The following is a 72,089-nucleotide window of genomic DNA, read 5'->3' as shown; positions in this document are numbered from 1 at the left end:
GGTGGCGCAGTGGTTGAGAGTCCGCCTGCCGATGCAGGGGATACGGGTTCGTGCCCCGGTCGGGGAGGATCCCATATGCCGCGGAGCGGCTGGGCCCGTGAGCCATGGCCGCTGGGCCTGCGCATCCGGAGCCTGTGCTCCGCAACGGGGGAGGCCACAACAGTGAGAGGCCCGCATACCGCAAAAAAAAAAAAAAAAAAAAAAAAAACAAAAACTGAATTAGAGAGCCAGTGACAAATTCTGTATGCAATTTAAGTACTTATAAAATTAAGTACTAAATTTAAGTACTTAATTAAATTTAAATTATTTACATAATAATTAAATTATGTAAATTAAAATTAAATTAAATTTATTTATTACATATAATAAATGATCTATAATCACCTATACTAAAAGTATTTCATCTATAATAATGTGTTGCTATTATAGACCAAAATAAATATAAGTAGTTATGTTTAATATTTTCTTTCTAATTATCCTGAAAGATTGCCTAGTATATTCCCTGGATGTACCGGCTCCTTTTTGAATACTCTCACTAACGGATGGCTATGAAATGGTAGAATAAAAAAGTTGAGTCCTACAGAGATTAAAAACTGTTTTACATTTTTACAGTGATAACTGACAGAAGGACTCACATTTCTTTTTTTTTCTTATGAAGAGCCAGATTGTGTCTAATGTTTACAGAAAGAAAGAAATTTAAAAACTATATACATATATATATATATATATATATATATATTTTTTTTTTTTCCCAGTACACGGGCCTCTCACTGCTGTGGCCTCTCCCGTTGCGGAGCACAGGCTCCGGATGAGCAGGCTCAGCGGCCATGGCTCACGGGCCCAGCCTCTCAGTGGCATGTGGGATCCTCCCGAACCGGGGCACGAACCCGTGTCCCCTGCATTGGCAGGTGGACTCTCAACCACTGTGCCACCAGGGAAGCCCTATATATTTGATTTTTAAATGCTTTCCCATTCATCATTTGTTAGATTAAATATATGTATATATGGATATGCATATGAATAGATAGGTAGGTAGGTAGATAGATAAAGTATTTTCAGTGAAGAGCAACAAAAAAGAATATAAAGACTGGGAAGACCTGAGTGTATGTCAAAGTTCTCCAAATTGCTAGCTTGTGGCATTTTCCATATTGATGAACTGCAGTTTTGTCATGAATAAATTCAATCATGAATAATAATGATGCCATCTCTCTCCCTCAGATAGAGTGGGAGAGAACAGATTTCTGTAGCCATTATTTGAGCAGCTGGATTCAGACATGGGTGAGGCAAGGATGATTCCATGAACTTTTCAATTATATGAGGTAATAAAATTATTTTCCTCTTCAATCATTTGGTTGTGACTTGAAACTGAGGTTCTAGATTAGAACATAATACTCAAAAATATAAGCAACAAATAAAAATAATTTCACAAAGTTTACTTATGAAGTAAACTGATTGAACTCTTGGTCTACTTTCCACATGATGATTTCCTAATTTTTTTTTTTTTTTTTTTGGCCACGCCAGGCAGCAAGCATGTGGGATCTTAGTTCCCTGACCAGGGATCAAACCCACGCCCCTTGCAGTGGAAGCACGGAGTCTTAACCACTGGACCACTGGTGAAGTCCCATGATTTCCTAATATTTAGAAAAAAACTTTACTCGTCCACTCACTACTCCACTCACTTCCAAGTGACGGAAGAAAAAACAACATTCATCAAGAGACAAATATCATATAAGGTACAAAAATGTTGGTAATTTCCAAAGGTAAATATTTTTCCTGTATTAATTCCATCTATTTACACAGAAATAATAAAGCTGCCATCGGAAAGGCAACAAGGGTTGCATTTGCCGTTAATGGGCTATAAGTCACAAAGATGCACACATAATCATATTCACTTTCTCAAGGTCACTGTCTGTTGAAAACACTGAATCTCTTATACTGCAAATTGGAAATTGTTTCTCTCTCTCTCCTCTCCTCCTTTCTCTCTCTCTCTCTCTTTGCTATTGTTTTCAGATGAGTTTCCACAGATGTTCTTTTTACAAAATTGGAGAGCTTTTCAGGTAGTGACCTAGATTTTTGATATTTTCAGATATTTAAATTTCTAGACTAATTAAAACTTCATGTTCAAATATAGCCTAAAATTTCTTCCTCAGCCCCAGCTCAGGCTGAATCACAGCCTAGCAGCCTGAGCATCTCTGAAAGGGGATAATGTCTTTTTTGTTACTTAATTTCCACTCACTTGTCATCTTCTCTTTTGGCTTCCCAGGATCCACAAGGTTGATGATGATGGTAAATAAGACAGAATGAGAGAAAAGAGGGCCAAGGTCTCTTCACTGGATGCTCTTTGTAGTTATCCTTTGGCTGCTGAGTAACCTTTGCCATTTCTAGCCACCACAGGCCTGCTCTTGGGGTTGGCGTTTCTAGTTTTCTGGGGTACTCTTGGTCCCACTCAAGCCTTCTTCACAGCATCATTTCCTGATAAGTGCTGACAAATCCAAGCTGAATTCTTTTTTTTTTTTTTTTTTTTTTTTTTTTTTTTTTTTTTTGCGGTATGCGGGCCTCTCACTGTTGTGGCCTCTCCCATTGCGGAGCACAGGCTCTGGACGCGCAGGCTCAGCGGCCATGGCTCACGGGCCTAGCCACTCCACAGCATGTGGGATCCTCCCGGACCGGGGCACGAACCCGTGTCCCCTGCATCGGCAGGTGGACTCTCAACCACTGCGCCACCAGGGAAGCCCCAAGCTGAATTCTTGTGACAACTACTTTGCTCCTTCCCTTGATGGTACACTACCACTCATTTTCTGCTCCAGGTCTCTTGGTAAAGTTCTTTGAAAATGCTGCATTCTCAGATACCCTCCACAATGTGGCAATATACTTCTTGCCCTGTATACAGAGAACTGAAATTTGAAACTGCTTACTGCTCTCTTCCAGTCATGTCATTGCCTGCCTAGAACCTCTTCACATCTCTAAGTGAAAAGCAGAGTCTCTTCTCTGTCTCCCAAGCTGTAGGAGGACACGGGGCATGCTTCTTTATAATGTTCTGGTGCTCCACACCTACCAGGGTACAGAGGGGGCCTTCGAGTGCTTGCATCTGGGGAGTATGATACAAATCTACATTCTTGCAACAATCCTGTCTTTCTAAATGGGCTCCCTTGCACCTTCTTCATTTGATTCTCGGAGAATGGGAGAGCATCACCTCCACCACAAAAAGGGACAGAGAAATGCTCCCGAACTCTTATGAATTATCATCAATGTCTGATTAATGTCTAGCTTTCTCTTATATAGTCTAGACAGAAAGATGGAATTGTCATTTGTATCAATTAGAAATATATTTTTCTATAAGAAATCAAATTCCTGACCAACGGTGACTTTAAAAGTAGGAGTTTATTTCCTCATCTTATCGGAAGACTGAGAGTGTAGAAAAGGTCCTAATAAGTGCTCCATAAAACTCTTCCAAAGGGCTTTAGTTACTGTTGAGCTAAAATGCCCCATTCAGCAACGGTAAAATGTTATGGCCTGGAGTCTTGCAAAGAAACTATTTTCCAAGTTATTTTGTCCAATATATGTTTGTTTTTTGAGGAATATGATAAGAATCTATGGAAAATCTAGGTATATTAGAGAGAAATTTAGAGAGAAATGTGATTTTATTGCAATATGAATATATAAAAATATAGAGTGTAAAAAATTAAAAGACTATATGAAAATATAAAAAATTATCTAATCACATATACATTTGATTCATTCCTTTTTTTTCCCTTAAGTGTGAGAAGTGATAAAAGAAATTGCTCAATGTCATAAAAACTGAAAAATAGGACACATTTTCAAAGAGAGGGAACAAAAATAAAAATGTCAGAGGACATCAAGTTGATCATCAGCTCAAGTGGGTTGTTTCTTATATCTGGGTCACATTTCAGTGCGTGTAGTTAGTTGATAGATGCACTTCTGAGTTTCCATATGTACATATGTTTTTGAACATAAAGCTGCATCACAATGTGGCATCCATAACACTTCCCTATAAAATCTGCAATGCTTTTTCCAGTGGTAAAATATAAGCAACATGTTATAATAAAAGTGGTATGAAAAGTACACAAACCATAGGCTACTTTATATTTTAAATGATTGTTTTGCCTGAATTATTACTACTGCCTTTCCTAAAGTTTCCTTAGTTACTGAACAAAATGTTTTGAAATCAATTTATGATCCCCTTCATTAAAAAATACCACAGACAGGAAAGAAAAAGTACAGTGGAGAGTGAAATTCTAATAGACATCTGTGACAGAGCTTGGCTTGCCGGGTGTTTATTGGGAGGACTTGTGTGATCAGCACCATGGAAGAGAACAGAAAGAAGCAGAGGCAGGCAGAGGGAGAGGCTGAGATGCAATGCAGGTACAATTAACAGCCCTCTGCTAAGCCCAGAGGGACACTGGAACCAGAATGGCCTCTCAGATTTGTCCTGCGTTGGGCCGACATGCCCCAGGCTTTTCACCCCAAAACAAGGAGAGGCATGTTCTTAGGCAAAGAAGCACACTGCAAGTGAGGCTGATCCTAGAAGGGACCAGAGGTAAAGACTCTCTGCTGACAGCATTCCCAGCAATTGTGCCAAAAAATCTTTCTTTGAAGGAGCATTTGACTAGTGCATCTAAGTCTAAGTAATAAGTTTATTATTTGATTAAGTTGGGAAGCACATTCTTTCCTCCTGCTTCCCACAGTTTTTTTTACACTGAAGTTTGTTTAGTAAAGAGATTTCAGTTGCAGGGTTCGGTTAAGGGAAAGCAATAAAGAGGAGTGAAACACTTTTGGCAACATCAACAGTTGGAAGACTTACTAACCTGAGGTGAAGGGACCCGGTGACTAGATCAGAAGAAGGCACGTGGATGAAGCAGGTCTTGGATGAAGAACATGAGCGCTACCTAATGGCATCTTGTCAGGGAGGAACGGTGGGAGGAGATACACTGACCTCTCTTTGATCCAGCCCCGATCTTCCAGAGCATACAACTGACTGAACCCAACAAAGAAAAGGAGGACAAGGGATCCTGTCGATCTTGTCTTAAAATCAGCCTCCTGAAGCTTCGAGCTGTATGGCAAATGGTGGAGCATGAACCTGGAGAGGCAGATGGAGAATAGTCAATGCACATCTCTCTCCTGTGAACTCCAAGGTTTCTAATCTATATCAAAATAGTCTCTGTGTCCATAACAAGCTTGGGACATTGACTAAAAGACTAGGTAGTCAATAAATACATGGATAATAAATCGTTAATCATTGACTAGAGAGCATTTCTTTTTTTCTTCGTCTTTTTTTTTCCAGACATTTTATGGAATTTGGTGACCTCAACACATTTTCTCAAGTGTCCCAAGACTGTTCATAGCACTATAGGAAAAAATACTTTCAAAGGCCCTTCTTGCACAGCATAAAAAAACTGCTTTTGAATACCCCTGCATTGTCTAACCCTATCCACCTGTTTCTCAACTCAATATCCATGTTTCCTTCAAAATGAAGAATATAAAAGTAGAGCATTTCTCAGACCTGTGGAAGAACAACAACTTTCTCAAGCAATCAAAGAAAACAGGACAAGAATAACTAATGCAATAATACCAAACTTGTTCAAATGAAATAGTCAAACTAAAATTAAAGGGAAAACTACAGACTACATTAACATTGATAATGGATTCAAATCCATATAATTATTTTAAATATATAAGAAAAACTCCTGGAATATAATAGATAGACGATTAATCACTTACTACTATTACTTTTGGTTACCATTGCTTGATCACTTCCTATGTGCCACATCCTGTGATAAAATTTTGTTTAGTCCTCAGAACTATGTTTTACTCAAAATACCATTATCATGTCCCTTCTAGCAGGGAGGAAACTGAAGAACTGAGAGGTTAAGTAAATTGCTGATGTTCTTGTTTTTACGCAGTATTGGAATTTAAAACCAGTTCTTGCTGGACAAATACAATTCACATTATATAAACAAGATATAATAGATATAGACAGTTAACAAATAAGTGGAAACGCGTTCCTTCTCACTAACTGCTGCAGAGACTCAAAATACATTAATATCTGAGGGCATTATACACCTATTAAATTGCCAAAACGTTCGTTTTTAAAAGATCCCCACTGCAGATTAGGAGGCATTGAAAAGTATGGTCACATAATCTGTGCCAGCAGAACACACCAGAAACTTTGTTCATACCTTTACTTCTGTGACCAATCACCTGGTATACCTGGCTGAGGAAACAACAGAGGGCCAAGAGAGGAACTCATATTGTCCGAGTAATTCTCCTTTATTTGAGTCTGTGTACTGAGATTTCTTAATGTGATAGAATGTACTGAGTTATCCCGTAGTTTTAAGAGATTAATTTAAAATTTTATTTTTTACTATTTAACTCAGTGTAAACGATTTACTACTCTCACTAGTTAAAACAGAAAAAAAATCTTTTAGTTCTTTGAATCTTGGACTTTCAAAAACAATGCTAGGGGCTTCCCTGGTGGCACAGTGGTTGAGAGTCTGCCTACCGATGCAGGGGACACGGGTTCGTGCCCCGGTCCGGGAAGATCCCACATGCCGCAGAGCGGCTGGGCCCGTGAGCCATGGCCACTGAGCCTGCGCGTCTGGAGCCTGTGCTCCGCAACGGGAGAGGCCACAGCAGTGACAGGCCTTCGTACCGCAAAAAAAAAAAAAAAAAGAAAAAACAATGCTACACCACCAAGGAAGAGAACATGGAAAGCTCATACATATCTAACTGCCCAGCTGGAAGGTCCTAAGGAATTTCTGAAGATTATGAGCAGTATGGACTTTGCGAACCTGTCTTTTCTGTGAAAATATTTCTTTAATTTCTCTGGAATATTTTATCTGAATTTGATAATCTGATCATAATATCTAATCCATATACCTAGTATGGGTTTCTTTACAAAATATTTCTCAGAGGAATTTTTTTATATATGATTCTTGGCAGTCTTGCATATACATTACTGGGCACATTCATCCATTCTACTTTCATTATGAGATTTCTACGGTCTAGAGAGGGCGAAAAAACAAGCATGACATCTGCCTTCATAAAGCTTGCACTCTAACCATAAACAGTTATTAATCAAGTCACACAAATAAAAGTAAAATATTAATTGCCATAATAGCTATAAAAGTGGAATGCTATGAGATCATATAATAAATAGGCATTAATTAACCTAATTAATGAGGTCAATGAAGCCTCTTTTTTACTGGTGACTTGGTTGAAATAATTGTTTATTCTCTAAATCAAATTTAATGCTGCTCCAATCATATGGTCAGATTGGTGGGAATTTCAGATCGCTAGGGCTGAGAACTCTGGCTCCTTGGATTTACCCTTCAGCTAATGGAAACCCCAGATCCATTCCTTTATGAGATTCTGTTACTTTTTAGAGGCACTTATTGGGATTCAGGCAAGGATCTACACTTCTAGTCATATTCTAAATCCTGTGTCTTTCCCTGTCTTGATCAAAATGTCCCTGTCTTCAGAGAAGCTGTTACAAATTCTCATGATTCTTTAGTCTTCAAGACCTAGAGCCTCTACCTTATTAGGAAAAATGTATTATTTTCCCATTAAATGTTTAGGTTTTATTCAACAAAACCAGTTAATTATTTACTATGCATAAACCACTCTTTTCCTTTGGGATGGAGGCAGGAGTTGATTGAGAGACTAAAGCAAATTTCACTTCTCATTTCCTTACCACTTTCTTTCTATTTATTTGAAGTAGTGAGAATAAAACATACATGGATATTTCAATGAATTATTTTGCACAAGTTCATCAACATTAATTCTAAAAATATATCTCAGTGCCTATGTTAAAAACTATTGAAAAATCTTGGCTACAACAATGAATGAAGCAGAAGAATCTCTGTCCTCTTAGAGCTTACATTTCAGTGAGAAAGATAACTTTACTCTTTTAGAAGCTGATCAAAAGCAGAAACAAATTCCCCACACTATTTTTCAGAAATAATAAGTAGCACAATGGCTAAATATTTTTCAAGGACATCTTGTAAAAGCCAATGATTTGCCTGCAACAGAATTAGAACTTGGCTTTTGTTTGTTATTTAAATTTAATTTATTTGACTTCTAATTGACTTTCCCCTTTGTTAGTCTTCCTTTTGTCATCAAAACTATTAATTGCTTGCCTCTTCTATTTAGTTGTATCCAAATTTCTCTCTTTTAAATGTCTGGCTTTGTTTTTTTTTGTTTTTTTTTGTTTTCTTTTTGCGGTATGCGGGCCTCTCACTGTTGTGGCCTCTCCCGTTGCGGAGCACAGGCTCCGGACGCGCAGGCCCAGCGGCCATGGCTCACGGGCCCAGCCGCTCCGCGGCATATGGGATACTCCCAGACCGGGGCACGAACCCGTATCCCCTGCATCGGCAGGCGGACTCCCAACCACTGCGCCACCAGGGAGGCCCTCTGGCTTTGTTTTTTAATTGCTTTCTTGATTCTCAACAGCTTTCAGGAGGGTTGGTTTTAGTTACATTTATGTTCTTGGAGGAATAGAGGAAGCTTGCTATAAAAACACTTTTGAATTCAATTTTTCAAATTTAAATTATTTCTGCTCTAGTTTAAACTTTAATTTTCTTTCTCCTTCATGTGACTTTGTTTTCATATTAATTAAAATTCCTTCCTCATTTTTCTTCTCTACTTTTTGCTGTTATTGATAAATTCTATTATTCACCACTTTTCCTAGAAAGATGCAAATTAATGAAAATCTTCCCATTCATTGCCTATACCATCTTTGTCCATATGTAAACAAAGCAATCAATCCCTTGAAAAGTGTTGTCAAAGAAGATGTGGCAAAGGTCAGTTAGGCGGTCTAAATCCTATTTGGATGGTCATGGAATAACAAGTAATCAATTTTACTTTTCTGTTGAAATAGAATTGTGGTTTGAATTGACTGAATGTACCACAGAACTAATGATGTAGAAAGCTACCTATAAAAAACTGGATGAATTCATTCAAATCAAGCACCAATATAAGTAAAGGTAAAGCTGATGGTAAATTATTAGACAGTCTTGTGTACTAAGATCAGTTCTTTGTAAGAGACAAAATTTTTTTTCTCTATTTCCATCATGATAGCATTTATTTTATTGACTAATAATAGCTTATTTGCTTTTCTGTATCTCCTATTAGACATGAACTCTATAAACACAGAGATGATATTTTAATTTTTTTCCTTTTTTCTCCTTTTTAACCCCAATATGTTGCATTTTACCTGGTACACTGTAGGATTTCATTAAACTCTGATAACTCGAGGGATGGTGAAGGTGATAGCCACATCTCCACTGGCTATAAGCAAATAAAAGTGTCATTTTCAGGGGAGTTGTAGGAAAGCTGTACAACTTTCAACTTTTTAAGTTGTTACTACAAAGCTAATTATATCAAAGAGATAAATCAAAGTCTCTTCATAGAATATCATTTGGGGTGGTTGCTGGGTTATACAAGTTTTACAGGGTAGTAACATTCATAGCCTCCTCTAAAACTCTACCAAAGTATGGGAAAACTGAGGGTTGCTGGTCACTGGTGATGCTTCCGTGCTGGAGAACAGAGTTAGGGGATGCTCCCCATAGGAATCTGAATTTCCCATGAAACATCTGAGAGAAATCTCTCTCAAAAGCAGAAGAAAATAGGAATAACAATAAATCATTTGCTAGAAACAGCAGTATATATTTTTTAACATCTTTATTGGGCTATAATTACTTTACAATGGTCTGTTAGTTTCTGCTATATAACAAAGTGAATCAGCTGTACATATACATACATCTCCATATCTCCTCCCTCTTGTGTCTCCCTCCCACCCTCCCTATCCCATCCCTCTAGATGAACACAAAGCACTGAGCTGATCTCCCTGTGTTATGCGGCTGCTTCTCACTAGCTATTTTACATTTCGTAGTATATACATATCAACATCACTCTCCCACTTTGTCCCATCTTACCCTTCCCCCTTCCCATGTCCTCAAGTCCATTCTCTATGTCTGCGTCTTTATTCCTGTCCAGTGCCTAGGTTCTTCAGAACCATTTTTTTTTTTTTTTAGATTCCATTTATATGTGTTAGAATACGGTATTTGTTTTTCTCTTTCTGACTTACTTCACTCTTATGACAGTCTCTAGGTCCATCCACCTCACTACAAATAACTCAAATTCATTTCTTTTTATGGCTGAGTAATATTCCATTGTACATATGTGCCACATCTTCTTTATCCATTCATCTGTCAATGGACACTTAGGTTACCTCCATGTTCTGGCTATTATAAATAGAGCTGTGATGAACATTGTGGCACATGACTCTTTTTGAATTATGGTTTTCTCAGGGTGTATGCCCAGTAGTGGGATTGCTGGGTCATATGGTAGTTATATTTTTAGCTTTTTGAGGAACCTCCAAACTGTTCTCCATAGTGGCTGTATCAATTTACATTCCTACCAACAGTGCAAGAGGGTTCCCTTTTCTCCACATCCTCTCCAGCATTTATTGTTTGTAGATTTTTTTTTTTTTTGTGGTACGCAAGTCTCTTACTGTTGTGGCCTCTCCCACTGTGGAGCACAGGCTCTGGACGTGCAGGCTCAGCAGCCATGGCTCACGGGCCCAGCCGCTCTGTGGCATGTGGGATCTTCCCAGACCAGGGCATGAACCTGTGTCCCCTGCATCAGCAGGCGGACTCTCAACCACTGCACCACCAGGGAAGCCCTGTTTGTAGATTTTCTGATGATGGCCATTCTGCCTGGTGTGAGGTGATACCTCCTTGTAGTTTTGATTTGCATTTCTCTAATGATTAGTGATGTTGAGCATCCTTTCATGTGTTTGTTGGCAATCTATATATCTTCTTTGGAGAAATGTCTATTTAGGTCTTCAGCCCATTTCTGGATTGGGTTGTTTTTTTTTTTGATATTGAGCTGCATGGGCTGCTTATATATTTTGCAGATTAATCCTTTGTCAATTGCTTTGTTTGCAAATATTTTCTCCCATTCTGAGGGTTGTCTTTTGGTCTTGTTTATGGTTTCCTTTGCTGTGCAAAAGCTTTTAAGTTTCATTAGGTCCCATGTGTTTATTTTTGTCTTTATTTCCATTTCTCTAGGAGGTGGGTCAAAAAGGATCTTGCTGTGATTTATGTCATAGAGTGTTCTGCCTATGTTTTCCTCTAAGAGTTTGATAGTGTCTGGCCTTACATTTAGGTCTTTAATCCATTTTGAGTTTACTTTTGTGTATGGTGTTTTGGAGTGTTCTAATTTCATACTTTTACATGTACCTGTCCAGTTTTCTCAGCACCACTTATTGAAGAGGCTGTCTTTTCTCCATTGTATATTCTTGCCTCCTTTATAAAAGATAAGGTGACCATATTTGCATGGGTTTATCTCTGGGCTTTCTATGCGGTTCCATTGATCTACATTTCTGTTTTTGTGCCAGTACCATACTGTCTTGATTACTGTAGCTTTGTAGTATAGTCTGAAGTCAGGGAGCCTGATGCCTCCAGCTCCATTTTTCGTTCTCAAGATTGCTTTGGCTATTCGGGGTCTTTTGTGTTGCCATACAAATTGTGAAATTTTTTGTTCTAGTTCTGTGAAAAATGCCAGTGGTAGTTTGATAGGGATTGCATTAAATCTGTAGGTTGCTTTGGGTAGTAGAGTCATTTTCACATTGTTGATTCTTCCAATCCAAGAACATGGTATATCTCTCCATCTGTTTGTATCACCTTTAATTTCTTTCATCAGTGTCTTATAATTTTCTGCATACAGGTCTTTTGTCTCCTTAGGTAGGTTTATTCCTAGATATTTTATTTTTTGTTGCAATGGTAAATGGGAGTGTTTTCTTAATTTCTCTTTCAGATTTTTCATCATTAGTGTATTGGAATGCCAGAGATTTCTGTGCATTAATTTTGTATCTTGCTACTTTACCAAATTCATTGATTAGCTCTAGTAGTTTCTGGTAGCATCTTTAAGATTCTCTATATATAGTATCATGGCATCTGCAAGCAGTGACAGTTTTAATTCTTCTTTTCAGATTTGGATTCCTTTTATTTCTTTCTCTTCTCTGATTGCTGTGGCTAAAACTTCCAGAAACTATGTTGAATAATAGTGGTGAGAGTGGGCCACCTTGTCTTGTTCCTGATCTTAGTGGAAATGGTTTCAATTTTTCACCATTGAGAATGATGTTGGCTGTGGGTTTGTCACATATGGCCTTTATTATGTTGAGGTTAGTTCCCTCCAGGCCTACTTTCTGCAGGGTTTTTACCATAAGTGGGTGTTTAATTTTGTCAAAAGCTTTTTCTGCATCTATTGAGATGATCATATGGTTTTTCTCCTTCAATTTGTTAATATGGTTTATCACATTGATTGATTTGCATATATTGAAGAATCCTTGCATTCCTGGCATAAACTCCACTTGATCATGGTGTATGATTCTTTTAATGAACAGCACTATTTAAAAAAAATCATTTGGTCTAATTTATAATATATGTAAATTGGCATGTTATGAGCTGCAAAAAGCAAAATCCATACTAAAGAAATGATACAGAAGGACACACGGGTATTTATTTTAGAAACAGGTTTTCACAATTCTAAAGAGCCTGTCTTACCACAATTGAACACCTCAGGTGCCAAGGCAAGGCTTTATAGTTTGTTCTTGCCTTCACCTGGAGAGGTATGAACTGCAGCACAGGAGAAAGATAGGTCTAAAACACCATTTGAATAACAAAATGAATATAGATGGAAAGGGCTTCCTTTCTAATCCCAACATGAAGAATTCACAATGGTTTTGTGCCTTGCTTTTGTTACAGAAACACCTATCCCAGTAGTAGTATCAATTTCAAGAGCTCTAAGCCAGAATACTGCTCTGGTTCTGCCAGTGGAAGGAGTGACTCACCAAAAGTAATGGGAATCAAATGGCCTGCTTCTGTGAATCTGATCCTGTTTCAGGCAAGATAACAGAGAGAATGCTGAAGTCTGTGATCAAAGTCCAGTGAACAAAGGCTCTCGTGAGTTTGATTTATGGAAGCTGAGACTGTATGTTGTCTGTCCTCATTCAGTCACACAACTGAGATTGGAAAGCCTTATTTTTCCTTAAAGTTTTTGGAGAGAAGAAAAAAAGAGTTTGAGAATTCAAATGTACAGGTATCAACTCTTCAAGTGAGTTTCTTTGGTTGAGAGATGAACAGGAACTTCATACAAAATATTCAGAATCACATCAAATGTGAGAGGAAATACACTTTCTTGTGACTCAGCCACTTTTTCACTTAATTCCTTTAGGCAGCCAGCCTGCCTATAGGAAAGAATCCTGCTTTATCTCCTCCCATGTAGTAAGGAATATTTGTGCTAATAGGCCCAGGCTTGTGATGGTTCAGCTGTGCCTGTGGTGGGGATGAAAACGCAGAAAATGGTGGAAGGGAGGAGGTAAACTTGTATAATTCTTAGTGTGCTCATAGAAAGCCCATTGTTGCCACATTCTCAAACCATATCCTACTGATATGTTATCAGAAATGTCTACTTTTTTGTGTCTTTCTCTCATGTTTAAGGACTCTGAAGGAGAGCTATTCACAAGTTCTCTAAAGCCCTAATAATATGGACAAAGAAAATGTGTCATTCAGCATGTCGTATTAACTTGTAGTTGTTCTCAAAGTTCTTGACACAATGCAAATTACCAAATAACTATGGTAACACCTATGTTTCTAATACAACAGTAATTATGGGCATCAGAAACACAAGTTTGAACGTTTCAGAAAAAAGATGAAATGTGATCATTAATAATGACTGAGAGGACACTAAAGAATCAGAGAAACATGGTCATTCTAAAGACAATAAAGTGACTTTTCCTCAATCATATTTCTATTTATGAAGTGATATTAAATATATTTTATTTTATGACTTTTACCATCATCAAGATAGTTAGAACAACCATCAATAACCAAAAAAGACAATTCTTCTTTAAAATATTAGGAAAAAAACAATGTGACAGTAAATTTAGACACATATAATACTGAAGTACTTGTCACTATATTTATTATGGTTTATAACATATAAATGCAGACTAGTTTGTTGGCAAAAATATATTAAAAAACCTCTTTGCATCAATATATCACACCTTGCATTTCCCTGGACAATTAATGTCAAGTCGTAAATGAACTTCTTTTAAAGCAACTTTGTCCCCTTTGATAACAAAATAACAAATTTTTTTTACATTATATCTACTATGAAAACAACAATATATATTAATGGCAAACAATAAACTATAGAAAAATAGCAGGCATGAATGATATATGATATACAATATCATATATTCAATTTATATGATATACAATATTATCTTCTATTTGGTATAAAGTTAGTTGTTGTGTATTCAAAAAATTGTTATTAACATATCAATCTTATATATCTCATTTTAACAATTTAAACTTTTCTTGAACTCCAATTTTTTTTTTCCGATAGAAATGGGAAAAATACTTTCCTAATTAATGGACTATTCTTTAAAAAATTGAAGTAATCTCTATATGTTCTTAATTATGAAAGTATATTTAGTATTTCCCCTTTGACCTCCTTCCCCAACAGAATCATAGTTTCAGAATGCATCATCAGAATCATAGTTTCCTGTGGTGCATTTTGTGCACTGATGTTGTCCCAAGAGATTGCATTTTTTTTTTTTTAATTTATTCATGGGTATGTTGGGTCTTCGTTTCTGTGCCAGGGCTTTCTCTAGTTGCGGCAAGTGGGGGCCACTCCTCATCGCGGTGCGCGGGCCTCTCACTATCGCGGCCTCTCTTGTTGCGGAGCACAGGCTCCAGACGCACAGGCTCAGTAATTGTGGATCACGGGGCCAGTTGCTCCGCGGCATGTGGGATCCTCCCAGACCAGGGCTCAAACCCGTGTCCCCTGCATTGGCAGGCAAACTCTCAACCACTGTGCCACCAGGGAAGCCCGAGATTGCATTTCTGACCTCCTCATTCTAAGTCTTCTCTCCACATGTAGAGGATACATTTTCTCAAGGTAAACAGGTTTAAAATGAAAACAGTCAACATCAGTCCATTTTAGTAAGTCCAGATCCATTTGCTTTCATATTCATACACAAATATTATGAGAACTCTCCAATACACAACTAACAAGAGCAATCATAATATCAGTGATTCTAGAGCACTAACATAGCTGTCTGAAAACATGTATTTCAACGAGAGTCCTTGTCTTCATTTGTCATCTGTAAAATGAGAGGTTATAAATCTCTCTCTTCTTGTCTCTCTCCCTCTCAATCTCTCTCTCTTTCCCTCTCTCTCTGCAGCTATCTTTAGAGAACACCCTTCTCACATTAACAGGTGAGCCTGCCCAAAGAGAAGTCCATAAACTCACTCCAGACTCTTTTGGTGATAGGATAAGGCATGTCTCATAGGCTCTGTCAAGTACACGTATGCATAAAAGACTTTGGTGTGAAGAGAAAAACATGGAGAAGAACCTAATACAATTTAGAAACTCATTTTGTAGCAAAATATTTGGGGCAATCAACTCTTGTTTATGTATTTACTACTAGTCTTACCATATTTCCCAAATGCCCAAATTTTGGTACCCTCTGGGAGACAAACTGAAGGGCTTGGAGTAAATGATTTTCATGAATAAAAAGTTGACAGCGGGACTTCCCTGGTGGTGCAGTGGTTAAGAATCTGCCTACCAAAGCAGGGGATACGGGTTCGAGCCCTGGTCTGGGAAGATCCCACATGCCGTGGAGCAACTAAGCCTGTGCTCCTCAACTACTGAGCCTGCGCTCTAGAGCCTGCAAGCCACAACTACTGAGCTCGCAAGCCACAACTACTGAAGTCTGCGTGCTTAGAGCCCTTGCTCTGCAACAGGAGAAGCCACCGCAAAGAGAAGCCTGCACACCGCAACTCAGAGTAGCCCCCACTCACTGCAACTAGAGAAAGTCTGCATGCGGCAATGAAGACCCAAGGCAGCCATAAACAAACAAACAAACAAACAAACAAACAAATAAATAAAAAGTCTGTAGTGACTTTTTTTCAAGAGTCAAAATATGTAGATTTGGAAAGGAAGGTGGAGACGTATAAATTATACATCCCTCTGTTACAACTTCTGATCCATTCATAGAATTTTTGTTATTTATTGTAGCAATATGGGCTCTACTCTTTGTAGGTTTTTTTTAAATTCAAGGAAGTAATTACCCCAGGGTTCATTTAACTAGATTATGGAACTGCAACTTAGTTAATTCAGAAAATCATACTTCTCATATAAGTGGACAAATAGGCAAATATAGATAGATAGAAAGATAGATAGATAGATAGATAGATAGATACACAAACACAGTCATCCCTTGGTATCTGTGGGGGATTGGTTTCAGGACTCACCACAGATACCAAAACCTGAGGATGCTCAAGTCCCACAGCCCGTCCGTCCTTCGTATTCATGGTTCCACATCCACGTTTTCAACCAACCACAGGTCATGTCATACTGTAGTATTTATTTAAAAACATCTGTGTGTAAGTGGACCATGAAGTTCAAACCTACAATTCCCAACATTGTTGGGAAGGGGAAAATTTTCCTTACCCCTTACCCCTTCCCTTCTTTGGTCCTTTCTGGCTAGTTGAAGAATTAGAATCACAAGAGAGATTAACAGAACAAAATCAAATTTAATTTTGTAGTTATAGAAACCCCACATACATGAGAGGTTCAGAGACAAAAAGATAAAATGAAGTGTATATGCCATACTGAGCTAAGGAATGGGATGGGGGCTTGGGGCTTCCAAGAACAGGAGGGTCATTCACAGGGTGATAAGGAGATAATTAGATGTTTGTTCTGCCATATGGATGGGGCCCCTTAGATAAAATTTATCACCGGTAATAATTATTTTCCTGGGAAAAATCTCCAATTTAAGTTTTCCCATGTAGTTAAGGGAAAGGCAATAGTTTATCTTGAGTCTCAACTGCTTTTAGCTTGAAATAATCCAAATGCCAAAGTGGCACATCTTGGGGAGGCCTGTTCTGAACCCTTTCTCTGTCTCTGTCTCTCTCTCTCTCTCTGTCTGTATTATTGTCTCTCTTTCTCTGTCTCTATCTCTATATACAGATACAGAGATAAAGATATATTCAAAATATATATAGAAGACCATGACAGCCACTTAGAAGTAGGGCTACTAAAGGCTCATGTTCCTAAAGAATGAATGACCAGACCACACTACCAGCTATAGAACACATACTAAAACATACCGTTTGAAGGGAAAAAAATAAAGTACAGAGTACATAATGGAGAAAGAATGCTCATAATATTTGCTGAAACAAGGATTATATATCTAACCATATTTCTTTCTTTCTTTGTTAAACATTATAACTCATCTATTTAAGAGTTTTCCCATTTCCCTTCTTTGTCACACAGGTCTGCTGGTGATTAGTAATTTAACAGTTTTATCTATATATTAGAGACTGAATAAGCAGTACGTGGACATGACAGAAGAAAAGGTATGTGGAGACCTGGACTTGACTCTGGACAGATTAGCTAACCAGACTTTGAAATGTCATCTCTGTAGATGGAGTAAGCATGTATTTTTTTTAGCTTCTTATACCACTACTTTTTTAAATCAACTTGATTCTTTAGTACAGTTTAGATTTACAGAAAAATGCAGATAGCACAAAGAATTCCCATATACCCTGTACTATTTTTCATCATTATTAGCATCTTACATTAATGTTACCATTAATAATAGTAATATTAACTAAAGTCCATACGCTATTCAGATTTCCTTGATTTTTACATAATCTTCTTTTTCTGTTCCACAAGCCTACTTGGGACATCACTTTGGATTTAGTTGCTGATTTATACTCCAGGTGGTCCAGAGTTCAGTCCTAGGTTGTAGTGTGTCTATGTGTGTGGCTGTATGTTAAACTAGTTACTCTTTCTAAGAGTCTTTATTGGTCACCCTAGTAAAGCACTCATAGCCTTATACTGGGAGAGTAACATTACCTCCACCCTAGAGTTCAGCTGTATAGACAACTTTATCTGAGCAGAACATAGGCAAAAACTAGCCTGGAAATTTTAAAAGTAGCCTGGAACAGCTCTAGTAAAGCATGAATTTTTTTGAACAGAGGACAGCCGCATTACTTCTCAGAAACATTTTATTGCTATTTGAAATTTAAGTAGAAGTATAGTTCTTCCTTCAAGAATTAGATTTTTGAACACCTTGTGCCTGGGATATATATATAATTTGGTATCTCTTGAACTGTTAATAGCTATTGCTTATCTGAATGTGATTGATTATCTTTCTAATTTTCTTTAAGTTTTATAAAACAATTTATTACCTTATAGTAGAGAATAAATGATCATTACTGTCTTGTCTCGACCTCATCTATGTTGCATTTGACATTATATTTTTAATAAATAAGCATTTTATGATAGTTTGGTTATATTCTTTACAGTACCATTTTTTAAAAAACTTCCTTAGTAGAAAAAATAAAGAGAACAAAGATGTCTAATTTGGATAGGTTTATTATTTGGAAAATGGACTATATTTGCTGATGAAGTTTAAGAAAAATAAAAGAAAATCCAAAAAGCTTAAAAAGAAGTTTAGATCTTCTGACTACAGATTTTATTCATAAAATCAGAAACAAAGCTGTATTACATCTACCATATAAATTTTAAGCATATGTAACTATTATATGTATTACAGGGTTTCCATATAAAAATGTACCCTAGATTCTAAGTAAGCATGTTTATTCCTGATATCAGCATGAAGGGACTAAGTGCTCATGCTATATCCATGTAAAACATCATATATATATATATATATATATATATACAATGATGCAAATATTCAGCCACTTCCATTTTTATATCATATTGTCATATTAGAATGGGTCTATGCATATAATATCTTGAGATATTGGGACAGGGGCTCCAGAATAGAGTCTTTCTGTATGTAAATATGTTTCTTATACCCAGTATTCTAATACTTAGGGCTTTTTTATTACTCAATTTAATGACAATTATTAAAATACAATGTATTTTATATGAACTCATATTACATATGGAATAAGACTTTTTAAAATGTCTCTATACAGTCAAAGCTTTTCAAATTTGTTAAATAAATTATTAAATGATTAAGTAAATTAGATTTAAATAAATTAAATGATTAAATAAAACCTACTTAAAAATATTTCATCTACTCTTGTTTAAAATACCTCTAATTGACCAATGCTCATTTTGATGTTTCAAGTTCCCCACCAAGAATTTTGCCAGGAAAAAAAAGAAAAGTGCAAAAGAAAACTTAACATAATGTCACCAGCATTTTTTCATAATCACAGAATCACAGTTTCATTATAAAAATGAACTCTTTGATTTTTATGCAAAACTCAACCATGTTAAGTATAGGGATGCTAATATTTCAGTATTCTTTATTCAGTTTAATAGTTTCTAATACTAGAGAACTCTGGAAATCTATTTGCATTTCACTGGAAGTTCATTGGTTATATCACAGACATAGAACAGATCATCCTTGTTTTTATGCCTGTGATTATGATGCTGACACAGGAACTTAACTGAGAGTTCAGTGCCAGCTTTTCTACCAGTCAGCTTGCTAAGCTGCATATGTCTGAAATGAGCTGCTTGGATAGTTCTGAATGTTCAAGCTGTAAACCCTTAAGGCAGGGATTATATCCATGGGAAACCACATGATACAGTATGCTTTACCGGCACACAGTATCAGAATGCCCTAAAATGGAAACCAACTTGGTTTGTGCACTTGACATACAGAGAAACAAATATACCTCAATGCATTTTGTCTATTCATCTTTTTGGCCCTCTTTTTCCCTTTATCTTCTCTTAGAGAAAAGCTATTTAAATTCACATTTCCTTGTCTGATATAAATTCTGTTCAGACACTATGGAGATTTGTTATAAGTTGAGCACAAATTAACCTTTATTTTTACGTTGCCTGAGAATATATTACTGTGTCCAAAAATACATATAGAAGAACAAAAAGAGCTGAGTAATTATTAGCTAATTAAATATTTTATCTTACTACACTATGTGTGAGTCCAGGGTTCCTGGGAGATAAACAATTATGATATATTTTGAAGTCTAGAAAATATGATGAAATGACTTTACATGCAAATCTGAGGGAAGAATGGTTCAGCCTTAATGCAGTATGTGCTATGCCAAGGGCATTATGTTTTAGTATAGCTTTGCAATGAGTTCACTGAAAAAGCACATGAAAGTATGTATTTATTAACTTCTTGAGAATGACTTTTAAAAATACTCTTATTATAGAACCTTTTTTGTCAATGAACTGAACTCCCAGGGTATAGATGGAGAGGGACAGGAGGATCTCATTATTTACAAGAGAGAAAGAAATCTAAAAGCCCACTCATCACTGTGTTGGTTGTTTCATTTCACCTACGTGTTTCTATGGTCCTTTCCCTCACTGAAGCTGACCCAATGTTATCAATAAGGTGCAATGCTAAGGCTACCACAGGCAAAGGTTTGCCTTTTTCTCTGGGCTTTTTTCTTTCAGTTATGATTTTTCCATTACTTTTAAAATAGTTAGCATCTGGTAATGCCTACTCTTTCACTGCCCATGTTCTGGATAGTTAGGTGAATTGGAGAGGAAAGTGATGCAAGAAAGCATCTCACTTCCTCTCTAAATCATCACATTTTCAATTCTCAATTGGTATTTTCAAATTTCTGGGATTCTAAAAAAATACTAAATTAATATATGGTATTAAATACAAAGTGTTAGCAACTTGATGATATCTATCCTCTTCAATAGCTTTGCATAATGATTTTTATGAAAAAAAAATCTCTTCTCTTCACATCTGTTGTCTCGGGATATGAGAAAAGCAATCCTAAGAAGTGTTTTCAAGTATTGACAATATGTGTGGCTCATAATTCATCTCCTGTAACAGTGTTGGTCTATCCAATATAGCACCAGTCATTGTTAGATAACTAAGCAGTGAAAGCAGCTATCCCTAGAACCTAGCCTCTATCCCTTATGAAACCAACTCAGGTGCCAACATTAGCTGACCAGGTTTTTTAAATGTACTTAGGAAAATGAACGGATGGAGTTAATGTATGATCTTCACCTTTACTTGGGAGAGAAATCCCAATCTACCCAGATACCTATTTTCTCTCCTTGAAAGAATACAATTGTCTCAGTCTATAGTTCTATGTTCTTTTCAAATTATAAACATAATTAAATATGATATATCCTTTATATGCCTTATACAGTTTCAGTAATATTTAAAGAATAATGTTTAAAAATTAAATTTATGACATTGATACTACAGTTTAAGATTTAGTTACAGAAACAAGAAGGGGAAATGATATTAACTTGTTCTAAACTTTTCAGAAAATCTCAGATTTTTATTACACTTCATAAAGCCCATAGTATTTACATTAATGTGGACTGATATTTTACTCCATGTTGCTAGATAATTACTCAGTACCTTCTGCCATGCACACTAAAATTTCTTCAAATCCACATCTGGTTCTTCCCGCCCTCCTGCCTTAGCATTGGGAATGATTTCTGAGCCTACTGCCCTCACTCAGTATCCAACCCAGCACACTTTGTCATTTCAGAGCCAGAGACAGAGACTGTGCCAGCTGAGTCTCAACCACTGAATTCAACTAGCTGATAGGATAAAATTGAGAAAGATTTAAAAAATCACATTGAGTCAAAACATGCATAACAGACACCATTAAAATATTTGAAATTAGTAAAATATTTTACATTCTCTTTTTCCATTCCAATGTTTACTACCATTGGCATTGTATAGGTATCACCTTATCTCATGGCAAAAAAAAAAAACAAAAAAAACCCCACAAGGTACATCTTATTTTGTGGACATTTCAACTTAACTAAGGGCTTTATTTCTTATAAAATGACATTTTTCTTTACTTGAGAAATATATTAGCATACATAAACACTATAATCAGAAAATTAACCATGTGTTTGAAGACTTATAGCATTCATAAAAATGAGCTATGAACCAGCTTATAAAACAAATTAACTATGCTTAAAGTAATATAACATTATGAAGAAAAATTTTAAAGGATATATATTGTAAGGATGATCATGTTTTTATAGAGTCAAACAGACAATCATTCTAAAAATGCCATAAAATTTATGGATAGCAGAAATGAGTAATTGTCTCATCACTGGCAAGTTTCAAATTGACTTAATGATTGGGATACAAAATAAGGAATGAGAGCTGGAATTCAGGAGGTATCTGATTTATATCTAAAAACGACAGCCAAACATTTTAGAAGTTAGAGAAAATTGGAGCAATGAAAATATTGGACTAGACATTCCCATTACTAAATTCAAATGAAATTTATATGTTGCCTTTGGGCAGTTCCACTTACTTTGCTTGAAATTTCTGAGTTTTAAAAAATGTATCAGATATTGTTGTGTTTATACAATACCTGTATCTTTCTTCCTCCTGCATTTAAGGAAACACAACTATGTTTGGTACAATACTTTCAGTAAAGGTGGGCCCCTACCTTAACTCCCTTTCATCCTCTATGAAGTTCATTTTCTAAACTAAGTGAAGAGTGCTTACTTCATTATCCTTTGCCAATGATTGCTTTAAAGATGGACACATATCCCAATTCTAGAGTATTAAGGAGACATTGTATTCAAAGAATATTGCACCCCAAAATTGAGATAGGTAAAATATCCTACTCTTTCTTGCTGCTTGAATTGAGTGGTGCTGTGATTCTTGATGCTGCGACCTCTTTTGCCCATAAAGCAACAAGAGACAAGGAGCCAATAGGCAAGAATAGAACAGCAGGATGGAAATAAACAATACAGATCTTTGACGTTTTCTTTGAGTGGCTGCATCTACCCTGGAACTGCCTATCTCAAAACGTACTATTTAAGTGAAATAATTACACAACTTTAGTGCTTAAGCCATTTTAATTCAAGTGGTTTTATTACCTGTAAGAATCCTAACCAATACAAACATATTTAAATTTGTCTCAAAAAACAAAGACTAAATAGGGACTATTATTAGGGTTGTACTGAGTAAGACAAAATTTTGTAATATATTATGTAGATAAGGTGCTTACTTCATTAATGTACATATATATCTAGATATATATGTATGTGCATATATATCATATAGGAAGAAAAAAAAGCTGAGTTCAGAATAGCTTTATTTGTGGAGATACAAGATTGATAATTTTTTTAAAAGAGCTTTAAAACAAGAGGAGGAAGATCAAGCAATCAATACTAACATATATGTCATTACATATTTTAGTGCTGAATAGAAACTTTCTTCATAAAATTTAAATGTAGATTTTATTCAATTAATTTGTCTTTTATAATTTAAAAAAATTTTCTTCACTCACTAATTTTTTTCAAATTACAAATAGATTTCTAATTCATGAATTTAAAAATATTTCAACATTATAACACTAATTTTGACTGTGTATCTTTAAAAATACAAATATAAGGCAGTGACTAATTCAAGAATTAACCACTTTTTAAAAATTGAGATATAATTGATATATAACATTATATTAGTTTCAGGTATATTGATTTCAACATAATGAACCAATAGTTGTATAAATTGTGAAAAGATCACCACAGTATTTCTAGTTAACATACATCATCACACATATTTACAAATTTCTTTTCTTGTGGTGAGGATTTCTAAGATCTACTCTCTTAGCAGTTTTCAAATATACAACACAGTATTATTGTTTTCTTATTATTTGTCTCTCTCCAAGGCAATGTAAGTTCTAAAAGGGCAGGCATCTGCTTGGCAGCTGCCTTTCCTCCAGCTTCTAGAACAATGCCTGGTACATATTAGCTGAAAACTATTTGTTGAATGAATAAGCAACTTTGACCTTTTCAGAAATGTAATATATTATATATATTATATAACTTTCTATGTAGAGACTTCTAATTTGACAGATAATACTAATATAGATTTGCACTGTATAATATCTAATCTAATAATTAATCTTGTCAAAATATATTTACAAGAAGTAGATCAACATTAAGTTTTCAGTTTGATGTCTATATTACCTTTCATGAGGTTTAGTGCTTACATGGTGCTTTAAAGTACTCCTAGGAAGTGGCACAATATATTTAAAGTGATGCAAGGGAAAAACCTACAACCAAGAATACTCTACCCAGCAAGGCTCTCATTCAGATTTGATGGAGAAATCAAAAGTTTTACAGTCAAACAAAAGTTAAGGGAATTCAACACCACCAAACCAGCATTACAGCAAATCCTAAAGGAACATCTCTCAGTGGAAAAGAACAGGCCACAACTAGAATCAAGAAAATTACGTATGGGAAAGCTCACCAATAAAGGCAAACATAAAGTAAAGGTAGGAAATCATCCACACACAAATATGATATCAAAACCAGCAATTGTGAGAGGAGTACAAATGCAGGGCATTGGAAATGCATTTGAGGTTAAGAGATCAGCAGCTTAAAACAATTTGTAGATATACAGACTGCTATATCAAAACCTCATGGTAACCAAAAACCAAAAATCTACAATAGATACACACACAAAAAAGAAAAAGCAATCCAAACACATCACTAAAATAAACATCAAATCACAAGAAAATAGAACAAAAGAGGAAGGGGAAAAAAAAAAAAAGACCTTCAAAAATAATTCCAGGGTCTTCCCTGGTGGTGCAGTGGTTGAGAGTCTGCCTGCCGATGCAGGGGACAGGGGTTTGTGCTCCAGTCTAGGAAGATCCCACATGCCGTGGAGCGGCTGGGCCCGTGAGCCACGGCTACTGAGCCTGCGCATCTGGAGCCTGTGCTCCGCAACGGGAGAGGCCACAACAGTGAGAGGCCCGCATACCGCAAAAAAAAAAAAAAAAAAAAAATCCAAAACAATTAACAAAATGGCAATAAGAATATTCATATTGATAATTACCTTAAATATAAATGGATTAAATGCTCCAACCAAAAGACAGAGACAGGGTGAATGGATACAAAAACAAGACCCATATACATGCTGTCTAAAAGAGACCCACTTCAGATCTAGGGACACATACAGACTGAAAGTGAGGGGATGGAAAAGGTATTCCATACATATGAAAATCAAAAGAAAGCTGGAGTAGCAATACTCATATCAGACACAATGGACTTTAAAATAAAGAATGTTACAAGAGACAAAGAAGGACATTACATAATGATTAAGGGATCAATCCAAGAAGAAGATATAACAACTATAAATATATATGCATCCAATATAGGACCACCTCAATATATAAGGAAAATGCTAACAGCCATAAAAAGAGAAATCAACAGTAACACAATAATAGTGGAGGACTTTAATATCCCACTTTCATCAATGGACAGATCATTCAGACAGAAGATCAATAAGGAAATGCAGGCCTTAAATTACTCTTTCAAAATAAATACTTCACCTGAGAGACAGGAGAAATCTATGAATTCAACATATGCTGTAATCCTGAAAGCTATATGATTACAATTTGCTTCTGATATTCAATGAGCTCTGTCTTAAAACAATAAGGAATAAGAGATTGTTAGGTGATTCTTTTGAGGGTTCCATGGGAGCTCTCGGATTCTCTATCATGTGAGCTGAAAATGTAAAGTTGTAAGCTTGGATTTTCTTTACATAATCTCTTTTGTGCATTCACAATCAGATTCCACCACACAGATCCTGTACTCATCATTACAAACATAATGGTCATGTACAATAGCCTCTTGCCACCCAATTCCCTTGCTTCAGCAATTATTACAATAACACATATTAATTTAATAAATTTTATTGTCAGTGCAATCCACTAGTATTCCATTTTTCATTGTCAAGGAACTCATAACGGCCTTCAAGACAAAACATAAAGAAGCAATCCCATAATCAGATGGAGCAGAATACAATTTCTTAAGTGCATATGGAACATTCTCCAGGATATTCTCATCTTGGGCTACAAAGCAAGCCTCAGTAAATTTAAGAAAACTGAAATCGTATCAAGCATCTTTTCCGGCCACACTATGAGATTAGAAATCAATTACAGGAAAAAAAATGGTAAGAAACACAAACACATGGAGGCTAAACAATATGCTATTCAGCAACCAATGGATCATTGAAGAAATCAAAAAGGAAATAAAAAAATACCTAGAGACAAATGACAACACAAACATGATGGTCCAAAACCTATGGGATGCAACAAAAGCGGTTCTAAGAGGGAAGTTTATAGCAATACAATCTTACCTCAGGAAACAAGAAAAATATAAAATAAACAACCTAACCTTACACCTAAACCAACTAGAGAAAGAAGAACAAACAAAACCCAAAGTTAGTGGAAGGAACGAAATCATAAAGATCAGAGAAGAAATAAATGAAATAGAGACAAAGAAAACAATAGCAAAGATCAATGAAACTAAAAGCTGGTTCTTTGAAAAGATAAAAACACAATAGATAAACCTTTAGCCAGACTCATCAAGAAATAAAGGGAGAAGACTCAAATCAAAAAAATTAGAAATGAAAAAGGAGAAATTACAACTGACACCGCAGAAATACAAAGGATCATAAGAGACTACTACAAACAACCATAGGCCAAAAAAATGGACAACCTAGAAGAAACAGACAAATTCTTAGAAAGATACAACCTTCCAAGACTGAACCAGGAAGAAATAGAAAATATTAACAGACCAATCACAAGTATTGAAATTGAAACAGTGATTTAAAAATTTCCAGCAAACAAAAGTCCAGGACCAGATGGCTTCACAGATGAATTCTATCAAACATTTAGAGAAGAATTAACACCTATCTTTCTGAAACTCTTCCAAAAAATTGCAGGGAGGAAGAAACACTCCCAAACTCACTCTATGAGGCCACCATCACCCTGATACCAGAATCAGACAAAGATACCACACAAAAAAGAAAATTACAGTCTAATATCATTGATGAACATGGATGCAAAAATCCTCAACAAAATGCTAGTAAACTGAATCCAGATCATACACTGTGATCAAGTGGCATTTATCCCAGGGATGCAAGGATTCTTCAATATCTGCAAATCAATCAGTGTGATACACCACATTAACAAACTGAAGAATAAAAGCCATATGATCATCTCAATAGATGCAGATAAAGCTTTTGACAAAGTTCAACACCAATTTATGATAAAAACTCTCCAGAAAGTTGGGATAGAGGGAACCTACTTCTACATAATAAAGGCCATACATGACAAACCCACAGCTAACAGCATTCTGAATGGTGACAACCTGAAAGCATTCCCTCCAAGATCAGGAACAGGAAAAGGATGTCCATTATCACCACTTTTATTCAACATAGTTTTGGAAGTCCTAGCCATGGCAATCAGAGAATAAAAAGAAATAAAAGGAATCCAAATTGGAAAAGAAGAAGTAAAACTGTCACTTTGCAGATGACATGATACTATATATAGAAAATCCTAAAGATGCTACCAGAAAACTACTAGAACTCATCAATGATTTCCGTAAAGTTGAAGGATACAAAATTAATATACAGAAATCTCTTGCATTGCTATAAACTAACAAGAACAGATCAGAAAGAGAAATTAAGGAAAAAATCCTATTTATCATAGCATCAAAAAGAATAAAGTACCTAGGAGTAAACCTACCTAAGGAGACAAAAGATCTGTGCTCTGAAAGCTATAAGACGCTGATGAAAGAAATCAAAGATGACAGAAACCAATGGAAAGATATACCATGTTCTTGGATTGGAAGAATCAATAGTGTCAAAATGACTATACTATCTAAGGCAATCTACAGATTCAGTGCAATCCCTAACAAATTACCAATAATATTTTTCACTGAACTAGAACAAAAAATTCTAAAATTTATATGGAAATACAAAATACCTCTCAGAAAGGCTAAAATTAAAAAGACTGAACATAAAAAAAGTGTTGGTTAGTATCAGCAGCCGCAATCATCACACACTGCTGGTCTGAATATGGGCCAACCATATTCTGGTAAAATGGAGCAACCACTTTGGAAAACATTTCTTTTTTTTTTTTTTTTTTTTTTTTTTGGTACGCGGGCTTCTCACTGCTGTGCCCTCTCCTGTTGCGGAGCACAGGCTCCAGACGCACAGGCTCAGCGGCCATGGCTCACAGGCCCAGCCGCTCCGCGGCATGTGGGATCCTCCCGGACCGGGGCACGAACCCACGTCCCCTGCATCGGCAGGCGGACTCTCAACCACTGCGCCACCAGGGAAGCCCTGGAAAACATTTCTTAAAGTTAAGCATACACCTGTTGTTCTACTCCTATTCCCAGGATAAATAAAAGTATATGACAAAGTATGTACTTTTACTCAAATGTTTTAAATGTAATAGTCAAAAATGAGAAACACCACAAGTATGTATCACTTTGCAAATATGAATATTGTATATCCTTACAATGGAACACTATTCAGCACGCACACAAAAAAGGAATGTACAAATGACAAAGCATAGGTGAATCTCTACATAGTTTTGCTGAGTGACAGCAGCCAGCCCTCCTACCCCAAAATCATACGTACTATATCATTGCATTTATGTAAAGTTAGAAAATATGAGCTATCTACAGTAACAGAAAGCAGATAAGTAGTTAACTGGGGATAGAAAGGGGGCAAAGAGAGGTGGGAAGATGCAAATGTAAAAAGACTAAAGAAAACTTTGGGGTTGATTGTGGTGATGTTTTCATAGATGTATACATATGTCAGGTCCTGTCAAATTATATACTTTCAACATGTGCAGCCTAATGTATATCACTTATACCTCAATAAACCTGTTAAAATTTTCAAAACAAGTTATGAATGTGAATGGAGGTGACATAACTGGCATATATTCCTCCATCAAAGTATCCATCCTACTCTCAATTAAAGATGTCCACTCTCTTCTACAAAGATGTTTCCAATATAATGACAACGTTGTATGATAAAATGAGACACACTTTTGGAATAAAAAGATACAAATTATAGTCCTAATCTGACAATGTTTAGTGGGTGATCATGAATCACTAACCTTCATGGTTCTCAGATTCCCTTCTTAAAATTGGAGGGTGGAGCTATTTAGTGTTTTTATGCACTTTAACACTGTAAATATAAAGAGGTCTTCCATGTTCTGGTGTGAATTTTAGCATTTACTACTATAGCACAAAACTTTTCATTTTCAGTGTCTCTCTACATTCAATCCAGATAATTAGTCTACAGGAGCACATTCAGTTCTAGCTAGGAAACCAAAATACATGAGTTTATATATCATAATTATATGCATAGTCATGTGTATATATATTACATATAATACATATAATTTTATATAATATAAATGATACACATTGAATATTATACTTATCCTATCATTTTCTATAACTGCAACTAATGATATCATGCACAAATGATTTTTAATTATCATGAAATGCTTAAGAATAGCAACCTTTATTTACATTTCAATATATTTTGTACTTCTTCTTTAGCTACATTCTTGGCAGCTGTGCATAGAATATTAGCCAAGTAGTTAAATTCTGGGCATAGAACAAACTCAGGTTGTTTCCTCAATTACTCCACATCTTCACAAGAGAGAGAAAGAGACAAACTGAAGCACTGACTTTTGTTTTCAGTGGACAACTGAGAGTACTTAAAAGTTAATTTCGTTAGAATCACATTTTTTTTTAATTCAAATTGCGCTGTGTTATGAAAGAGGATTTTATCTCTTGAGTTTTACCGGGATGTTGCCAGAGTTTTTTATCTTACTATTAACAGTGTATCATATCCAAATGACGTCAATTTGGGACTATTCTCAGAAACAAATATTCCATACTAGTATAACACAAACCTCTTAATTGTTATTCAGATGGGAAAATAACAAAGAAAGAAAAACCATTGTCATAGGTGATCTATAAAGGTTACAGTATTTAAAGTTATATCACCTTAATGTGTATTGCAACTCAATTTTGTAATTTGAAAGGTTATAGCAATCTCTGTTTTGAATGTGAAATGTTATAGTCAAATGTAGAATGAACTTAATTTACACTGAGAAATACATTTCTCTATATAATTAAATTTACCTAATTGATCCTGTTTGTTAAACTCATTTTCTTACTTTGACATTTTGACATTAATAAAGTGGATGGGTACTAGAAATAGAACATACATACAGTACACTCTTATTTTTGGAGAAAATATAGCTAAATCAAGTGAGAGATCTTTAAAAAAAAACAAAACTATTTTTATTCCAAGAACATTTACAACTAACCTATATACCTAACTTATAGTGTAATTTATAATTTAATAAAAATATAGATTAGATATATTTTTTAAATCATCAAAGAGATCAAACTTATTAGGCTTCCTGTAGCTTTTAAAATAACTCTCTAACATGTGTTATCTTTTTCCATTATAGGGTATGATAATTTAAGAATGTGACTAAACTTTACTGTGCATTTTTAACAAATTCATTTTATATGAAGTAAAATGAATGACAATTTTATATTTTTAAGATATGCATATTAAAAACATTGGAGCCCATTACATCTGTATAAAGCAACATTCTCCAATGAAAACTTTAAACTAAACTTAAAAATCCTTCCATTCTAAGTTCATCCTTGAATTTCTAAGCAAGCCAATTTGGAAGAAGAAAAAAAAAAAAGAGTAATAAAATTTCACAACCCAGCCTTGCCAAAGTTAGTCAAAATAATTAGGCAAACCTTGGATATGTATGATTTTCCATCTGTAGACCTTATATTTAATATTATGCCATAAGTTAGAAATCCAATTTACATTCATTATAATATATGCTTATTTTTAGAAATGTTTTTGCCCCAATAACATGCATTCATTTTTATTTTCTTTTAACTTTTATATGAAAAACCAAACCACCATCTTTTAGTAGTTTTATTCCATACCACTTTTAAGTGATAGTTTTAAGTAAAGCTATGTATAGAGATAAAATTCTTTGTCACCACAGTCTCTAACTCTAAAGTGTTCTATATTCTTATGCATGAAACATATCTTCTTTTGGAAAAAAAAATTATCACCAAAATTTCAGATTTCTGGTTTTCGTTTCTATGAATATTATCCAAGAATTTTCTAGGACTTCCCGGCGGTGCAGTGGTTAAGAATCCATGCTTCCACTGCAAGGGTTCAATCCCTGGTTGGGGAACTAAGATCCCACATGCTGTGTGGTGTGGTGAAAAAATAACAATAAAACAATAAAAAGCAAACCAGGTGTTAATTTTTTAAAAAAGAAGAATTTTCTAATGCATAATCAAAAATTTGTTACAGCAGACATATCCTAATTGTTACTGAACTCTCATGGCACATAGTGCCCTCAAGTAGTGAACTGCAAGCAATTCTTGGCCAAACTATAGTCACAGTCATAAAGCCTCAGCTCATAAATGCTCACCTCTCAAGAGCTTTCCCTGAATGCCATCTCAGTGAAAATTCAGCTAAACCTTCCCCATGAACTTGAACTCATACCTATTCAATCACAACCTACAACTCTTGAAGGCACTCTTCAGACCATATCTTATTCCTTCTTCAGTGTGATCATCTGTGTGGGAAATTCTTTTTGATACAGTAATGTCTTCCCACAGCTTCACCCAGTGCTTATTGCAAGATTGGTGCTCAGTCAGTATTGGATGAATTAACACTAGCAGATAGTATCTAATGAAACTAATAATTAAAATTTACAGTTTTCCTAAGGATTACAGGAAATCCAAAGCAGTCCCATAAGCTTGAAAACAATAAATTAAAAGTTTGTGAAACTAAAGTGATACTTGCCAAATACAGTGTTTCAAATAGCTGATTACAGTGGTTCTTAAGCAAAATTTCCCTAATTAACTCCATTCACATTTTCATATTTAAGTACATAATTCACAATGAGTAACTTGCTTTTTATACCTTTCTTTTATAAAGCTTCTAGTTATTATTTCCTGTGCCATGTATGTTTATCCTTTTTTTACCTTGATGGCCAGTTACACAAGATTAGGGTTTATATTTCTCACTGAGCAACTGTTACATAAGTGTTGACCTGCTAGACAGTTGCACACTGGACAAAGTCAGGCATGAAAAAATTACGTCAAAGTGCAGTAAATGTATATATCCAAAAATGTGAAGAGTTCATATAATTCAAGATAAGAAAGATCGTGTTTCTGTACTCTTTTGATTACAGAGACTAAAAGATACACAGGAGAAAAAAAAAAGTAGTATTACCTTACTTTGTAAAATAAAATTTAATTTCCAGTTTTCTGTTTTGAAAACACTTGGATCATCTTTAAATTTAGCATACATTAATTTCTTCAAAAATTTGTGATTGTATAATATATGCCAGGCCCTCTGATGACTTCAAGTTAAATATGAGGAGACATAAACTTTACCCTTCAGAAACTCAGCTGTGCAGTGACTTGCAAGTTTAAAATCACCTGCCATATTGATGTTCTTATTGAATTTCACAAGTTCTGCAATGAATCACATAATAAAAAGAGCTTCACAGAGTTTTACAGAGTCTTATAACTTCAAAATATTTGGGATGGAAATAATGTGAAAACTATTTTCCCACTTCTGCTTCATATCTCTACAGAATTCTGGCTTTAACGATCATTTCTCATTTTGAAATCTGTACTACATTCTAATATACATCACCAACTTTATATCATATTAAAATTTGATTTGCTAGTATTTAGCTATTATCATGCAAGTGCCACATATATAAGTATTAGCATTTAAAAATATAAAAAAGCAGAACATTAATCTGAACAGTCTTCTCTGTAGTACATTTCATAGCATTCTTTTTTTTTTTTTTTTGCGGTATGCGGGCCTCTCACTGTTGTGGCCTCTCCCGTTGCGGAGCACAGGCTCCAGATGCGCAGGCTCAGCGGCCATGGCTCACGGGCCCAGCCGCTCCGTGGCATATGGGATCCTCCCGGACCGGGGCACGAACCCGTATCCCCTGCATCGGCAGGCGGAGTCTCAACCACTGCACCACCAGGGAGGCCCTCATTTCATAGCATTCTTGATTAAAAATATGAAAATAAAATTATACACTAGCCACATGACAATAGGATTTTTAGGTGAGGTGCAGCCTGGTTTTTACAGTTTTGGATCTTAAATTATTTGGAAGCTCTTATAAGTGGTATTGCTTTGTAGACTCATTCTAGTTCACAGTTATAAATTCTTACTACTTTATAATAAATTTCATATAATACTTATGCAAAATTTAGACCTAAAGTGTCATGGAGGAATCATACAAAATATTTTCATTTGTGCCTTTGCGTTTAACACTGCTGTTACCCAAACACTACTACATGTGTCCAGTATTAACAGTAATGTAGTAAGAGCTCACATCCTGGTTTTCCTCCAATTCACAAGTACAAACAACTCAGATGGAGATCATAGAGCCTACAGGTAAGTTTTTTAAATCCCAGAAAAATAAATAAACAATACATGTTTATACATATAAGATTTCTATCATATATATAATATAGTTATTCTAATATTAGTTAGAATTTTAGTAGCATAGTTATTTGTTTTCTTTGAACACAGTATACTTTTACCTTTATATTAGAAGTTGAATAAGAGAGCAGGTATTATATAAAAGGCAGGGAGAGAGTACTGGGTGCTTTCAAAAGGCATGGCCAAGTCCAAAAGATCAGAGAAATGTTATCTCCACTATTTGCAAAACAGAAAAGTTTGAATCTATAGTTTGCAAAGTTAAAAAAAGAAAAGAGAGAAAGAGAAAGAAAAAAACCTCTGTGTACCTCATTAGCAACAATGAATATCACTGTATGACTATAACTCATTAATATTTGTTGATATGACCTTGAGCCATCTTGAGAAAGCATATCATATTCAATTTATTCTACTGAGGAAGGGAAAACTGCCTCTAATTTGAAAAAGATGACACAAACATTTTACTTGGTATTTTTTCAAACTTTTGGCACATCAAGAGAAATACATCAGTTATCTATAAAAATTACTTTTGCAGAACATTTCATTTTGTCATAATCTCAGGTAAGTACCACATTTACTTCTTTAATCTGACACAGAAAATACATCTCCTCATCACTGCAGTGAGAGACAACCACACTCTACATTGCAGTGAGAGACAACCACACTCTACATGTTTCTTGAATTGTATGCTTGGTTAAATTTTAAGATCTACACTAAACAGTTAATACATCCATATAATCAACTTACTGCAGTTTTTAGTGGCAGTGGTAATGACAGTGGCTGAGGACTCTGCATAGTGTGAGTTCAAAATATGAAGCTTTGTCTTCCTCCTGGGCGCTGTCACAAGGAGCAGAAATGTACTCCTTACAATGGCCACTGAATAGAAATAATGTTCTTCATTACCCCTCCACATTCTTATATACTAATAAATTTAACTGATTGGAAGTACCCACATATTTTTGTGAGTTCTCTTAATAAATGAATGCATATGCATTCAATATGTTGCTTAGATATTTACCATTATTTGCAATTTTTTCTCAATTCAACCCCAATATTTTAACATACAGTCATTGCCATGGTCCAACGCTTAAACATTTTGTATCTTATATAAATTGGTTAAGTTTTGTGGTTGTACCACATTCTAATTCTCAAGATATATTTTTGGTATATATTTTATTTGTTTCTTATAACAATTTTATTTAATTCTATATAAATTTTTTTGCTGTATATAGGGTACATTTGTAAATATCATAGTTTACCACCCACTGAATACCTTTTTTGTTTTTCATTTTTATGTGGACCATTTTTAAAGTCTTTATTGAATTTGTTACAATATTGTTTCTGTTTTATGTTCTGGCTTTTTGGCGGCGAGGCATGTGGGATCTTAGCTCCCCAACCAGGATCAAACCTGCATCCCCTGCATTGGAAGGTGAAGTCTTAACCACTGGACCACGAGGGAAGTCCCTGAACACCTATTCTTGACCATGCACTTTTATTCATTTTTGGTAATTCAGAAAGAATGTACAAAAGACAGTAAGATTAATAGTTATAAAGTTTAAGTAAAACTATGAACCAGGGACTTCCCTGGTGGCACAGTGGTTAAGAATCTGCTTGCCAATGCAGGGGACACTGGTTCGAGCCCTGGTCCAGGAAGATCCCACGTGCCGCAGAGCAACTAAGCCCATGCACCACAACTACTGAGCCTGTGCTCTAAAGCCCGAGAGCCACAACTGCTGAGCCCACATGCCACAACTACTGAAGCCCACACGCCTAGAGCCTGCGCTCCGCAGCAAGAGAAGCACCATAATGAGAAGTCCGTGCACTGCAACAAAGAGTAGCCCCTGCTCGCCACAACTACAGAAGGCCCATGCGCAGCAACGAAGACACAACACAGCCAAAACTAAAAATAAATAAAATAAATAAATTTATTTAAAAAAATATGAACCAGAAACATAGATCTGGGAGTGCATTCAGTATATACAAATATGGGACAATGCAGAGTGGAGTGTAGAAAAGAGAAGAAAACCTAGAACAGAACAATGACACTCAACACTTGTGAGAGAGCTACATGAGAAGGAAGTATGCACACTGAATCGGCAGAATTCCAGTTTAGATGTAAGGCACTTGGAAGTCACCACTGTGTTCTAACTACTGTGAGCAAAGAATGTCGCCTGCATTCTTCACCCATAGTAAACAAAGGATGTCGTGGCCATCAAGCCACTGGCCTCTGCAGCTGTTCCCCAGCTATGCACCCTGAGGGGATTAGGATGAAGAACAGGCCACTGGCCCTAGGTATTCCTTTTTTTTTTTTTTTTTTTTTTTGCGGTACGTGGGCCTCTCACCGTTGTGGCCCCTCCCGTTGCGGAGCACAGGCTCCGGAGGCACAGGCTCAGTGGCCATGGCTCACGGGCCCAGCCGCTCCGCAGCATATGGGATCTTCCCGGACCGGGGCACGAACCCGCGTCCCCTGCATCGGCAGGCGGACTCTCAACCACTGCGCCACCAAGGAAGCCCGGTGCTAGGTATTTTAACTTGCAAATCAAACGAATGAGTTCAATAAGCCAGACTCTTGCATCTCCCCATACATAGAAAAGTGCTAAATTCATTAAACTGAGATGTCTGGTTACCTTGAATTAACAGTAATGTTTTGATGTTCTGACTACCTGGTTTTTGTTGCAAATACTCCTACACAACCTGGCTCCTCCCTTACTCTTCACAGCAGTCCCCTCAGAGCTGTCTGAGAGGCTGTCTTCTGGGCTTACGTCCTCAGTTTTGTCTGCCAAATAAAACATAATTCTCAACTTTTAGGTTGTGCTTTTTTTTCTTTTTTTCAATCGACGCTACAAGTCAAAAGCTGAACAGACTGAAAAACTAATGATCCTTCTTGGACTTGTAAGAGAGAGGAGGACACAGGGCAAACTGCTCCCCGCAAGACTGGAAAGATAGGCGGGCAAAGTCTTAGCCGAGCAGAGACTCAGAAGCAAAAGCCAGTGTGGGAAGCAGCGCTAGGAGGAAAACTGGACCGTTACTGACAACTTGTTGGAGGCTCAGTAAGGAGGACATAAAGAGTTTAAAGGCTCCAGGGGGACACAATCCAAGAGAGGCCCCCACAATACTGTGAGACTTACCTCCAGGAGCTCGACCAGATTCCTGTAATAAACACTGGAGAGAAATCTCTTTGTGCTTCCCGCAGGGAGAGGGGAAAAGGAACCATCTTGAAATACACCAGAGCACTCTTTTCCTCTTAACAAGGCCTGCCCTCAGGGGAAACTTGTTAACCAGATCGTGAGCTGCTGGGGTATTATCAGAGCCTAACTGCCCTGGCGGAAGGGAAACATGCAGCTCGGGCCTGCTCTTGCCTTCCTTGTGGGAGATGGAAAATATCCAACTCTATCCCATTCTACCCATCCTGTCACACCAAAGGGGGGAAAAAAAAACTGAGAAAGTTGTGAAGTTCACTAAAAGACTGAGACCTAATCATGGCACTATGGAACACTTCCCCTCACCCCATAATTCACCACCACATTACTAAAGACCTATTTACAGAAGCTTCTTTTACCCAGTACATCATGTCCAGCTTTCAAGAAAACCTTATGAGGCATACCACAAGACAAACAACATAATTTGAAGAGACAGAGTAAGCATCAGAACCAGACATAGTAGAGATGTTGGGATTATCAGACTGGGAGTTTAAAACAACTATGATTAACACATTAAGGGCTCTAATGAAAAAGTAGACAGCATGCAAGAACAGATGGGCAATGTAAGCAGAAAGATGAAAATCCTAAGAAAAAACTAAAAGGAAATACTAGAGATCAACACAAAACAAAATAAAAAAAACAAAAACACCATTCTTCAGAAACAAAGAATCAGTGATGTAGTCACTAGTAGACTGGACGCAGCTGATGAAAGAATCTCTGAGTTAGAGGCATATCAACAGAACCCTTGAAAACTGAAAGAAAAAGAATCAAGACTGAAAATAAAACAGAATATTCAAGGACTGTGACACAACTACAAAAGGTGTAACATGTGTGTAATGGCAAGGAAAACTGGCAGAAAAAGGCCATGGTTAAGAGTGAAACCAGAAGAATATTGAGTTAAGAGATAAAAAAAAAAAAAGACATTAAGAAGTACTTAAGCAAGATTGCCAGTGGTGACAAAAGGTCACATAGAATAAGCCTGAAAGATGTGTATTGGAGAAAACGATGGAGAACATATCAATGTCCTGAAGATGTTTTGTTTAGAGGAGCAGTGAGCAAAAAGGTCAGATTACAGTGGGTTGAAGACTGATTGGAATACAGGAAGTACTGGCATTAAGTGTAGCCTTCTATGTTATCCAGGATACCATTGATTTTCCCTGAGCACTTTTTCCAACTGAAAGGATTTACTTCACACTGTCAAAATATATTGAGGGGTTTTAAAATCGGTGCAAAGGCAAAACTCATTAATTCTTGCTACTGAGGCAAATATTTCATTACCTTTTTTCATTTCATACTTTTTTTTTTTTTTTTTTTTTTTTTTTGCGGTACGCGGGCCTCTCACTGTTGTGGCCTCTCCCGTTGCGGAGCACAGGCTCCGGACGCGCAGGCTCAGCGGCCATGGCTCACGGGCCCAGCCGCTCCGCGGCATGTGGGATCTTCCCGGACCGGGGCACGAACCCGTGTCCCCTGCATCGGCAGGTGGACTCTCAACCACTGTGCCACCAGGGAAGCCCCATACATTTTTTTTTTTTAAGAAGGTCATTTTTTTTGACGTTGGGGGTAGGAGTTTATTAATTTATTTTTTTGCTGTGTTGGGTCTTCGTTTCTGTGTGAGGGCTTTCTCTAGTTGTGGCAAGCAGGGGCCACTCTTCATCGCGGTGCGCGGGCCTCTATCGCGGCCTTTCTTGTCGCGGAGCACAGGCTCCAGACGCGCAGGCTCAGTAGTTGTGGCTCACGGGCCCAGCCGCTCCGCGGCGTGTGGGATCCTCCCAGACCAGGGCTCGAACCCGTGTCCCCTGCATCAGCAGGCAGGTTCTCAACCACTGCGCCACCAGGGAAGCCCCCCATACATTTTTTTAAAGTTTATATTTAGCATTTGAGTTTGCAAAACCACCAATACCTAAAAATTTCTGAATCCTATTATTTATTCCTGCTTGAAAATTAGCCAGAGAGAATAAAAACAGCCAATCTATAAAGAAAGGGGCTGAAGGTGATCAAAGGTAAAGTTTCAGTTACAAAATAAATGTCATAGGGATGGAATGTACAGCACAGTGACTGTAGTTAATAGTACTGTATTATATAATTAAAAGTTACTAAGAGAGTAGATCTTAAAAGTTCTCATCACAAGAAAAAAAATTTCTAACTACATATGGTGTTGGATGTCAGCACCATATTTGGTGATCATTTTGCAATATATACAAATATTGAGTCATTATATTGTACACCTGAAACTAATAGAATGTTGCATGTCAACCATATCTCAATAAAAAATTTTAAGTAAATGTTAATAGATTTGAATATGTCAAAGTTTAAACTTTATTAGACAGAGCATACAATAAATAAAGAAAAAATAACACATGAAAAATATTCACAACATGGATTAGCACTCAGGATATTAAAAAAAAAATAGTATAATTGCTCATGTCAAAAGGTGAGAGTGGCTTAGCCTGGAATGCTTCCATTGAAGGTAGTTGGAGTGATCAAATCTGGGATATACTGCCTTCTTTCAACTGTTCAGTTTATGTCATTTTTGCCATAATATCTCATGAAAAATGATAACACTCTAGATAGCAACTCTAGATAGCAACACGATAGCTAATTGTGGCCTTTGTCAATCAGAAATACACTAACATATTCTTTTTGGTCTATGTTCAAACCAGAGGATGTTATGTACCTTTATACAAATTCAAGAGAAAACTCCCCTTCATGATTCTGCTATAGCTTTCTAATATCGATCAAGAAAGGGACATCTCAGGGAATAGTACTGGCATTTTTATCATGCTTACCATTGAGAAAGTGTATCTTACTTATATACACCAATGCTGTTAGGCAGACAGGTTAACATTATTGTCACCATGCTGCTAATGGGGAAAGTGACAGCAAGACATACTATTTATATAGGTCATTTAATTTCTTAGTATAATTCTAAGTAATATTGAAGATTATGATTTTTTAAAAAATGGTCCTTATCTTCTAGGGAGATCACTGCTAATACCATCAACAGAAGTTTAAATGCATTTCAGGGGAACTGGATAACTCAGAAACGCTTCTTAGATAATCAGTTAAATAATAAATTGACCTAGGCCAAAGTGAGAAAGATGGAAATTGAGAAATAAGAAGGGCTTCCAGCAAAAGCAATAACTTAAGCAAAAGTCTTGAAGTGTGAAATTGCAGAGTATATTCTATGAATGAAGAAATCAGTATAATGATCAAAAAAAAGTGATAGAGCTGAAGAGGCTCAATTGTAAATAATATGCTGAAAGTCTTTCTTCAAATGTGTGGGGTATAATTGGAAGTTTCTAAACAGTGGCTTACCAAGGTCAGATTTATAATTCAGGAAGATCATTATGGTAAGTAAGGTGTAAATTTGATTGGAATAACAAAAAGATAAAGATTAGAAAAGAAATAGGAGATTTACAATAATCCAGGCAAAACATATGAGAACCCGAAGACAGACATTGGCACTGGGAAATTGAAGGTGATAAACGATACTAAAAGGAATACAGAGTCAGAAAGATAGGATTTCCTGAATGATTGGCAAAAGAGGATAAAAGGAAGGGCATTAGGATTACAGTGAGACTGAGGGAGAAAAGTGGAAGAGGAAGTCAGATATGCAATAGGTGGGGAAAGGAGTTTAGGAGATTATGAGGATTTTAGGTTGTATTGGTGTTAAACAAAAAGCCATGGAGGTCTTGATTACAAAAGAAACACAATTTGCATTATGGTTAAAATCATTCTGGCTGGCCTGTGTTTACAATGAAAGATAAAAGTAAAAGTGGGGAGATATATGAGGTATTGTGGTAATACAGGTGAGAGACAATAGTGGTTAAGACCAGGGTGGTCCCAGTGGAGAGGGTAAAAAGTGGTTGGATTCAAGATACATTTTAAATATGGAGGCAGTCTTTCATTAAAGACTAGGCATAGGATTTGAAATAAAGAGAGGAATTAAAGGTTACTCCAAAGGTCTTCATCTGAACAACCTGAAAGATAGATTACCCACAATGTAGCTGTAATGGGTAAATCTGAAAGTGGAGCGGAGCATTACAGTTTGAGGCATGTCAGATTTAAAATGTCTATTAAATAGTCAAGTGGAGATCTCCAATAGGAAATTATGTATAGAAATATAAAGTAAATTGATAATTTTTGGGTAGAAATATAAATAGACATTATAGACAGTTTTAAAATTATGAGATGGGGGAATTCTCTGGCGGTCCAGTGGTTAAGACTCTGTGCTTCCACTGCAGGGGGCATGGGATCGATCCCTGGTTGGAGAACTAAGATCCCACAAGCCATGCGGCATGGCCAAAAGAAGAAAATAAATAAATAAAAATAAATAAATTTATGAGATGTGATGAGGTCAAGACAGTCAAAATACATAGAAAAGAGAATGATGGACAGAAATTTGGGACACAGTGGATGAAACAACCAAAGAGATTACAAAGGAGCAGCTAATGAGGCAGAGAGAAAACTAAGAAAGTACACTATCTTAGGAGTCAAGTAAATGAGGTGGGTCAAAGGGAGGAAGGGAGGTGAACTGTCAAGTGAGATGAGGAGTAATCATTGATCACTGAATTTAGCAACAGAGAAGTCATTGCTGACCTTGATGAGAGCATGGTGCCTTGATAGTCAGGGACAAAGACAGATAGAGCTCAGTGTAATAGAAAATTGGAAAGCAACTGGGAGAATGAAAAAAAAAAACTATTTAAGGAGTTTTGCAGTAAAGACTAGGAAAGAACTGGGAATTGTTTGTTGGGTTACTTGGCATCCAGACAAATTTTTTGTTTGTTTTCCAGTTGTTTGTTGTTCCCTCTAAAGAAGGAGAGGCTTTACAAAATCACCAATAGAACTTTGTAAGCAAGGGTTAGGGAAAGTCTCCACTAGCTTCAACCTGCTGGACAGGAGGTCCCCCATACAAAGTTGCTGGCAAAACCTAGCTTTAGCCTGATACCCAAAAACCACGTCTGCCCCAAATGCCTCAGGAGCAACAATGGTTTTCTTTTCAATTCCCTCTTCCAAATCAGGTAAGTAGCCTTTGTTATCAGATTCTAAACAGAAATTCTACCTGAAAAGATTCTGTATATAAAGAAATGTATATTCAAGACTTATAAACTTCATGATATAAGAGAAAATACCTAAAGAAGAAAACAGTATAGTCACTGGTTCCCTTGACTATTAACCCACATAGCAGTAATAATAGAAACTCTAACACTTTTTGTACTAAGTTGAAATTTGCATTTTTAGAAATTTTATCAAAAGGATGAGAAAAGTCCAAATCTTTACTATATGGAAAAGTAGCAAAGTGAATAAAGTTTCAACTAAGAAAAAAAATCAAACTATTAGAAAAGTAAAATATGGTATGATTTTTTTTTCATTATTACAAATATATTTCAGCTTAGGTTCTTAAATTTACCTTGAGGTCTGAATTGATTATTGTGATGTCTTAGACTGTGGAACTCTGAGTTATTTCTATTTCATCTGTTGTATCCATTTCTTAATTTTAGGATTATGTCTTCTAAAATTTAAGGGATAATATTTCAATTTAGCTTATCTTACATAATTTTTATTTTGGTCAAGTTGTTTGCATTGTCAGGAAAGCTATTATAAATGTCACCACAGAAAAATTACAAATATAGGCCTCTAGGCATATAATGGGAAGGTATTTCTGTTTAGATGTAAGTGTAATATGTGTCATTTTCCAAGCAAATATCTGAATATAGGTAGAGTATAAAATATTTTTATTAGAGATATAAGGTATTTTATTTTTTCTTATCATTCCTCATGTTTCTTTTTCCCTGTGTCATAATTACTCTTTTCCTACTCTCTTTAGCCACTTTTTTTTTAACGGAGGTTGAGAATTCTCCTTCTCTACAATTCTTGTCTTTCCTCTCATGCCATATATTCATAATAAACAGTCAACTAGATTAGAGTTTTTATTCCAAATATTTTTACAGAAAGTCTGACTCTTCTATTTTATTCCTCAGGATGCTACATGGTTAAAAGCAGAGGTTTATATTAAGTAAAAATAGTATTTGCTAGCTGACAATTTTTCTAAGTTCCTAGTATTACCTGTTAGCGGTTAATTAAGTTAATTTGTATTAGACTTATTCAAGATTAAATATTTCAGAGTAATATATAATCCAGAGTAATCACTGAAATAAAAGAAAATATAGAAGTAAAATTAATCAAGGGAAATGGAATACAAATAATTCACAATGTTTAGTTGCTCTGTCATCTTGAAGAAATTATAAGTAAATACGTAAATAAGTAAATAAAGAAATATTGAAGAAATTATCACCAGCATACCTGTAGTACAAATATATTCTAAAGTAAATTCTTGAGGCTGAAGTAAAATTACATCAGGTCACAACTTGGATATATAGGAACAAATGAAGAACAAAAGCTGTTGTGCACATGTAGATAAATATAAAGGACTATGTATAATTTTCTTTTATTAATTTCTTTTTAAAATTGAGGCCTATGGGTTTACAATTATGGAAAAAATAATGTATATGTTAAGCAGCACTTCAGAGAGGAAAAAGGAAATACATGATTGTGAATTTTCTATATATTAACTACTATAATTTAATATTAATTCTAAGTTGTGATAAGTTAACAATGAATATTTTAATCTCCAGAGAAACTACTGAAAGACATTTTAAAGAGACGTAGCTAGAAATCTAATAAATAAATTAAAATTGAATATTAACAATAATTATCATACATTCATATATGTAGGCAGTAAAAGAGAAAGTGAGAAACCAAAATCAGATGGGGACCCAAAGAAAAAAATAACACCCAAGACAACTGACCCTAAAACGATCATATCAATAAATACTTTATTTAAATGGATTAAACTCCCTAATAAAAAAGCAGAAATTGTTAGAATGAATAAGAAAAGAATATGCAACTATATGCTCCCTAGAAGAAATGTACTTAAAATATATTGACACAAACAGATAAAAATAATAAGTTGTAAAATGTATATCATGCCCGGGAAACATAAGCATGAAAGTTTGGCTGAATTGCTAAAAGACCAAAAAACAAAACAAACTAAACCAAACATTTAATGCAAAGATGGCACTCACTAATGATAACTGATTAACATATTAGGAAGTTATAACCATTATAAATGTATTTGTGTTTAATATCAGAGCTTTAAAATATACTGAGTGAACACTGACAGTGCAAATAGAGATACAGACAAGTCTAAATCATAGTGAGTGAGGCTAACTTCCCTCTCTTAGTAACTGATACAGCAACTTGACACAGTTTCAGTATGGACATAGAAAATCTGAATGATACTATCAATCACCTTACCTAATTGACATTTATGGAACACCAAACCCCCAAACTGAAGACTTTACAAATTTACATTCTTTTCAAGTACACATGGCACTAGCACTAGGTCAGAATATATGCCAGTCATGAAGTAAATCTCAGTATATTAAAGAATATACTGCAGAGAAAGAGCTCCAATCATAAAAAAAAATTAGAAATCAACAAAATAAAACATTTAGAGAAAGACCTACATTCTGATTTCTAAACAAATTATGTGTCAAAGAAAAACATCAAAAATATTTTGAACAATGGTAATAAAAATAACACATATCAAATTACTAAGGGCTATTAAATCAATGCTTGGATGAAATTTCAATGTTCATATTAGATATTTAAACTTAAAGAGAAGTTTAAAAATCAGTGATTTTTTTCCACCAGAACATGAAGCTAGAAAGAACATGAAGAATAAATCAATCACAAAGTAGATAGTAGAGATAAGAAAATAAAATGCAGACATTAATCAAATAAGGCAAATCTGCTTGGAAAGGTAGGGAGAAGGATTATTTTTACAAAAAAAACAGAGAAAATAAGCTTTAAAAATATCAAGAATGAAAGACAAGATCCAACTGCACATTTGGTAAGAAATATATAATAAGATTGAAGACAGAACAAAACAAAAGCCTCCATTTGCAATAACTTTAAAAAGAAGTTCAGAATAAATTTAATGAAAAATGTGCAGAACTTGAATGCTAAAATCTGCAAAACATTGCCAAAGGAATTTAAAGAAGATCTCAATAAATGGAGGAATACAGGTTGAAGGATTTGCATTACCTAATTTAATACCTACTATAAAGCAATGTTAAATAAGAAGAGCATGACAAAAGAGTAGACATTAAAATCAATAGAACACAGTAATACACATTAAGTAGACTGTTGGTTCAAAATCTGGGAAGCTTCCCAGGTGAAATATGAAATTGATCCCTGTATACAAGGGACAGGGAGAAACCAGAGGCAGACTACTTAGATTAGTAGGTGGCAGTTTTAATAAGCAAGTGGACTTGCATACAAGGTTTGTCTTGGGAGGCTAGAAAATGAGTCAATCTCTCCACTCACCTCCCAGAATAGTAAATAAGAGTTTACACAGAGGCCTTAATTGGGTTCAGTCATGTATACCAACCAGAGACTCTCAACAACACATTACTCTCCCAAGGCTGCTTCCTTGAAAACGGCTCCCACTGTGGGAACAGTGGGCAGAAGGTACAGTCTAAGGACAGGGTAGGGGGTGATGTGCTTCTAATTGCCCAGGTCTAACTTCTGGGTCAACTGTTGGTCATATTCTCTCCATGACCTTCCCCAACATAGATCCACACTTATATGGTCAATTGGTTTTAAAGATTTTTTTTTTTTGATGTGGACCACTTTTTAAAGTCTTTATTGAATTTGTTACAATATTGCTTCTGTTTTATGTTTTGGTTTTCTGGCCATGAGGCATGTGGGATCTTAGCTCCCCGATCAGGAATCGAACCTGTGCCCCCTGCATGGGAAGGCGAAGTCCCAGCCACTGGACCACCAGGGAAGTCCCTGGCCAACTGGTTTTAATACAAGTGTCAAGGTAAACAAATGGAGAAAAGTAATATTCTTTTGAGTAAATGATGCTGGAACAACTGAATATTCATATATACTTTCTACTTCATATAATACACAACAATGAACTCAAAATAGAACATAAATGAAAGGGCTGAAACTACAAAACTTCTAGAAGAAACAAAAAGTTTTGGGGCATTTAGTTAGGCTCCAGTTTCTGAAATACACATATGCACACAAAAATTAACTGTAAAGAATAATTCAAAATAAAAATTTTGCAAAAATGCAGTTTTGAAATATACCATTAAGAAAACAAAAAGGTAAGCCCAAACCAGTAAGAAAATATTTGCAAAGTGTATATATAACTATAGAATATATTTTTAAAATACTGTGATATTTCAATAGTAATGCAATTTTTAATACAGTAGAAATCAGCAACAGCTTCAAATGGACATTTCACAAAAGAAGTTATAGAAATACCCATTGAATACATGCAAAGATGAGCAAGATCACTGTTCCTTAGGAAATTGCAAATTAAAACAACAAAGAGATACAATTAAACAGATATTAGAATGGTTAAAATTTAAAAACAGAGACTAATAATATCAAGTGTTTGTGACAATGTGGAGGAATTTCAATTCTCATGGTGGAAGTAGGGGGAAATGCAAAATGGTCCATCTCTGACACTTTGGAAAACAGTTTTAAAGTTTATTACGATAACATATTACATAAACATATGGTAAACATATATTTGTTACATAATCTGAAATCTACACATATTTTCCCTAAAGAATTGAAAACATGTTTATACACACACATGCAAATTTCCATACCAGTAATAGTCATAATAGTGAAAATTAGAAATATCACAAATGTCCATCAATTTATAAATGAATACAAATGTGTGATATGTCCATATCATGGAATAATATTTAGCAATGAAAGAATCCAATGGCTATCAACATAACATCAATAATTCTCAAAAGCCATAAGTTAGGTGAAAGTAGTCAGACCCAAAATACTATATTCTGTATTATTCCACTTATACAGATTTCCAGAAAAGGCAAACATTTAGTGAAAGAAAATTTTAATGGTAGCTTGGAGCCAGGGTCAGGGAGGTGTAATGAATATAAATTTCATATAAATTGAATATAAACTTTTGGAGATGTTTGGAGTGTCCTATGTCTCGAATATGGGGTATTCATTGTATAAAATTCCAAAACTTATTAAACTGTACATTTAAGTGAGTGAATAAATTGCACATAAAGCTGGTGGGAGGGATGGAAAATGAACAAATATTATGAACCACCTTGTGGTAATTAATTTGAAAACTGAAATGAAATAGAGAAATTCCTTATAAGAAATACATTATGATAACTTACACAAAATAAATAGCAACTTGGATTTGAATTATATTTTAAAGACATTGAATTTTTAATTAAAACTTTCCTGTAATGGAGATTCCAACTACAGATAGCTTCAATGATAAATTCTATCAAATCAAATAAGAAATAATATTGGTCTTACACAGAGTCTTTTAGAAAATGTAGGAAAAGTTAATAAATCTCAGCTTATTTTTCAAGAAATTATTATTCTGATCAATTAAACCACATAAATATAGGAAAATAAATGTCAGGGAATATTTTCATAAACAGAGATATAAAATTTCTTAACAATATATTAGGAAATTGCCAACAAGATATAAAAAGGATGATACACTATGACCAAGTGGAATTTATCTCTCAAATATAGGACTAAATGAATATTAGAAAATTAAGCAATGTAATTCACCATGTCAAGAAAATAAAGGAGAGAAAACATAGGATCGTCTCAATAAATGAAGAAAAATTCTATTGATTATCTCAATAAATGAAGAAAAATTCTCAAAAAATGAAGAAAAATACCATTTATGATATACAAATCATATATTAAATATAAACCTTTTATATAGAAGATTCCAACCAGTGTGATAATGCAAGAAAAATAAATGAAATACACATACATTGAAAAGGACGAAGCAAAATTGTCTTTGCTTGCATATGACATGTTTACACAAATAGAAAATCTTGAGGCATCTAAAAAACCTTACAGAACTAATACACAAATGCAGGATATGACACAGATATACAAATATCCAACAAACAATAAGAAAAATATTAGAAAGTTATTATTTAAAAAATCAAGTTATTAGTGGAATGTTTAACAAAATACAAGTATGACCTGTGCACTAAAGCCTACAAAACGCTACTAGAAAAAAAAAAGCCCTAAATAAAGTGATCATCAATGAAAAGACTCAATATTTTTAACAGACATACTTTCCTTATATTGAGATAAAAATATTTAACATATAGTTTACTATCTTAATTTTTAAGTGTACAGTACAGTGATAACTATATGCACATTGTTGTGTAACAGATTTCTAGAACTTGTTTATCGTGCAAAACTGAAACTCTCTACCTATTGAACAACACTCCCCTTTCCCCCTCCCCCCAACCCTGGCAACCACCATTATACTTTCTCTTTCTAAGAGTCTGACTACTTCATATACCTCATATGTATGAAATCAGGTGGCATTTGTCTTTCTGTTACTGGTTTATTTCACTTAGCAAAATGTTTTCAATGTTCACCTATGTTGTAGCATATGACAGAATTTCCTTCTTTTTTTAAGGCTGAATAATAATATTCTGTTGTATATATATATAGTATATATATGGCATATATATATGGCATATATATATAATATATATATATATACATACATTACATATTTTCTTTACCCAATCATCCATCGATGGATATTTAGGTTGCTTCATCTCTTGGTTATGGTGAATAATGCTGCAATAAACACATGGTGCAATTATTTCTTCAAAATCCTATTTTCAATTCTTTTGCTTGTATACCCAGAAGTAGACTTGCTGGATCATACAGTAATTCTATTTTTAAAATTTTTTAAGGCATCTCAGTATTGTTTTCCATAGCAGCTGCACCATTTTACAGTTTCATGAGCAGTGCACAAAGCTCCAATTATTCTATATTCCTGCGAACACTTGTTATTTTCTGTTTTCTTTTCTTTTTTTACAGTGGCTATCCTAGTGGTTGTGAGGTGATATCATACTGTGGTTTTGTCACATTTGCATTTCTGCAGTGACTAGTAATGTTGGACATCTCTTCATATGCATCTTGACTATTTGTATATCTTCTTTGAAGAAATGTCAACTTTGTCCTTTGCCCATTTATTAATTAGGTTATTTGTGTCTTGGTTTTTGAGTTGTAAAAGTTTCGTATGTATAAGCATATGAAAAGATGCTCCACATCACATGTCATCAGGGAAATATAAATCTGGAACACTGACAACACCAAATGCTGGTGAGGATGTGGAATAACTAGAACTCTCATTCATTGCTATTGGGAATGCAAAATAGTACAGACACCTTGGAAGACAATTCAGCAGTTTCTTACAAAACAAATATACTCTTACCATAGATCCAGTAAGCTTGCTCCTTGATATTTAACCAAAGGAATTGAAAACTTATGTACATACAAAATCCTTCACATGGTTGCTTACAGCAGCTTTATTCATAATCGTCAAAACTTGGAGGCAACAAGAATGTGCTTCAGTAGGTGAATGGGTAAATAAACTGTGGTACATCCATACAATGAAATAATATTCAGCTCATAAAGAAATGAGCTATCATGCCATGAAAAGGACATGAGGAGCCTTAACTGCATATTACTAAGTATAAGAAGCCAGTCTGAAAAGGCTACATACTATACAATTCTAACTATATAACATCCTGGAAAAGGCAAAAAAGTATGGAAAAAATACAAAGTGCTGGGTAGGGGCAGAGCAAGGATGAATAGATGAAGCACAGAGGATTTGGAGGGCAGTGAAACTGCTCTGTGTGATACTATAATGATGGATACATGTCATTACACATTTGTCTAAATCCATAGAATGTACAACACCAAAAGGGAACCCTAATGTAAACTATGAACTTGGCTTATTATGATATATTAATGTAGGGTCATCAATTTTTAAAAATGTACCACTTTTGTAAGTGATGTTAATAATGGTGGAGAGTTATACATGAATGGGAGTACGTGACATATGGGTAATGTTAGTACCTTCCTCTTAATTTTGCTATGAACCTAAAACTGCTCTAAAAAAAAAAGGCCTTTTAAAAAAGGAAAAACAACAAAAAACAAAAACATATAAGCAAAAACAAAAGACACACTTCATACAGATGGGAAATAATAGGTGAAAATAAAAATTGAAGAAAGGAATGATAGGCAGATTAAACAATGGAAAGCCAGTGTGCCACTTATAAAACTACAAGACAAAGTAGACTTTTGCTCAAGAACTGTTATTAGTGATAGAAGGAAAATTCAATAATCAAAGGTAATTCTACCAGGAAGATATAGAAATTCTAGATAGGTGTACACAAAACAGTAGATTCACAAAATATATAAAGCAAAAGTTGAAAGATATAAAAGGAGAAATAAACATCTATAATCAGATTTAAAAACTGATTAAGAACACGGAAGATTTGAACAATACAATTAGAAAATAATCTAAATGATATGTATAAAAGCACACAAAATAAACATTTACCACAGTCAAGCATAAACTGGAGCAAAATCAAGTCAAAATAACTTCACAAGTTTGAAACAATAGTGTTTTCTTTTCCCAGAGTGAGGTTAAACTATAAGTAAATAAGAAAAATATTTCTGGATATTCCACTATGCTTTGAAATTAATTAAAACATTTCTAAATAAGCCATGGTTCAATGAAAATGAAAACTTAATAACCATTTAAAATATATTAAAATAAAATTATGATATTTAAACTTGAAATGCAGCTAAATTGATGCTTACTGTTAAATTTATAGCACTAAATACATATAATAAAAGTAAGTTTAAAATATTCCAAGTGTCCATTTTAAGAAGTAATCCAAAAAATTAAATTAAACTCAAATATACTACACAGAAGGAAGTGACATAATAAACCTAGGAAGATAAATTAATGAAGTAGAAAACATATGTTTTAAAGAGGATTAACAAAGGCAGATATTGTTTTTTGAAAAGGTTAGTAAAAGTGATAAATTATTATAAATACTGATTAAGAGAGAAGAGACAATTAACTAATACCAGAAATAAATAAAAAGGACAGCATTGAAGATTGTATAGGCATTAACAGTAAATTAAAAGGTATTATGAAGAAAATTACGTCAACTGATTTTAAAATTTAGATGAAATGTACAAATTATTTTTAAAAAGACTAAACCAAGACTACCACAATGTAAAGGAAAATATTAATAATCCCAAATCTAAAGCAATTGGAATATTCACTTATAATTAATCCAAAAAGAAATACAGATGTCCTCTCTAGTGAATCCATTGCAACATTAAAAAAAAAAAAAAATACAGGGCTTCCCTGGTGGTGCAGTGGTTGAGAGTCTGCCTGCCGATGCAGGGGACACGGGTTCGTGCCCCAGTCTGGGAAGATCCCACATGCCGCGGAGCGGCTAGGCCCGTGAGCCATGGCTGCTAAGCCTGTGCGTCCGGAGCCTGTGCTCCGCAACGGGAGAGGCCACAACAGTGAGAGGCCTGCGTACTGCAAAAAACAAACAAACAAACAAAAACAAAACAAAACAAAAACAAAAAAACCTTCAATTTAATGCAAATCACTCTAGAGAGTTAAAAATGTAGGACAACTTCCCACATTGCAATACAACAGAACAGCACTACCTTGAAACAAAGACATGAAAAAATCTTGTGTGTGTATGTGTGTGTATGTGTATAATATATACATGGCATTTAATTTTTTTTGGTAGTACAAATTTCTTTCTGCTTCCCAGTTTAACCACCTGGCTCTGTGTACTCAACAAAATTATTAGAGAATTACTGTATACTGAGAACACAATGTATTTACTGGGGCTCCTCCAGAATTAAATATAAAGTGTCAGCCCACTCAGTTATCAAAAGTTTGGCTGGTCCTGGTAATCTGAGCATACAGAATTCTTTTGTGTGATAGGCTAGATTAGCCTCTAGATTCAAGAATGAAAGCATCCCATCCCTTGCTTAATCTGGGAAGTGCTAATCAACTAGAGTTGATTTCTCTTAAATTTTCTTGTGTCTGTTGTTCTTCACTAGTTTTAAAGGAATGTATGATTTTTTAAATTAATCCAATGATTTTTATTATAATAGAGGGAATAAAAATATTTTACATCCTTCTACACGTTAATCGAAATGATCTTCCCAAATCCATTTTTTACATTCTGAATTAATTACAAAGGGAGGAATGCTAGCAAGTGATCAAAAGAAAACTTATCAAGAGTTGAATTGAAATTCTCCCACCAACATATTGAAATGATAGGACTACAATAATTATATGTTTAGTGAATTCACAATTTGGAAAGAATACATAAATAATATCTAAAAATATTTCTTGCTTCATAACAAATTAGAGATAACATGAAAAACCTACAATTTAAAAGGTTTTGTTTTGTTTTGCTTTTTTTCCCTACACCTTGTTTGAGAGGGGCAGTGATGTAAAAAAAAAAAAAAAAAGTCCCTTCAGAAGTACCAGAGCATTTATGTCCTTGACTATGTTTCTATGTTTGCAATAGAATCCATGGATTTTCATTAAAAAAATAAAACAAGCAAGTAACAACTATGGAAACTATGGAAAATAACATTTTTTATTTTGGGTTCAAAACAGTGTTCTATTAGTGTGGATAGCTCAGTCACAAGATGCTTTGAGATTATAATAGCAGAGAGAGAAGCTTTAAAATGTGTACAATACTCTGTCCTTGGCCCACGGGAATCTGCTCCCCGTAAAGTGAAAATGGGATGTGGGAATTGGGCTTTGTTGCCAGAATTTCAGACACTCTCTGAGGAGCCTCTTCTTTAGGAGAAATACAATTAATTTCTACCTTCAGAGAGAGGACTTTCACCTTCTACAGCAGGAGATCTAAATTCTCACCCTTATTCTTCCTAGTATAAAATGTGTAAAGCTGGGCCATCTACTTAATCATGTGTCTTGGTTGCCCTAAACCATAAAAATGCAAAGGAACACTTATCTTACTAGAGTCACAAGGCTGTTTCAGGGAGAAAAGAAGCATATTTGATTTGATAGAGGCCTTTAAACACTCTAAAATGCAAGATATTAGTGAGGAATTTAAGTGTTACAGATGTATTTTATCACTCCCTACCTCATATTTTTCCTTCAAATGTTTATCAGATGAATTGTAAGGACCTGCAGGCATGACCTCTGACATAGCTGAGAGACATCAAAAAGCAGCAAGGTAAATCATTCCACTTGTAGAAAATCTTCTGGGCGAAGACATAGCTGTGTATTTTGTTCTGAAGTCATCATTCTATCATGTCCTTCCAAACTTAAAAATCAGATCAGGGATACAGGAACAGCTGGGAATCTGTTCTCATTACAATAAAACAATATATATATTTTTTATTCTTTAATGTTGCATCTATATGAAATGATGGATGTTCATTAAACGTACTGTGGTCATCATTTCATGATGTATGTAAGTCAAATCATAATGTTGTACACCTTAACCTGATACAGTGCTGTGTGTCAATGATATCTCCATATAACCGTGGTGAGGGGAAGAACAGAGCATCTTTAAACTTATTATTTAAGATCATTAAAAATGGAATCCCTGTCTTACTTTCCACATTATCTCCTAATGCATAGCACTATAATATGGCCATATTATTAAAACTGGAACTGACACCTATCCATACATACAATTTCATCTGAAAGACATGTCTTTCCATGTTCTAAATCTGTACTTCTTTTGGGAAGTTTCCATTAGTTGCCTCATTCTATTTCATTTTAGATTTCTGTCCTGAACTTTTATGGTACTTAAGTCTCTTTTGTTTTCTTGTTTTGCTATTTAAACGTCTTTTGTATACACACATAAAACACACACGCACTGACACACACACAGTGTTTTTGTGAATCTATAGTAAAGAAGCAGGGGATATTTTTATTCCAATAATAAATGCTTTCTAAAGCTATCAAACTACTGTTGTGTATCAAAATTTTGGATGCATTTTAAAACCCTAATACTCAGGATTATAGGTAATTGCATTTCATTCTTTGACTAAGGAAATCAAAACTTGGAAAGCCGATGTGCCTTGCAAATTTGCAAAGATACTTAAATGTCAGAACCAGGATTCCAGATAGATCCATCTAATTCCAAAACACATTTCTTTTAAACTTCATTGTTGTCTGGCCCATTTTGTTTTTCAATTTAATTTTTTATCATCAGTGCCTTCAATGGCTTCTGCACAATTTTGGTACTTGTTAGGCTATACATAATACGTGCTTATAAGGGAATCTCAATAAATACTTGCAGAGTGATGACTGTTTACATAATATTTTTTTCCAAGGATCATGGAGGCAATTAAAAAGAAACCCAATTAACATCCAAACTGCAGATTATCAGGTACATGTGGACACTTACACTACCCTTTTCCTATGATGAGCTCAAGTAGGAAGAACTCCTAAATCTGGGAGTAAATACTATAGAAAACAACTGAACAGACTTGTCTACGTACAGAACATATTTTAAAGATAATCCCTGACTGATTTGGTACCATCTGATTTCAAATTTGAAGTGTTTGACTAGTACTAGTCAAAATTTAGGATTACAGGAAAATGCATATCCACTGATACTTTCCAGCAGGCTTCCCTGCATGAGATGAGTTGGATGATTAAAACCATGTTTCCACTAACAAAACCGATGAGAATTATAGCCAATGGAAAATGTAGAGATATGCCAAAAAGAGAAGGCCAATAGGATATATCCAAGTAAATCCAGAGTATGGCACTACCGTGGTGAATTTACAAATTCCACATGCACAGAGATTTTTATGCTTTTCTCATGAACCTATTCCATGCTCCTTAAATAGCACCTGGAATAACTGCATTACTGAAATTACTAGATTCAAATTAACCACTGAAAGTAGTTCTATCTCTGAGAGAAAAAGAATCATTAACTAAGTTCAATTTTATTTGGTTTAAAAAAAAAAATAGTGACACAAGGTCCAGAAAACACATCTGCAGATCCAGTGAATTCTCTCCCTCTAGATAGCCCTACACAGGATCCCAATTTTTTTGTAAAGGTGACTTTGTATGTATGTTAATCAGAACCATGGGCAGATAAGTAATATCAATTAATTATTTAATGGTTTTGAGCTAAAATGGCATAATGTGCCCGATTCCACAAAATCCATGGACTAAATAAATGATTGAATGAAATAATGAACATCCATCAACTACAGTGTTCTTTCTCTCTGGGCAGCACTTTAAAGTATATTCCCTTTCATAATTCTGTTCTTGTATAAATCCACATCAGACCAACACTCTTTTCTAATTGAGTCAATGTTTTTTTAGAAATGTTAATGAATTTTCTCAGCTCAAGCCTTGCATGGTGGTAAAGTGTATTTAATTGAATTTGTCAAGTAGTTAAATTTGTATTCATTATTTAATACAACCCCCTTATTTTTCCCAGTATACAAACTATTATTATGATTATTATTTTATTTTCTAAATAACAGAATTGAAAAGAATGAAAAACTTCCAAAAAAATGCAGTGATCACATATCAGAAATTAATCAATAAATACTAATTGAATGTATGGCGTACCTATTCAAATTTAAGAGAAATGGACAAAATTAACATTAAAATATGCAAAATATTTTTACTATTATGACAAAATAAAACTCAAAGAAAATAATTTTTAAAATAGGAGTATTTAATTGTTTCTAATGGAATACAATGTAGTGTTATTAAACTTCGCTATAATGGGAAAGAATCCTACAATCACAGTAGCTTGAAGTGAGTATTTAATTATCACATGCACAGTATGTAGCTGTTTTCGCTGCAGCTTTGCTCCAGGCAGTTCCTGAGCTTCAGGCTAAGATTGTTTCAGGCTGCAGCTCTGCTTCATTTCGGGTATGACAGATGTGGCTCTTTATTTCAGAACATAGGTAAAGGAGCAGCGCTTATACAGTACATGAATATTCTGCAGGAAAGTGGAAGAGTAAGAACTGGTATAAATATATAATACCTACAGTTTTGGTGTGGCCATTGCATAACTATGTTTGCTCACATTGCCCAAAACTAGTCACATGGTCTATGTAAAGTCCTTGGAATAGGGAATTACACTACCTCCTGGAAGGCACTGCAAGTGGCCTGCCTCAGATGGGGTTTGTCCTCTCAGGTCTCTTACAGGGAAGATAGTATGAATCATTAATAATAAGCTACCACAGATATATTATGATACATACATTAAACATTTAAACTGAAAACATAGCAAGTGACTGAATTTATATCCATGACAAGATTTATGGAGGTTTATTAATAATGTGTATCTTTGTTAATGATTTTCTGTTATTGTTCCCAGTTTTGTATGAACAGAAGTTGCATGCAGTTATTTTGGATAAAATGTTTAGAAAAGTAATTTTGGTTTATTTATGGCTAATATTTTATAAAAAAACAGGTAGTTCTTTTTTTTTTTTTTTTTAATGTTAGTAGAAAGGCAGTTGCCTAGGAGTCAAAAATGTAGGATTGAGTCAGACATCTTCCACATACTGGGAGGAGTGAAGAAAACTCCTGACCTCTCTTTACCCTTCTGTTAAAATGTGAATACTCAACTCACAGTGTCCTCAATGCTATGTCGTATAATTCTTAAATTATGTGAATATTATTAACTCATGGATACATCTTTGTACCGAAATACAAAAGCAACCTCCAAAAATCATTTACAAGATCAATCTCTGGTTTAACATCAATTTTAGTTCAGGGAAGTTTAAGATATCAGGTAAGATATTTGTATAAACACAAATATATATGTAAGGAAAAGAAAAATATTTGGATGCTTAGATAGGAAATTTTCTTTTTCATTCATAAATAATCATCATGGAGGTCACAGCTCTTCCTGTTTTACCAAGTTTATCTTTGTGAATTTCACTTCTGAGATAAAAAAATGTCACTCCATTTTGTGAATGTATCAATACTATATGATTTAACCCAACAGACCTCCATTGATGGAAATTTGAATCCTTTTACATCCATTGCTATTATAGGTATTGCTGCAGTAAATAGCCATGTGCCCTCATTTTGCACAATGTGTTTGGTTAAGATTTTTAGAAATGTGGTTTCTAGGTCAGATGGCAAATTTGCAAGATATTGACAAATTGTCCCTTCATTATGTATTTTGCAACCTTATTAGCAGTGAATTAAAGAAATTATTGCCTCAAGCCCCTCTCCAGGACATGCTGTCACATGTTTAGATTTTTATAAATAAGTAAAAAAAAGTATCCCAATTTTTTTCATTTTCTGATTAGAAGTCAGTTTGAGCATCTTTTCATATGGTTACAAGTCACTTCCATGTCTTTTCTCTTAAGTTTTTAAGTACATCTTTAGGCTCTTTTTACAGGGTGGCTGGACTTTTTCTACTCCATTGTTTAGAAGCCCTTTACATAGCAATATCTTTTGTAAGATACGATTTTGGACATCTTTCGTTATAGAATTTGAATCTGTGTTGTACCTGAGACATAGATTGCAGGACTGAAAGTTGGTTTAGTCTTTTCATGTAGATGCAGTTCTGAACTTAAGACATTTTGCCTCTGGGACTGTGAGAAATGATTAACTATATCTTGTTGGTGCCTCTGTCATCATGAGCCTCCTCCAAGCCCATGGTGAATTTCTAGATCCTCCAGCTTCCCGCTTTCCTGTCAGCAATTCTCAGGTCGCACTCCATCTTTGATCCCCCTCCCCAGAGCACCACTCAGGCCTGTGCTGCTCCTCTGTCTCTGAGAATGGCAGCAGCAGCTCTGAAGTACACAGCCATTCCCTTTCCACATGCATCCGCAGGAGGGGCCATCCTCTCTCATTGCACCTGTGCCACTACCGTTCGTTGCATTTTGCTTTTGTTTAGGGTATTTCTGCAGATGTCTTTGCTTAATTAATCTGTCCTTTTATGGCTTCTGACTTGTATGTCACAGCTGGAAAGACCTTGCTACTCCAAGGTTATAAAGGTATTCATTCACGTTTTCTCCTAATACACAGAGAATAGAATTTTGACATAAAATTTTTCATCCAGTTATAATTTGTATCAATGATTTTTGATGTACTTTTTTCTTCATTTATGATATAGTTAAGTCTTTTTCTTTCATATCTTTCTCAGGTTTTGACAGCTCCAATTTCACAGTCTAATCTTTTAGGCCATCTCTTCTCTGTGTTCCTATATTTCTGCATTTTTTATTCCTATCTTCTTTCTTTAAAACAGGAAATACTTTATGAAACATATTTTTAGTTCATGTTGGAATATCCAATTACAGTTTTCATCAACTATGTGACCTAATAGTTACCATTTTCATCTGTTTTCTTACTGCATTTTTGTTTAGAATTAGAATTTGTTCTTTTATTTGTTAGTCACTGCAGCCAGTGAATTTTCAGGCAATGATTTTCATGAACTGTTATTGGTAGATTCCTAGGCAGCCATAGGATTGATCTGGAGTGGCTTTCCAAGCCTTCTTCATTAACAGTTTCCTTTCTGTGTCTGCAAAGGACTTAAAAATACAGCACGTTTGGCTCTCAAAGATCTACTAAAAGAAATCTTGCGCTAACAGTTCTGGTTTTCCTACATCTCACAGCCTTTGCCTTACAATATATGCCTTCATTTATAGAAGTTCTATTTGCTGAAATTGTTCAAACCTACTATCTCTGGGAAATAACCCTCATCCCAATTTCTAAATCTTCTCTCTCTGCTTCCCTAGAAATTCTGCCCTATTCAATATTTATTCTAATTGCAATGACTATCTTCTGGTGGGCCCCTCTCTTTCTGAAAGTCAATGCAGTAAAATCTTGCAATCATATGGCCTGATAATGCAAATTACACTATAATATGATGGGAGATTAGCTCCTGCTCTCTGTGCAGACTTATTCTAAATTGGATGTAACTAACATTTGATATCCTCTTAGGTGAGAGGGAAGATAGAATGGTGGGCAGACTGAGAATTCATGGGGCAATGGCAGTCATTCCCATCTCAAGATGGGACTTTGAGGTTGTGTAGCCATAATCCCAAAATTCCCCTTCCTTAGTTTTTCTCCATTTTGAATATACAGAATAGGTATCAACTAACTGGAAATATTCCTGGAGTAATAAGTATTTTGGAAATTTTTCCATTGATATTTAAACGAAGGTAGAGAATTGTCATCACAAGACTCAAAAACCAGCTGCACCAGGTTGGATTTGAATTGCATGGCCCAGACACTGGAAAGCCTGAACAGCCACTGTGTAGTCTCAACTCAGTTATGTGATTAATCTCACAGTAATGGAACCCAACATTGTATGTGATTTAATATCTTGCATCCACTAGGTTGGGTATTTATGTATCTCCAGCAATTTCTGGGCTTACAATATCTAGTCCTCTTGTATAGATTTCTGTTCACTTCATGGCACAGTCCCACGTATGTACCTCATGGTTTGTTGAAGATCTCTGCTTTGGGCAACATTTGTACAGATTTGTTGCTTATAAATTGTTTTTTTCTGATCCTAGTTTTCTTGAAAATGTAGGTTGTGAATTTGTTGTTATGTGGTTATTGTTCTCCTTAACACTCTATATGAATACCTGCATGTACCCACTAGAACTGGAATTCTGTTCAGGGATGTGGAAAGATATTTTTAGATCCCTGAATATAATTTCTTACCTCTGAAATTAGGAAGCTGAAGCTTCATAAATACTATTTAAGATTCATTAGTAGACTCTCATAAGATTCAATGGTAGAAGCAATTTCACCTAAATAATTTTTATTCATTTTACATTCTTCCTTTCTAGAGAATAGTAATTTTTAATCTATTTCTCCAAAGTTCACCACCAGAATAGATATTAAAAATTATATATACACTAGTTTCAAGAAAGCATAAAGGAAACTATATCACCTTTGACCTTGTGAATAACAAAACTGAACACATATAAGCCACTTAACTCAAAATATTCAATGTCGTTTCATTTACACTCTATAAAGAAACTTACGAGGGTATCTAATATAGATATGTGAAATTTGACAATGTTCACAAATGATAGTATTTAGTCTTTGAAGAAAAATTTAATCATTTTATAAAGTGTTACATTGATCCCAAGCACTCTTTCAATGATGAATATGCTTGGATTGAAGAATAAGACAAGATCAAATATTTTTTGTTCCGCTTTGACTCATGCTTGTTTCTTCTCAAATTAAACCTAATTCTAGTTGGCAGGATCCTAGCTATTAGTGTGTCATCTACTGTGACCATTTCCATCATGATATGCAGAGGTCATCTGTATGATATTTGACTCTATTGATTTTAAAGTTATAAAACTCAACACCACATGGACTCTTTACAGTCCACGATAAAAATGGAATTTGGGACTCCTGATGTGTGGCAGAGGGCAGTTAAAAAAAAAAAAAGAAAGAAAAAAGAAGAAATGTGCCATCCTAGGAAATAAATTTTGATAGGGAAATAGCATTTTGAATACATACTGTTAGGGAGAGGAGAAAGGAACTGATTAAGACTAAAAAGTAACAAAGTGAAAAGAAAGTAAAGTTGAAAAGTAAAAGGGATTATAAAGTTAATATTGGTGTAAAAAAATTACCACCAGTAAGGGAAGAATGTGTCATTGACAGCTTCAAAGGAAACCTGGGGAAAATCACATGAATTATGAATTTGCATAGTGGTCAGATATCATATCTTCTGACTACCCAGAAACTTTTGCATATCCTTCATGTGCTTGAGAATTTTCTTCTCTTATGAGTTCCAGATACCCAAGATAGAAACCAGAAAACATACCTGCTCAGTGTGACTGTCTTTTTGTTGTGTCAACTTGGGAAAGCTATAGTCCCTAGTTATCCAAACACTAATCTAGGTGTCTCTGTGAAGATATTTTGTAGATGTCATTAAATTCAATAATCAGTTAACTTTAAGTAAGGGAGATTATTCTAGATAATCTGTGTGGTCTGATTCAATCATCTGTAAAGTCTAAAAGCAGATCTGAGGCTTACTTGAAGAAGAAGAAATTCTACCTGTGGACAGCAGCTTCAGCCTGTGCTCTGGAGTTCTACCTGTTCTTCAGATTTTGAACTTGCCTAGCCAGCCACCCTCATCTGGTAAGCTGATTCCTTGCAATATGTCTCTCTTTTTTACTTACGTTTCAGGGTGCTTAGTTATACAGCAATACTGGCCCCACTTAATGGGAGTTTTGTCCTAAGCTTCCTCATAGATTGACTATCTTAGGGCACCCATATATAAAAAACAATCGATAATTATTCTCTTAGTAAGCACAATGGGTCTGGAAATTTATCACAGACTATAGTTGTAAAAAAGAGAGATATTGGGCTATCCTGTGGGGAAAAAAATTAAATAAAAAATGTATCCAACTTAGTATAATGGCCCACCTACTACTACTTTTGAAAAGTCAGAAATAGTTATCTTCCATACAAACAGGAACACCAGATGAAGATAAATTCATTTAATAAGGAGTTTCAGAGAAGCCTAGGGTTCCTAGAGAGAGTTGATTTGTAAAGATATACGGCTTTGGGTTTCTAGACCTGCCACACTGGGTGTTGTAAACCCAAGTCAGTTAGCCTTTGGGGGGCTCCTGTGTATAGTCATTTTTAATCTAATTTTGATCAAAGAAACCTTTGAGAATGTAGAATCATTGTCCTGATAAATGCAAATTGCTACTGTGAGTTTACAAATCCCCTGTTTCTTTTGGAAAATGCTTCCTACCTGTCACTTGTACCTAGAGAAATTTGAGTAATTCTAGGAGTTATGGTCTAAGTAACTCATGGTTTTCTGGAATTTTGTAATTCAGAAGATTTTGAACTATATGGTTTACTACAAACTTAATACTTCACTGCATATGTTAACTACTGCTTTGCAAATGAAGTGTTTTTGTTTGTTTGTTTCAGTAAGTGTTCTCTGTTCTGTTCCAAGGAAGCTGAGAATCCAAACCCTCAAATAGGAGTAGAGAGTTACCCAATCCTCGTACAACTTATCAATAATAACCTGCCACAACACATATCTGTGTTTATTTAATTTATAAATTATTGGTGTTAATAAATAATGTTAACTTATATTGGTACTCACCAAAGGAGATTGTTTATTAATTTTTCCATCTTTACTGAGATATAGTTGATATATAAGTTTAAGACATACAACCTGTTGATTTGATATACTTATGTATTGCAAAGATTATTACCACCGTAGCCTTATTTAACACCTTCATCAGTTCACATGATTACCATTTCTTTTTTTTTAATGAGAACATTGAAGATCTACAAGATCTAGCAACTTTCAAGTATATAATATAGTATTATTAAATATAATCACCATGCTGTACATTAGATCCCCAAAACTTATTCATCTTATAACTGGAAGTTTGTATTATTTGGCTAATACCTTCCCATCTTCCCCAACCTCCAACTCCATATAACATCCATTTCTAGTCTCTGCTTCAATGAGTTTGGTTTTGTCAGATTCCATGTATTAGTGACATCATACAGTATTTGTCTTCATCTGTCCTTTGGACTTTTTCACTGTGTATAATGCCCTCAAGTTCCGTCCATGTTGTCACAAACAGCAGGATTTTCTTTTTCATGACCAAATAATATTCACATATGTAGGTAACGTCCACTTTCTTTAGCCATTCGTCCACTGATGGACACTTAGGTTGTTTTCATATCTTGACTCAAAAATAATGCTGTGAAGAAGATGAAGGTGAACATGTCTCTTCAAGACCTTGTTTTCATTTCCTTTGGATATATATCCTTAAGTGAGATCGTTGGATGATACGGAGTCCTATTTTTTTAATTTTGGGGGAAACTTCATACTGTTTCCATTGTGGAAACCAATTAATATTCTCACTGACAGAATAAGGGTTTTCTTTTCTTCACATCCCCACCAACACTTCTTATCTCTTGTCTTTTCAATGATAACTATTCTTACAGGTGTGAGGTCGTATTTCACTGTAGTTTTGATTTGCATTTCCCTAATGATTAGTGATGTTGAGCCCCTTTTCAAATGCTTGTTGGCCGGCTGTATGTTTTCTTTGTGAAAACGTCTGTTCAGATCTTTTGCCTATGTTTTAATCACATTGTTGGTGTTGTTGAGTTGTATGAGTTCTCTATATATTTTGGATATTAACTCTTTACAGATATACAATTTGCAAATATTTTCTCCCATTTGGTAGGTTGCCTTTTCATTTTGTTGCTGGTTTCCTTTGCTGTGCAGAAGTTTTTTAGTTTGATGTAGTCTCACTTGTTTATTTTTGCTTTTGTCGCCTTTGCTTTTGGTTTCAAATACAAAAACTCATTGCCAAGACCAATATCAAGAAGTTTATATATAAACCCCCCAATTTTCTTGCAGGAGTTTTATGGTTTCAGATTTTACATTCAACACATTGATCTATTTTGAATTGATTTTTGTGTATGGTGTAAGACAGGAGTTCAGTTTCATTCTTTTATACATGGCCATCCAATTTCCACAAAAAACATTTATTGAAGAGACTGTAACTTATTCATTTTATATCCTTGGCTCCTTTGTTGAAAATTAATTGACCAAATATGCGTGGGTTTATTTCTGGATTTTCTATCTTGTTCTATTGATCTATGTATCTGTTTTATGCCAATAACATACTGCTTTGTTTACTACAGTTTGTAATACTGCTTGAAATCAGGAAGTGTACTGTCTCCAGCTTTGTTCTTTCTCAATATTGTTTTGGTTATTCAGGATCTTTTATGGTTCCATACAAATATTAGGATTGTTTTTTTCTATTTCTGTGAAAAATGCCATTGAACTTTTGATAGGGATTGCATTGAATCCACAGATTGTTTTGGGTAGTATGGACATTTTAACAATACGAATTCTTCCAATCTATGAGCACAGAATATCTTTCCATTTATTTGTATTTTCTTCAGTTTCTTTCATCAAAATCTTATAGTTTTCAATGTATAGATCATTCATCTCCTTGGTTAAATATAGTCCTAAGTATGTTATTGTTTTTATTGCTATTGTAAATAGGATTTTTAAATTTCTTTCAGATTTTTCACTGTTAATGCATAGAAATGAAACTGACTTTTGTATACTCATTTTGTATCTTGCAACTTTACTGAGTTCATGCATTTGTTCTAACAGTTTTTTTTTAATGGATTCTTTAGAGTCTTCTATACATAATATCATGTCATCTGCAAATAGAGATGATTTTACTTCTTCCTTTCTGATTTGTACTTTTTTTTCTTTTGCCTAATTGCTCTGGCTAGGACTTAGGACTTCCATTACTATGTTGAATAAAAGTGGTGAGAGTGGGAACCCTTGTCTTCTTCCTGATCTTAGAGGAAAAGCTTTTAGTTTTTCATCACTGAGTGTGATGTTAGGGGTGGGCTTGTCATAAATGGCCTTTATTATGTTGAAGTTACTTCTCTCTATAACCAGTTTGTTGATAGTTTTTATAATGAAACAATGTTGAATTTAGTCAAATGCTTTTTCTGCATATATTTAGAGATGATCAAAAGCTGGAAGAATTTTGAAGAGCATAATAGAAAAAGCCTAAATTATCTTTAAGAGACTGTTAGCAGAGATATCAATCTTAATGATTCTGCTAGTGAGTACTCTGAGGAAGTTAGAAGCATCGTAAAGCTAGTCTAAATCACCTTGCCAGGTATCTAAACAATTGTGAACAAATTATTAGTAGAAATATGGTGGCTAAAGGTGTTATTCTTGAGAGAAGGAAATTAGGAACATGGTATTGGAAACTGAAGGAAAAGGGATCCTTGTGATACAGGAGAAGAAACCTTGGCTGAATTGTGTCTTTCATTTCGAGTAAAGCAGAACTTGTAAGGGTTGAAATTGAATATTTAGTTGAGGAAATCTCCAAACAATGTGTTGAGGACATAGGTTGGTTCTTGTGATTTTTATAATAAGATTTGAGATAAATGAATGCATTAAAGGAAGAATTTTGCAACACAGTGGAGCTAGGAATGTGATTTAGAAGTTCTCAGCCTATCTTGATTATAAAAATTGCTAAATTAAGAGACTTACTTTCAGGAAGAGAAAAAAAAATGAGTGTGTGGCTGAATCTTAGAAAAGATTGAGTATGTGACTTATAGAGCTCATCAGTCATCACAGCAGAATCAAAATTACAGCTGGAATTATCTAGGAATGACCTCTGCAGGAGCCTCCTAACAAAAGCATACATTCGTGCATACATGCATACATATATACACATATACATACAAAGCATTCTGTAACAAATGAAATATAACATACTGGAGAGACACAAAGTCCTTGAGAATATTGTACCAGCAGAAACACTGCCAGATTGCATTAAAGGAAGCTAAAAGAGGACACAATAAAAGAAGGCTGTTGGACCCTAGCCCTCAAATTCGACATGCAAGAAGCTGGCTGAATAAAACTACTTGGCTGCAAGCAAATGATAGCATTGATCAAAAAGGAAGAATGATTCAGAGAATAGAGCTAAGAATCAAAGAGGATTATTTCCAGACTTGAAACCAAATAAAATTTGCCCAACTGGATTTTGAAATTGTTCTGGACTGGTGATTCCATTTGCCTTTCATTTTCTCCCATTTTGAACAGGAAAATCTGTAACTGTTATAGTATTCCTATTCCATCCACCATGTCATTTTGCTACCAGTAACATTTCTTGTGTTTCATGGGTAAACAGATGGAAAGAAGTTGTCTTCACTATGGTTTATACTCAGAGCCTCATCTATCCCCAATTAAGATGATGTAGGTGATGAGATTTAAACTAATGACATTTTGAATGTTGAGCTGATACTGTAATGGGTTGCGACTTTAGGGGACCTTGGGATGAGATGAATGTATTTCATGTGTAGCAAGGATGTGAATCTTTGGTGGCCAAACGTGGACTATGGAAAGCAGAATAATGACTTCCCAAAGACCTTAAAATCCTAATCCCCAGAACCTGTGAATATGTTAGATTACATGACAAAATGTAATTAAGGTTGTGATGGAATTCAAGTTGCTGATCAGCTGACCTCAAAATAGAGATATTAGCCAGAAATATCCAGGTAGACCCCATATAGTCAGAAGGGTCTTCTGAAGTGGAAGAGGGATTGGAAAAAGGACTAGAGAGATGGAATTATAAGGAGGACTCAGGCCCAAACTGCTGGTTTTGAAGATGGAGGAAGAGGGCCAAAAAAACAAGATATTAGGGTGGTCTCTGGAAGCCAGAAAAGGCAAGAAAATGGATTCTCCCTTAGAGTATACAAAAGGAATGGAGCTCTACAAACATATTGATTTTAGCCAAGTATGACCCATTTTGGACATCTTTACCTCCAGAACAGTAATATAATAAATTTGTGCTATTTTAAGCCATTAAATTTGTGATAATTTTTTTTTTATAGCAGCCATAGGAAATTAGTACACACAGCCTGCTCTTGCAGCCAGGTGTCAGGTACATGATGTAGGTTCCAGCATGTAGACTAGCTTCCTCAATACTTCAGTTTGAAGGTGAGTGGGAAGAACAGATGAGTAGTATTCAGAATTCATTTTCTGGTGAGTTTGGAAGAGGAGGCTTTGCCCTACAGAATCAGAAGTGGTGAAGGCCATGCTGCTGCATCCAGCCCCAGTATTGTAAGGCAGAGAGTCTATGCCCAATTGCAGGTCATCGTGATCTTCATGGAACAGTCTTCTGGTGAAGTTTGGGCTTTGATTCTGACTGTGGAGCACCTAGAGCCCCAAATCCTAACTTGCTATCTCCCTTAGAGATTTCCTGACTTAATATCCTTTAAAAATTATTTTTTTGAACTAGCTAGTATGCTTTTTGTTTTTCCAATTAAGATTTCTGACATATACAATTTATCAACACAGAAGCTTCACTGAATTTCTGAGAAAGAAACCATATTTTAGGATTAATGTGAAAATAAATGTGAAAGAATTGGAGAAACAGGGTAGAGATCACTTTGTTTAATAATCTGCGTCCTTCTGTTATTAACTCCTGAGACAAGGAGAGTGCCAAATCAGTGTTGCAGTGAATGAACTAGGACCTTTATTTCCTCTCTGGGCAAATGAAATGCTAATTAGCTTGATGTTTTAAATTCAAGAAGCTTATTCTTTCATTCACATGTGGGAATTCACACAAGTATAGTCTCATGTAGGGAAATTCTCTGAAGTTTCTAAAAGAGGAAATATATTAATGTTTCCCTTTACAGAGGTAGACAATGGAGATCCTTCTGCCTACAAAACTATATAAAATGTATTATTTTTCCCATAAACTTATTCACTCATTAATTCTTTTAGTTTTGAAACTAATATTTATTGAAAATCCACCATTTGCTTGATTATGATGGTATAGCCATGAGTAAGACATGGTCTCTGCCTTCCAATAAGTCTACATTTAGAGAAAAAGGCAGGTATAATGAAAAAAAAACGAAATAAATGATACTGTAAAGTACTCAATGGTCATAGAAGAAAGTATGATTAAACCTGCTTCAGAGATTAGAAAAGTCTTTAAAGCAAAGATGATATTAGGTATTAACCTTACTTGATTGAGAAGGCAAGAGGAGGAAAACAGAATAGAGTATATTCTTAATGGAGAAATTAGTATATGTAAAGCCAAAGAGATAATACTGAGGTATAATATATTCATGAATGATGAGCAGGCCAGAATGGATGAAGTGAGGGTTATGTATTTATGTATTTGTATATGAGTATGTGTGTGTATGTGTGTGTGTGTGTGTTGGGGATTGAGTTTATGGGAAACAATCTAAATAGGTGTGTTAGGATAAACTTATGAAAAAACTCACATCTCATGCAATGGTATTTAGATTTGAAAACATTTAATCATATGACAAAAAAGACCAAAAAGATTGTTTGCTGGCAATATGAAGAATATACTGAAGAGAAAACAGAAGGAAAGCAGGGTAAATAACTAGATAACAATACATTAGCCCTAGTTAGAAATAACGTTACTAAAACTAGATAGTGACATGTAAAGAAAAGATAAAATTTATAGGACATGAACAATAAAATGGGGAAAAGTGGTGGGGGAACAAGTTGTGGTGATGTCTTGATGGAAGATAGTACATTTAACTGGTGGAACTTCATATGACATTTTTAGTGACACCTAATAAAATAACTCAATTCCCTCATCTTATTTGTGTTCAGTAAGTCTAATACTCTTTTGAAAAATTCTGAGCATTCTGAGGAATTGTTTTCATGTATTGTGTGTCTATTTTTACCTCTCTTGTGGATATGAACTCCGGGTTTCCCTTTAGTCACCACTGGCCACATCATTACTACCTCACTATGCTCATTCAGCTCTCTTTGTTCTATTTTGCTGAAATTTGGACTCATTCTGCCTCTTACTACTATTTATCAAGTTAAACCAAAGCAGACACTAATCTGAGGTTTCTAACAAACAACTAAAATATTTATATTTCATAATCATGTATTATTTAGAACATCCTCAAGTACTCCCCAAATCCATCAGCCATATGTTGTTACAGTGAATCTGCCATTATGAACATTTCCCACTGAAAACCATATTCCATTTCCCATTTCTTATCTTTCCCATCTTAGGCCTTCCAAACTATGTCCCCATGTATTTTCAGGGAAGTAAAATATTTCTCTAAGATTAAATCCTCTTGAAGATGCATTTTCTAAAACTGAAGCAGACATTATAAAGATAGCCTTTCACATCCCCGAAATATTTGCATTTTACCAAATCCAGACTACCACAAGGCAAAGTTATTGAGATATAACTTGATTTCCAGATATGAAAAAGTAAGAGCTTTCACTGAACTTAATATTTAGAACAAATAAAGGGTAGGAGAAATGTAAATTACTGATTCCATGTCTGAAGACTGAGAAGATATTTTGGAATGTTTTGAAACAGATATTTTGTTTTTCTTGATAAGCACCCAGAATTCAGAGATATTGGAATCTAGTTTATACACTCTCCCTACTAACTAGAGAAGGGAAAAAGGCAAAAATAAGTAGGTAAATAATGGAGATGCTAAGTTTCATTCCTTGTCTGATGGGCTACCAGTTGGAGATAACCAACGGGTTTAAAATACAAGTGAGGAGATTAGTAATGGGAAGATATATATTTGGTTATCAGTAATATATATACACAAAATTAAAAGCTGTGAAATCAAATTCATCAAGTCAAAGTCAAATATATTGTGGAATCAAAAAAAGACAAGATATGAAATAAATAAAAAGATTAAATGATAAAAATTAATTGCATAATGTAGAATAAAATTTGATTTAAAAATTGAGGCTATGTCATTTACTTAATGGGTTTTGCCCACATTCATAAGCCTTAAGCAAAGTTCTACAAATTGTATCTGTACATTAAGATAAACACTTTAGCAGGAATGCTCTATGATGAGAGATTCTTTGTACCTAGCTCTTACAATAATTGCAGAGAATTCTTGGCCTTACTGTATGCAAATAGCTCTTCAAAGTTCTGAAACACAAGCACATAATCAGTTATAGCTCATAATTTTTTAAAAACCTTCTATATTGCTGCTTAGATTTATACAATAGATGCATTTAATGTTTCCTCTTTTCATAATAAACCTAATATATTACTATTCCATTTGAAACAATTGGATTATTTCTGTAACTGAACGGAGGTGTTTTGCTTTACTTTAATATTAGAAAGGGTAAACACAAATTTTAAATTTTAAAAATAATTTTTACAAGTGATCAATATTTGGGAATTAGTCCTTATTAACATGCTTTCTTCATTGTGTACAAATAAGTGACATTTTGCTGCTCCTTGTTTAGTACTATTAAAATTCTGTAGATTTTATAGTTTAATTAATATTTGCTTGTATTTACAAAAACTACTGTAGCTGTGGTTGGAAAATTGAACTATGGAAAACCTTCTATATTTTATATTATTTCTTTTTAAAGTTGAGTATAAGGCTGACTTGAGCTTGGTTGTGGGTTCAGAATAATGAGTCAAATAGAGAGAGAAAAATTTAATATACATGAAAAAAATTTTTTTCAGGAAGGAGACAAGTGGGTGAACAAAACAGGTCAACAATTGGAAAGTATTATTTACTTTGTAATCAGATATATGAGGAATGGGAAAAGGGCTTAGCTAAGAATATATCAGTTCCTCACTCACTTTCTGATTTTACATAGTTGGAGGGAGAATAAAATATCAAAATGAAAGTTCCATGTCTTAGTCTTATTACTTCCTAGTAAGTAAGGAACCACCATCTCTCCATTTTCCCCCAATTCAGAATATTTGTTGTGATTAATACCTTAAAGATTTCTTCTCTCTTAGTGAATAAAACTAATAAATTGGTACTTTATTTGGCTTTTAGTACTGGGAAAATGTAAGTTATATTTTTATGAAAATCCAGTGCCTTTTCAATTGATATCCTTTGCAAATTTAAGGCACCATGAAAGCCCCATCAGCTATAGAAAACATCAGTGTAATTGGAGTTTTTGACAGTCTTATAATTGCATTTCTGTAAATGCTTAAATGCACCCTGGTTTGAAAATGAAAGTCACATATCATAAAATGAGAAATTATAAATGATATATGACCCTTTCTGTGAGTGAAAATCAGATGCGTCAATGAATTTTTATCATTGAAAAAACTGAGGCTCTCCTTTCGTAAGCGGTCTGAACTTTGTTACCACTAAAATCTCCAAAAGCTGATCATGTGAAAAAAACATTTGACAGTTATTTAGCAAATCAATATAAAAGCTCAAAATCATTAATTTAGCATTTAAAACATCAATCTATTTTCCAGAATTTTTTATGGCTTTACTACCAGAAAAATTCTACCTTCAAGAATAACCCACCCACTCTTTTTTTGTGGGACAATCCTATGCACATTCCCTTTCTTACACCTTTGTTGTTGTATTTGCCTAATATAAAAAGGCTATTTAATGCTTAAATACAATTTTTATAAAGTCCTAGTTCTTAAAAATAATCAAAATCTTTTATGTTCTTAGAGATTTTTAATAATAAATAATATTCTGATTTTATTTTATAGTTTAAAAATCTTCATATTGTCCTTATTGCCCAAGTGTCCTATTTCTTTTTTTCTATCACACAAGAGAACATATCATGAAATGTTGCATAATAGACATTTAACAAATGTTTGTTGAATATGTTTTAAAAGAAGAGTTCATAAAAATAGAGTTGCCATATGATCCAACAACCCACTCCTGGGCATATATGTGGAAAGAACTATATTTTGAAAAGAGACATGCACCCCTATGTTAATAGCAGCACTATTTACAATAGCCAAGACATGGAAACAACCTAAATGCCTATTAACACATGAATGGATAGAGAAGATGTGAGATACATATACACACACACACACACACACACACACAATGGAATATTATTCAGCCATAAAGAAAGAATGAAATAATGCTATTTGCAGCTACATGGATGGATCTAGAGGTTATCATACTAAGCGAAGTAAGTCAGAAAGGGAAAGACAAATACCGTATGATATCACTTATATGTGGAACCTAAAATATGACACAAATGAACCTATCTATGAGACAGAATCAGAGTTATAGGCATAGAGAACACACTTGTGGTTACCAACTGGGAGGGGCAGCAGGGGTAGGTTGAATTGGGAGTTTAGGACTAGAAGATGCAAACTATTATATATAGACTGGATAAACAGCAAGGTCCTATTGTACAGCACAGAGAACTATATTCAATATTGTGTAATAAAACATAATTGAAAAGAATATGAAAAAGAATATATATGTATAACTGAATCACTTTGCTGTACATCAGACACTAACACAACATTTTAAATCAATTATACCTTGATTAAAAAATAAATAAAATTAAAAAATAAAAGAGGAGTAAGAGGAGTTCATTTGGAAGAGTAAAGGAAAATTTTAAAACTATTCATTTAGTTATAAAATATTATACATACCTACTGTAATATGACATATATTTATAATATAAATATGAACAAACTTTTATAATCATTCATAGGTACCACTTTATTTTTACCACAAGGATATATAACAAATAGTTTAATGATTTAAATCAGTAAGTAAATAAGTAAATAAACAGGAATAATAAATCATTTCTTTCAGGCATTTTTGCTGAATCTATGGCTGGGGCTGTATCTAAATATGGCCATAAGATTGGATTAAAAATACATTAAAGTCAGAATTATACACAGATTTTTGTTCAAGTCACCTCTGAGCAACTGAACACTCTAACTTACCTTAAATTTATCTCATCTTATGATCAAGTTTATGAAATCAAATTTGAAGAGAGAGCTTAAATTTTATTTTTCTTAGACTCTATATTCATATTAGTAATGTGGTAAAGTCTTGAGCTACCTACAGACAGGATGTTAAGAAATGTAATGAGGACCACTAAGCATTACAATGTTTAATATTTACATCGTTGATGAACTGCATTAAGCACATAAAAACCAGGTTGTCTTATGGAGTTCCTAGAAAACAGAATATATCTTTCAAAAACGGATGGCAGCTATATATTCCAAAGTATTCATTTGAGCCCAGTGTGTCTACCTTGACATGTTGTCACTCAGGACTATTT

This window comes from Mesoplodon mirus (assembly GCF_964341445.2).
Source record: "Mesoplodon mirus genome assembly, chromosome: 17".
Lineage (NCBI taxonomy): Eukaryota > Metazoa > Chordata > Mammalia > Artiodactyla > Ziphiidae > Mesoplodon > Mesoplodon mirus.
This window is presented reverse-complemented; position numbering follows the sequence as displayed.